Source organism: Rutidosis leptorrhynchoides, unplaced genomic scaffold (assembly GCF_046630445.1).
Source record: "Rutidosis leptorrhynchoides isolate AG116_Rl617_1_P2 unplaced genomic scaffold, CSIRO_AGI_Rlap_v1 contig347, whole genome shotgun sequence".
NCBI classification, from domain to species: domain Eukaryota; kingdom Viridiplantae; phylum Streptophyta; class Magnoliopsida; order Asterales; family Asteraceae; genus Rutidosis; species Rutidosis leptorrhynchoides.
The window spans coordinates 1-69203 of record NW_027266585.1 but is presented as its reverse complement, the minus strand read 5'-3'; the positions used below and the strand labels follow the sequence as shown (position 1 = coordinate 69203).

General features: G+C 36.9%; 10 protein-coding genes and 2 pseudogenes across 10 annotated transcripts; 3 read left to right on the top strand and 9 right to left on the bottom strand.

Annotated features, from left to right (window-relative positions):
- Nucleotides 1-2882: 2882 nt before the first annotated feature.
- LOC139883065 (uncharacterized) lies at nt 2883-3491 on the bottom strand. Its single transcript, XM_071867292.1, has 2 exons — nt 3137-3491; nt 2883-3073 (listed from the first exon to the last, which is right to left on the bottom strand). Exons 1-2 carry the CDS (start codon nt 3489-3491, stop codon nt 2883-2885), a joined length of 546 nt encoding a protein of 181 aa, XP_071723393.1.
- Nucleotides 3492-9699: 6208 nt separating this feature from the next.
- Nucleotides 9700-11007, top strand: LOC139883064 (limonoid 21-O-acetyltransferse-like; annotated as a pseudogene).
- A 492-nt stretch (nt 11008-11499) lies between these two features.
- On the bottom strand, nt 11500-15074 carry LOC139883063 (probable RNA helicase SDE3; annotated as a pseudogene).
- Nucleotides 15075-15985: 911 nt separating this feature from the next.
- On the top strand, nt 15986-20711 carry LOC139883062 (uncharacterized). The gene is made up of 5 exons (XM_071867290.1): nt 15986-16059; nt 16135-16338; nt 16521-16610; nt 17647-20240; nt 20326-20711. The coding sequence occupies exons 1-5, from the start codon at nt 15986-15988 to the stop codon at nt 20709-20711; spliced, it is 3348 nt and encodes a 1115-aa protein (XP_071723391.1).
- Nucleotides 20712-30399: 9688 nt separating this feature from the next.
- LOC139883067 (E3 ubiquitin-protein ligase AIRP2-like) lies at nt 30400-34032 on the bottom strand. The gene is made up of 4 exons (XM_071867294.1): nt 33886-34032; nt 33722-33788; nt 33391-33625; nt 30400-30610 (listed from the first exon to the last, which is right to left on the bottom strand). Exons 1-4 carry the CDS (start codon nt 33991-33993, stop codon nt 30400-30402), a joined length of 621 nt encoding a protein of 206 aa, XP_071723395.1. The 5' UTR covers nt 33994-34032.
- Nucleotides 34033-37116: 3084 nt separating this feature from the next.
- On the top strand, nt 37117-41132 carry LOC139883061 (uncharacterized). Its single transcript, XM_071867289.1, has 5 exons — nt 37117-37726; nt 37869-39088; nt 39174-39305; nt 40057-40663; nt 40750-41132. The coding sequence occupies exons 1-5, from the start codon at nt 37117-37119 to the stop codon at nt 41130-41132; spliced, it is 2952 nt and encodes a 983-aa protein (XP_071723390.1).
- A 1235-nt stretch (nt 41133-42367) lies between these two features.
- Nucleotides 42368-44165, bottom strand: LOC139883070 (sphingolipid delta(4)-desaturase DES1-like). The gene is made up of 2 exons (XM_071867296.1): nt 43992-44165; nt 42368-43198 (listed from the first exon to the last, which is right to left on the bottom strand). The coding sequence occupies exons 1-2, from the start codon at nt 44163-44165 to the stop codon at nt 42368-42370; spliced, it is 1005 nt and encodes a 334-aa protein (XP_071723397.1).
- A 1211-nt stretch (nt 44166-45376) lies between these two features.
- On the bottom strand, nt 45377-47575 carry LOC139883066 (E3 ubiquitin-protein ligase AIRP2-like). The gene is made up of 5 exons (XM_071867293.1): nt 47493-47575; nt 46706-46856; nt 46542-46608; nt 46211-46445; nt 45377-45587 (listed from the first exon to the last, which is right to left on the bottom strand). Exons 1-5 carry the CDS (start codon nt 47573-47575, stop codon nt 45377-45379), a joined length of 747 nt encoding a protein of 248 aa, XP_071723394.1.
- A 5560-nt stretch (nt 47576-53135) lies between these two features.
- On the bottom strand, nt 53136-54655 carry LOC139883060 (CBS domain-containing protein CBSX5-like). The gene is made up of 2 exons (XM_071867288.1): nt 54303-54655; nt 53136-53949 (listed from the first exon to the last, which is right to left on the bottom strand). Exons 1-2 carry the CDS (start codon nt 54653-54655, stop codon nt 53136-53138), a joined length of 1167 nt encoding a protein of 388 aa, XP_071723389.1.
- Nucleotides 54656-56062: 1407 nt separating this feature from the next.
- On the bottom strand, nt 56063-60545 carry LOC139883058 (uncharacterized). Its single transcript, XM_071867287.1, has 14 exons — nt 60527-60545; nt 60287-60410; nt 59386-59724; nt 59210-59294; nt 58986-59116; nt 58801-58903; nt 58663-58677; nt 58018-58163; nt 57677-57872; nt 57104-57178; nt 56768-56884; nt 56505-56549; nt 56222-56320; nt 56063-56083 (listed from the first exon to the last, which is right to left on the bottom strand). Exons 1-14 carry the CDS (start codon nt 60543-60545, stop codon nt 56063-56065), a joined length of 1515 nt encoding a protein of 504 aa, XP_071723388.1.
- A 207-nt stretch (nt 60546-60752) lies between these two features.
- On the bottom strand, nt 60753-66231 carry LOC139883068 (mediator of RNA polymerase II transcription subunit 16-like). Its single transcript, XM_071867295.1, has 12 exons — nt 66122-66231; nt 65865-65933; nt 65642-65730; nt 65436-65548; nt 65124-65225; nt 64761-64851; nt 63864-64460; nt 63048-63666; nt 62795-62874; nt 62578-62660; nt 60983-62467; nt 60753-60893 (listed from the first exon to the last, which is right to left on the bottom strand). Exons 1-12 carry the CDS (start codon nt 66229-66231, stop codon nt 60753-60755), a joined length of 3579 nt encoding a protein of 1192 aa, XP_071723396.1.
- Nucleotides 66232-68504: 2273 nt separating this feature from the next.
- LOC139883057 (clathrin light chain 1-like) lies at nt 68505-69128 on the bottom strand (the record flags this gene model as incomplete). The annotated part of the gene is made up of 2 exons (XM_071867286.1): nt 68505-68888; nt 68975-69128. Coding segments are annotated over 2 exons (538 nt in total), but the record flags the coding sequence as incomplete, so codon positions are not given.
- Nucleotides 69129-69203: the final 75 nt, after the last annotated feature.

Here is a 69203-nt window from a genome sequence, read left to right as displayed (position 1 = left end):
ATGGTCGATTGCTTCTTAGATTTCCATGAGACAAGAGAATCACCCAGAAAAATACAAAATCCTGTTATAGACTTCCTGGTCAGAGGACATTTTGCCCAGTCAACATCGGCGTAGGATTTCAGCTCCAAGTTGTTCTCAGAATGAAAAAGGAGCCATTTTCCTGGAGATGCTTTCAAGTACCTTAGAACTCTATGTGCTGCCTTTAAATGCTCTTCTGTTGGATCACATAGAAATTGTGATAAATGTTGTGTACTCTGTGAGATGTCAGGTCGTGTGTGAGTAAGATAGAGTAATTTTCCAAATCAACATCCTATAGATGGAAGGATCTGCAAGCTTTGGAGATTCATCCGAGAATTCAACAGAGTAAGGCATTGGAGTGGATGCAGGTTTGCAACCAAGGAAATTGGATTCACTGAGCATTTCTAAGGGAGGTATATCTGAACCTAGGGGAGGCTTCATATAGACTTCCTCATCTAGATCACCATACAGGAATGCGTTGTTGATGTCTAGTTGAGCAGTGTGCCATTTCTTAGAAGCTGTAATCACAAGCAAGATTCTGATGGTAGTGAACTTTGCAACTGGGGAGAATATTTCTGTGTAGTCTATTCCTTCCTTTTGAGTGTATCCCTTTGCAACCAGTCTTGCCTTGTGTCTTTCAATTGAGCCATCTGATTTATGTTTGAGTTTAAACACCCATTTGCATCCAATGGCCTTTTTCCCTTTAGGTAGATCAGATATAATCCAAGTATGATTGTTTGAGAGTGCTTTCAGTTCTATTTCTATTGCTTTCTGCCAATTCTCATCTTCAATGGCATGCTGGAAATTGTTTGGCTATTTTTGACAACATATTTTCAAACTAAAAACAAAATGATCATGAGATAATTTTGAGAGTTCAAAATGATTTTGAACTGGATGTGGACTACCTGGTATAAGGATATTTGGAATGCTTCTTGAGTCCTTGAGGAGTGAATCATGGTCTGGCTAAGAAAAGAATTGGACTAGATTACAATGGAAATCTGCGAGATGTTTAGGTGTGAATTTAGTCCTAGTAGATTTCCTAATCTGTGTTCCAGTGATTGTTTCAGGTTCTGCAATGACTTCCTATATTTCAGGAACTGCATCATCAGATGATAAATGGTGATTGATGTCTAAATGCTCAGAATCATTCTCATGATGCAATTTATCAGCAACAATCTCTTCATCAAACTCAGTTAAATCCTTTCTTTTTACAGGAAAGAGTTTGCATAGATCATCTAAGTCTATCTGTGGACCTTTTTAAGGAAAGATATGCTCATAAAACATGACATGAAATCCTACCTGAATGCTGTGATTGTCTAAGTTTAAGACCTTGTATCCTTTAGTTCCATGTTGATATCCTAACATGACACATTTAGATGATCTAGATGTGAATTTAGTTTTATCCCTGTCCAATGTAGAAATGAAACATAGTGATCCAAAAACTCTTAGGTGTGTGAGGTCAGGCAGTTTATCATGCAATAGTTCATAGGGAGTTCTATCTCTTAGAATAGGAGTTGGTGTCCTATTTATCAAATGGATGGCATGGTAGAGAGCAAAGCTCCAGAATTTAACGGAAGCTTATTTTGAAACAGCAATGCTCTTCCAACATTTAAAATATGCTGGTGCTTTCTTTCCACTCTGCCATTCTATTCAGGACATTCAACACATGATGTTTGATGCACAATACCATTCAAAGAATAAAATACAGCATATTTGAACTCTTGACCATTATCACTTCTAATAGTTTTAATCTTTTTATTAAACTGTGTCTGAGCCATGTTATAGAAATTTTCAATTAAACTTCTAGTCTCTGACTTATGTTTCATGAGGAAGATCCATGTATGTCTAGTGTAACCATCAACAATGGTTAGAAAAAATCTATGACCTTGCATAGTGGGAGGACCAGGTCCCCAAATGTCCATGTGAACTAAATTAAAACTATCATTTGCTATAGAATTACTAACTGAAAAAGTAAGTTTTCTTTGTTTAGCAAAATGACAAACATCACATACATGATCTTTTCTGAAATTGATGCTTTGATTAATGTTCTTAAAAGAGTTAAGTCTAGCACTAGATGGATGATCAAGTCTAAAATGCCAGCTATCAAAAGTTTCCCTAGCATTATCATGAATCACATTGATAGAACACTATTTTTGAACATTAAAATTCCTAGGTTCTACAAATTTATCTATCAGATTCATGTAGTAGAGTCCATGTCTTTGTTCAGCTGTACCAATCATCCTCATAGAAGTCAAGTCCTGTATTAGACACTTTGAAGAGTAGACCATTAAAATACAATTAGAATTTATAGTCAGTTTATTTGCAGAAACAAGATTGAATGCAAACTCTGGAGCATACAGTACATTAAGAAGTGTGATGGTGTTTGATAACTCTACTGTCCCTATGTGTGTCACAGGAATGGATTGTTTGTTTGGCAGTTGAACATAATGATTTTTAATTGGCTCTAAGTTTTTAAAAAAATTCTTTGAACAACAGATGTGGTCTGATGCACCTGTGTCCAATAACAAGAAATTGTTTTGATGTTTAGATGTTTTATTAGAAAGCTTACCATTGAAAGCATGAGATGTGTTGGCCATGTTGCTAACAGAAACTTGTGACTGAACATTTGCTTGAGCTTGTCTTTTCAGTGCTTCATATTCATCCTGAGAGATTGTCATTGTTGCTGTCTTTTGTGTTGTGACAGGTTTAGGTTCAACATCAGCAGCCATGTTGGTAGAGGCAGATTTTGTGAAGTTGAAGTTTGGAGGATATCCAACAATCCTATAGCATTCCTTTGCAAGATGGCCTACCTTCTTGCAGTGAGTGCGGACTAAATTCTACCTCTCTTTGTAGCTCATCTTCTTCTATTTTGGCCCTTTTGCTGAAGAGAAAGCAGCCAAGGTTGGCTCATTTGTATCAGAAGGTAGTATATTATGCCTTTCATATTGTGCCACTGTTGCATATACTTTTTCGAGAGGTGGAATTGGATCCATCATCATTATTGTAGATCTGGTTTGTGCATAGACAGCATTTAACCCTTTAGGAACCTGATTATCTTGTCATTCTCATAGTAGTCAGCAATTATTTTAAGTACTTTACATTTTACACTTAATTGTACATTCACATTCAAGGACGGGCCTGAGATCATCAAATTCATCCCATAGAATCCTCATTTTTGTATAGTAATCAGAAATGTTGAGATCTCCTTGCTTAAGACTGAAAATTTCTTCCTGAATGTCAGAAATTCTTGAGAAGTCTGTTTTAGAAAACCTGCCTTGTAGGTCCTTCCACATAGCATAGGTTGTTTTGAACCTGAAAATGGAAGGCTGAATTGATGCTGAGATAGAATTCATAATCCAGCAAGAAATAGTAATGTTACATCTATCCCAGTTAGGGAAGTTTACATCATTTTCATCTGGTTGTTGAATTTTGCCATTCACAAAGTTGTACTTAACTTTTGATCTGAGAGTCATGGTCATAGATCTTGACCATGAATGGTAAATTGTTGTTGTTTAACAGAGGAGAGACAAGGCATTGAGTTGGACTTTCACTAGAATGCAAGTAAAAGTCTGATGTTGGTGAGAGAGCCGAATCAGCAGTGATGGAAGATGATATTTTCACGTGATTTTCTCTAATGAAAATAGAAAAATGATTGTTTTGAAGTGAATTTTGAGTGATTTTTGAACTGAGTTAAGCTTAAAAACTGAGGTCTCTCACTGGCTCTTAGATACCATATTGATATTATAGAATCGGGAGGAAGTTTTTAGAGAGTGGAATCTCAGTTTTTTTATTAAGCTTCAAGTTAAGAAATTACAAACTATGATTGTGTTCATTTATACTACTAGTTTTATCTCTAATGGAAATAATATACATGCTCGCAGTAGAGGTATAAGTGCAATGTCCACCATACTTGTGGAGATAATGAGTGCGATGGCTACCATGCTTGTAGTGGAGGTAATGAGCATCCTTGTAGTGGAAGTAATGAGTGTAATGGCCACCACGCTTGTAGTGGAGGTAATGAGTGCAATGTCCACCATGCTACTTGTAGTGGAGGTATAGCTGTACACATATTTCAACATAGTCCGCGGCAACAATTTACCTATTAAAGATGCGAGCATTTCTACAAAACACCTCCTTATCGAATCAGTGCGTGAATCCAACAAGTGGACTTTCGCTGACCTTGATTCATCTAATGGTACTATTTTAAACGATATCCAACTCCCGCCTCCGACTCCCATCGAACTCAATGATGGCGATATGCTCAAGATCGGTGAGTATACTTCAATAATGATAAAACTTGTAGCCAGTGTGGTTGAAGAGAATCTGAAATCTAAGCCTCAGAATGCCCGACGAGGTGCGAATGCGAGAAATGCTAGGGTTGAAGTGGATGTTGAGGTCGAGAATGCTGCAAAATTGGATCCAATCGACGACTGTAGGCCCCAGAGATACCCTATATGGGGGGGGAAGACGGAAAACCGTGTAGCTGAAGTGAAGAATACACATTGGATGAGGACAATGGGCATGATGAGCTCATGTCTAAAACGAACCCCCCACTCGGAGGAGGGCAAAAGCTAAAAACCCAGTCATTGAAGTGGAGATTTTAAAGGGATTGAAACGAGTTGACAGTGGGGAAGAAATAAACCTTCAACAAGCCATGAGAAGCAAGCTGGTGTAGACAATCTAAAAATTAAGGTTGAGCTAGAGACTGAGGAGGTACTGGACAACAATACAATCACTCAAGTTGACGTCAATAGGCTGGAGATGGATGGCGGGTTAGTGGAGTCAGTAGTCTGAGATAATAAGGCTGAGAAAATCGATTCGAGAAAGGGAAATGAGGAGGTGCACAAGAAAACACCGGGCAATTAAGCGTCCTACGAGAGGGAGGGGAAGAGGGAGGGTGGGTAATTTAAAGTGGAAGGAGCAAGATAGGTTGTTGAATTGGTAAATATCGCTCAAAATGACGACTTGAATGTGGGTGGGCACGAGGATGGTTGCGAAAAGGGTGTTGAGCTTGTGAATGAGGAACATGGGGCTGCCTGGATAGATTCATGTGGCAGTGAACCACAAAATGAAGATAGGTTAGAATGATAATGTAGAAGTTATTGGAATTAATGATAACGAAGAGAAAGATAATCTAGATGTTATTGGAGATAGTGGTAGTAGAAAAATAGGGAATAGAAATGCAGAGGCTGTTATGGATCGTGATGAAGAAGAGGTTGTGGTAAATGAAGAAAATACTGATGGTGGAGGTGATCAACCGAAGGTTGGAGAAGAGTTGGATTTGGAAAGGATGACTATATGAGAGTGGTTGGAAGTTATGTTTCCAAAACCAATAAGAGAGAAGACTGACAAGATGATCGATGAGATGAGAGCAAAGGCTGAGCAAGCGAAAAAATATATGGTTGAACAGAAAAGGAAGAAGGAGATGGCAAAATGCTCTTGATGGATATCTACCTATTGTCGATAGAGTTGAAGGGAATTTGAATTTTCCAAGCTTATCTTACTCTTTGTTTCATGTGTTGTTATGAAGTTTGTAATGTACAGTATTAGTAATTGTTGTTAAAGATGTAAACAATGTAGCATCACCGAATGGATGGAAATTTTATGTGTTATGCTAGTCATATACCAATCCAGACTATGAATCTGAGGTGCTGTGGATTGTTTAGTTCTCTTCACTGAAAAAGGAGCTCACTAGTGGAGATGACAGATATATTATATATTAGAGCTTACTTGATTCTCAACAGCATGTGTATATACCCCCCATAAGTAGCCAGCATGCTACAACTTGCAGCATTACCCCCCATAAGTAGCCAGCATGCTACAACTTGCAGCATTTTCCTTCAAGAACTGACCCCGAGCATGTCATCAAATTCTGGGTCATTGTGCTTCAAAATTAATCGGGTCTGGACAAAAAATTTAACTACGACCCATTTTGGGTCATTGTTGGAGGTGAAAGGGAAAACCGAATCGAACCGATTACACCGAACCGAACATATGAATAAACATGTAAATATTTTGTAGCTTTTAAATTCTATGCCCAATTTACCATCAGTCCAGCCCACAAATCCCTTACGGTTTGTTCGGTAAGAAAACATTTTCTCTTTTCCCTTTTTTAGTAAAACTAGTCGGGCCCGTCCGTTGGACGGAAAGTCCGTAATTTTAATATATAATAATGATTTGTATTAAAAATGATTAAATCTATCAAAAAAGAATTATTTTAACTTTATATTAGGAATCATTATGTTTTTATTGTATTTTAATTTTTTAATTAGAAAAAGAAAAAAATAATATCATTGATTTAAAATTGAAACTTGAAACCTAATTAAACTCAAAGTTCTTATATACATGTGTCAAAATACTATTCGTTAATAAAACGACATGTGTCGAATGTTGATTTGACAATAAAATTTACAATTGTTAAATTGCAATTGGAAGAAATTGGAAAAAATCTCTCTATTGTCTATAAAATTCTCTTTTTTCCAATTTTTTTATATTTTTCTTAATTATCGTTCTTAGGTTAATCTCACTACAGTCATCAGTCATGAGCTTTAAATTAGACCGCTAATGACCGTGATGACAAGGGCGGCGGCAATGCCAAAGGGAGGAGGAGACGGCGTCGAACAATAGAACATGTGGGTTTTAAACCCAGATCGATTACAGATTTGGTTCCGGCCATGGGAGCCACTTCCACCCTTTGGTATGAAGAAGGGAGAGTGGAAGTCTACGTGGGAGTGAATTGGTTGGTAGAATCTGCGAATTTTAGAGAGAGAGAGAATGAGTTGGTTTGAAGGGAGAGAATGTCGAAATGAAGAGACAGAAGCAAAGCAACAGGTTCACAATTTATACTCATGGCATATTCGTAATATATAACCATAAGTCATGTCATAAACAGCACCCACATTTGTCAATTTTCTACTTTTCAAATTTGAGCTATTTTTTTTTTTTTCCAAAAAATAAGTAAGTTAATTTCTTTCACGAAAAGTATGTCTCAGAGAAATATTACAATCACGATTTAATAAGCTTCGAATGTCACAAATGATGTTAGCACATGTATGGTATTTCCAATAAGGAAATTGAATGACTTGAAAAGCATCCATTGATCCGTATATACAATTAGATTTCGATAATTCAAGGACCAGCCCATTTATAAACCATATGAGATAGCCAGAAGTTCAACTCATTAGGTTAGTATGGTGACCAATAAAACCAGTGAGCCAGCCACCAAAACTGTTTCGAAAACCCCCTCCAATGTCTGCAGGTCCAGGATTGTCAATGGAACTACCATCAACATTTAAGTAGATGGAATCTCCGATAGGAACGGTCCAGCTTAAAAAACGAGGAGGGCGAGAAGATGTACTACCAACTCCTGTAAAAAAACTTATTGCAATCTCCTAGTAAATCACAAACCATTCTAGCTTGAACGACATCGGCTAGAATCTCACCTTCCAGAACGTCCTTATTACGAATTATCCAGATTGACCAAATAATAGCAAGATAAATTATGTCTAACCGATTCCATTATGATCCACAGAAAGATTTGTGCTCCAATTTTAAACCAATTACGAATGTTACCATGAGAAAAATCAATTGGAATATTACCTTCAAAAGCTAAGAGCCAAAACTGTATTGATTTTGGACAGTCCCGTAAAAGATGTAACGAGTTTTCTATCTCCAAATGACACCGATCACAGATAGGATCCGAAAGAATACCACGATGCACCAAAAGAGGTTTAGTGCATAATCGATCATGTGAAATCAACCACCTCAAATGACGAATTTTTTCAGGACATGGTAATCGCCAAACCCAACTCCAATTTTCAGTACCACCCGACGCCATATTTTTAGAAAGCCATTCAAATCCCGTTTTAACAGAATACAAGCCATTTACAGATGCTTTCCATGATAAACGATTTTCGAGTAATCCAAATTTTGGAATTTGTGGAATGCTATCCAACACCGCAGGAGGTATTTTAGCAAGAACAATAACCAAATTTAAGTGACCTTGAGGAGAAAGAACATCAGAGACCATAAGATCCTTGTCATCTTCAACAATATCAACTACATAATCCGCCAGGGGACCATCGCCAATCCAATTATCAAACCATAGAGATACTGAATTTCGAGAAGAAATACGAAAAACATACCCTAAATTGAGTTAATTAAATGCGTTCAAGAGGCCGGTCCATGTAGCAGAGCCCGTCGAGTCATGATTGCTAATATCCCATCCCCATATATTTTGCCTTCATTATTTGGACCCAAGACTTTTCACTATTAGACAAGACATTCCAAATTAGCTTACCAAGTATTGCCGTGTTCATCATCCTGGCTTGGCGAAATCCAAGACCTCCAACAGTTTTTTGAGACGAGACCACATCCCAGTTAACTAAATGAATACCACGTTTCTCATCATTAGAGCTCCATATAAATTGTCGAGTCTAACGATCATTTGTGGAGCAGGTATATTCCGGGAACCACAAGGATTGCATATAATATATATATTCTTGAGAGGATGAAAAGGGAAAAAAAAAATACAACCGTGATTAAGTAGAGGGCTAGAGGCCCCATTTAAGAGACCAATAAAAAATAGTCTTAGTTGGGATGACAATGGAAAACGAACAAGTAGAAGAAATGTTGCTGCTTGTGAGAATCGAACCAGGGACGTTACTGATTCAAAAGTGCAACATAATCACTACGCCGCAGTTTAATCATATATACTCTTAGCAGCAAAATAAATTTGTATTCAAAAAGTACTGGGGGCAATGCCCCCCTCTGCCCCTTAATGGATCTGCCAATGGTAGTGGCAATGGACGGATGGTCTATTTGCTTGAAGTGGTACTCCGTACCACAATCTCAGAGAAGCAACTTGCTTCAAGCAAGCACTACACTACTACTCGCAAGGAATTTTGTGAATTACCCTAATCCCAATCCTCATTTGAATTTTTGTGCTTGGGTATAGTGCATCATCTTCTGTTCCACCAAAATTAATTAGCTAATTCATGTCCCTCTTGTGCACTTCATTTGAGACAAAAGGAGACTTTAGAGTCACGAAAGCCTTCTTATAATTTGGCCTAGCAACCAGTCTTGGCCCCTATTCTCTTCTTCTTCTTCTTTCGTTGCAAGTTTAGTGTCCGTACCTTGTCCACTTCAAAGCCATACATTGATTCGACAATACTCTTTGATTTGGTACTTAAGTAGTTAAAGTTAAGGTTTGGTTAGACCACTTGACCGATCTCATCCACTTTGTCGGGTTGCCCAAGACCGAGAGGGCAAATGGCCGCACATGTGATGGTAGATAAGTAAATTAAAAATTAAAAAAATTAAAAAATCATGTATGATCTGATTCAAAATTTTAAGTTTATAATAAAGGGAAGGAGTACTATATATAATAAAGGGAAGGAGTACTATATAGACGTATTTGGTTTGTTCCCGGAAGAACCTTCTAAAGTAATATATACTCTATACATTAATGGTGTAGGTTAGCCTCAGTATATAAATGCTGGCCTAACTTTTGTCTATGCTTTCCTCATGGAATACACGATGATCAATTTTGGTATGCTATTAGCATTTAGCATGCCATGCATATAACTTTCCTTATAAATTTAGCCACACAACAACAGCATTGGACACAACATAGAAAAGGTAATAGTATTGTGAAAAAATAAAATCGAAGTGGCTAACAAAATGATGAATGTTGAGATTGTTAAGAGAGAAACCATCAAACCTTCTTCTCCAACTCCTGATCACCTCAGGACATACAAGCTCTCCCTCCTTGATCAATTTGTGTGAGAAGTTCGCGTCTCGCTTCTACTCTATTACCCAGCGAAATCCGGTCGTGCTGATATAGTTGATGTGTCAAAACGTCTCAAGTCATCTTTATCTAAAATGCTTACAAGGTTATACCCTTTTGCTGGAAGAATCATAGGCGGTAAATCAGTCGAATGTAATGACCAAGGCGTTGTTTTCGTCGAAGCTCACGTTAACAGAACTATGTCCGATGTGCTTAAGAATGTTCCTGAGTTATCCATGCTAAGGAAATTCATAGATGGTGATATTGATTATTCAAAAGAAGTAATCATTTCACTATTACAAGTTCAGGCCAACTTCTTCCAATGTGGAGGATTAGCGATTGGCCTAAGCATGTCGCATCAGCTCATGGATGGATCGACTTTAGGGTTCATCGTAAACGCTTGGGCTGAGACATGTTCAAATTCTAATGTCACGAAAACCTTCGCAGATTTCTCCATGGCTTCTCTTCTTCCAGCAATAGACCCCACTTTGCTGCCTAGTATATATGAGGCAAAAGAAGGCCAATTTACAATGAAGAGATATGTTTTTGATGCATCTAAAATAGCATTACTTAAGGAAAAAGCTATGAGTGAAGGCGTGAAACAACCAACTCGTGTTGAATGTGTGAGCAGCCTACTTTGGGAATGTGTTATGGCTTCATCAAGATCGAGACTTGGGGACCATGAAAGGCCATCCATATTTGCGATGCCTGTCAATATGCGTAAAAGGATGGTGCCGCAATTACCGGAGAATTCAATCGGGAATATTGTTATGCCATCTGTTGTGCATATTGAGGATACGGATGATATCGAGCTACTACATGGGTTTATTACAAATATAAGGAGGGGGATACAAGATTTAACTGAAACGGCTGTAAGTGGATACAAAGGGGAGGATGTTATCGCCCTCTTTTGCGCAATGGCTCAAGACATGAAAAATATGACTAAAAGAGAGGATTTGGATTATTATATGTGCACTAGTTGGTGTAGATTCCCATTTTATGAAGCTGATTTTGGATGGGGGAAACCGATTTGGGTTAGTCCTAGTATGCAACCATCCCAAAACTTGTTTGTATTGCTTGATTCAAGTGATGGTCAAGGAATTGAAGTATGGTGTTGTCTACTTGAGGAAATCACTGCCTTGCTCGAACAAAACCAAGAGTTCCTAGCATTCGCTTCAATCAATCCCAGCATTTCCTTCTAAGCTTTATAAATTAGGCTGATCATTTAAATAAGTTAATAACTTAACATTTTGATGAATATATAAATTGGATTGAAGCTTTAATAATTGTTATTCTGCGTGTTGAGCAGTGTTTTCGTTCAACTTTATAAGGATTTCTCCAGTTTGATTGAATAAAATTAATTTATATTTACTGGTGTGATTAGTAGAATTCTGCATAAGGTCACTTGAGTGTATTTCTAGCTCAGCTTTCTAATAAATAGCTCATCAAGTCTCTATTCTTGCCATTTGATAATTAATGAGCTGGAAACTAAATTTATCAGCCCAGCCAAATCTTGCCAACTCATCCTTATTCCTTAAGATCTAATTCAAACTAAATTATAGCAAGCATTCCTCCTACGAGGTAGTAGATGACGAGTAAGGGCCTAGAGGCTCGGCATCCGAGGTGAAGGCTAATGTAATAGACAAAAACATCCCAACATAAAATAGGAAATGGGTAAATAAAAAATCGGCACATTACTTCTCAATTTTGCGCCAATACTTCTTCTTATCACTTAGAATCAAGCTATCTAGCTTTGGTAGCGTGTCTGGAAGAGCGCAGCCCATGTATGAGTTGTTGGAAGTGCAACACCTCAAAAGCATTTCCCAATACGGATCCTGCCGAATACAAGACAAAAAACAGCAATCTATTAGGATTGGTTTTTATTCTAAACAGTCAGAAAAACCGATATGAAGGCAGGAAAATAGATTTACCTGACAAACAATGTGTGGATTTCCAACTATGACGAGCAAAGACTTGGCGCGAGTGATGGCAACATTGAAACGCCTAGGATTGCTAAGAAATCCTAGAGAATGGATCCGGTCAAAGCCAATTGGTTTCATCATTGACCTGACTGTTGATACAATTATAACGTCTCTTTCTTGCCCCTGAAATTGTTCAACACTCCCCACTTTGACTTTTCGTATACCCTGAGTTTCTAGGATTTTCCCAATCTTAAGAACTTGCTGCTTATAAGGCGCAATCACTCTGATATCAGCTTCGTTTGTCCAGCTCGCAGCAAATTGATGATCTCAACGACTTTCATTGCCTCGATTAGGTTAAACCAAGATGGATTACCCTTTTCTCTCTCGTTACATCCTTGAATTCCATAAAACAGAATTGGAAGCAGTTTGTTAGGAAGGAACTTCAGCTTTTCAAGAATAGATCCAGAATCTTCTTCTTCTTTACATGCTAGCAACTCTCCATTGTAGAAAAGTTTCGAAGGAAGATCAAGAATTTCAGGCTGACATCTATAATTCCTAACAAGTTTCGTGACATAACATTCGTCTTCAGTTTTGTAGTAATCAAATTCAAAGAGTCTTTCAAGATAAGATTTTCCTAGCCCGAAACCTTCCGCCTTTCTCGAGTGTATGACTGGTCTCAGTTGTTTGGGGTCACCTGCTAAAACCACAACAGTTTCTCTTTGACAAAGATAGGAAATTGGAACCATGCACTCGGGTTCTGAAGCTTGGCCTGCTTCGTCCAAGAAAATGTGCGAGAAATGACCTCTCATAATTCCTTTCATATAAAGTAATGAAGAACTCATACAAGTAGAGATTATAATCCTGCATCTTAACAATACGTCCAGATAAGGGCAATAGAATCTGCAAAAACGAAGAAGTTCAGGTCGGATATCTTCACGAGAACGGCTCTGGCTATTTAATCTCAGAAATTTCATTCTCATGAAACTCAAATTTGACGAGCTTCTCCAATATGTGATCGGCAGCAGTATTAGAAGCACAGCAGATAAGAATTCGACTTTCTGTTCTAATTTTACGGGCTTGCTAGATTGCCTCCACCATGGTCGATGTTTCTCCTGTGCCGGGCGGTCCAAAAATGATCATTTCAATAGAACGATTCTGTTCCTCATTTAGATTAGGATTAAATGGAAAACGAATTGTGGCTGAATATATCAGTCTTCTGGGAGAGGAAGTACATGGGAAAAGAAAATCTGATTCTAACATTCCTGCGAAGTGAAGAGCATGATACATTCTTCTCATGTTGATCCTATTAGATGAGAATCGAACATCGTACAAGTCTCTTGGACGTGTAAATATATGTATCTAAATGTTAAAGCACGAGTAAGTAAGAAATTAATTAATTACCTCCAAATGAAGCTCTTCCAACATAAGCAATGCACTGAAAAATGCAGTATAGTTTACCTTCGTCAAACCTTGGTTAAGAATTTCAGGCAATTGATTATTCTTCACAGACTCTTTGATGCTTTCTGGGATTGGAAATTCAGGAAGCTTGTACTTAAATTTCTTTGCTTTCTGTAACAGAATTTTACACTGATTGATCATCAAGGGATGGAAATTGTTGTCTTCTTCCGGTGACTAGCCGTGGCCTACTTTGCTGAGAAATCTCAATTTGGCTATTGTCCGCCATGAAATTTAATACACTAAAACCTGTTGGAATTAAGTATGTTTGATAATTAAAAAATAAGAAGAAGTAAACAAATTAAGAAGAGGAAAAATGGTGATTTGCTATGATGATGACTTGAAGAATTAAATAAGGAATGGAAATAATGAGTGTTAAAACAAATTAAATATAGTCTCTTTTGTACACTTCTCATAGAAGTTGGGAAGGAAATTGTGAAATGAAAAATTATTTGGACTTCTCACTTTCCACGAAAATTTGTGGAAATTTTCAAAAAATTGAGATGAAAATTTACTATCGAACGATTTCTCAAAAGAAATAGAAATTTTTTAAAAAAAGTGCAAAAGTCTCGCTTCGGTTTGGTTCGATAAAAAATATAATTTGAAACCAATTATATCGAACTGATCAAAACCGATTGTAATCGGTTCGGTTAGTTTTCAGCCAAAAGCCGAATCGAACCGAAAAATTACACCTCTAGGTCATTGTGCTTAAAATTAGACTGAACCGACCGAGGATATTTTTTTGGTGCAAATTAGCTTTTTTATTGGCCAAGAAATATACAAATAAAAACGAAAATGAAGATGCAACATGCTGCATTTTACATTATACCCACTTTTCTATCAAACCTGTATGAGTATGACCTTTTCTATATGCTAAGCATAATACTACATAATGCTTAACATTCAGAATAATTTTGTTGGCATTTATAATTTCATTTCTGAACACTTTCTTGTTGCGAGCCTGCCATATGTGATACACACTAGCTAACAAGGCCCATCTTCTCACCTTCGCTAGCATGGTCTTTCCCACAGTTTTCTGAGCGAACCACTTCACCTCCCTCGGCCATCTACCTGGTACTCGATTAACATTGCACCGCGGCATCACATCAGTCCATACTAACCGTGAGATAGCACACTCAAAGAACAAGTGATCAATTGTTTCCACACCAGCATTGCATAAAGGGCAAATATTAGTGTCGCAAATACCCCATCTAAATAGCCGAGATCGCACTGCCAGTCTATTTTGGACAGCTAACCACATCACAAAACTCTATTTAGGACTATTTCCCAGGCCCCAAACCAGCTTATACTAGCAAACAACATTCTTCTTCCTCCTGATTACATGAAATCCAGAGGCAATAGAATACGTACCTAAAGCATTTGCATTCCATCGTATAGAGTCCGATTCAGTCTCGGAAATAGGCACTTCACACACCCTCCTCCAAGCTTCTGCAATGTCATCTGTAATAGGATCAGGTAATTTCCAAGCATTATCTCTCCATAGTTCTTGCGGACTTCTTTACATCAGCATCCAGGAAAGAAATATTGGGAAATATGTCAAGCAATGCCTGCCCATCAACCCATGGGTCAAACCAAAAATTAAAGTCTCTTTCCCTGCCTAGAGCATAACAATAAAACTGTTTGAACACGCTGTGAAGCTTTAGAATAGCTCCCCACGCTGAACTGCAGTCAGGAGGCTTCCTAACACCCCAAAAAGATAATCGCTTTAACTTCGTTTCATTGACCCATATAGCCCATAGCGTATCCTTCGCAGTGAGAATTTGCCACAATTGTTTACCCACAGCGGCCTTATTCCAACTTTCTAAATCCATGAGTCCTAAACCACCCTCCTGTTTTGGCAAACAAACATCCTCCCAAGCCACTGCTGCCATTCCTTTTCGTTCCCCTCCTGTTATGAGCGGAAGGTTATTTCCAAGGGAAAAAAGGAGTTCGACAAGGGGATCCCTTATCCCCCTTGTTATTTGTAATGGTGATGGAATATTTATCACGAAGCTTGGTCAACCCCCCAGCATTTTTTCAATATCATAAGGGATGTGAATCACTTAAGCTCACACACCTATGTTTTGCAGATGACTTGTTTATGTTTTGTGGAGGTGACAAGAGTTCTATCGAATGGTTGAAGGACAGATTGGAGCGATTTCACTTAGTGACTGGCCTGCAAGTGAATGATGTGAAAAGTAGTATCTTTGTGAGCAATGGAGATGTAGAAAGTCGAACGGCGCTGATTTTGGCCAGTGGTTTTCGTGAAGGAGAACTGCCAGTACGATATCTTGGAATACCGAGGATATTGATTATATATATTTTGATTTTATTTTTTATGTTAATATATAATTTTGAAATTTAAAAATCAAGTGTTATTTTGAAATATTTATGTACATCCAATATTGCGTGATTAATTAAGTACAATTGTTGTTTTTTTTAGTACTGTACATTTGTTTTTGAAACAAGTACTGTACAATTACTATGATGTTAACAATTACTAGTAATTAAGAAAGAATCTATCGATCAAATACAATTTCCTTCGTTTTCAAAAACAATATACAATTTCCTTCTTCCTAAACTTCTCTTCGCAACCCAGACTTCCGACTTCTCTTACCGATCGTGACAAAAAGCATCCTCCCAGCCTTCGTCTTCCTCCACAATTGTTCCTAATTCATTGATGCGAGCTCTCTCTCTCTCTCTCTCTCTCTCTCTCTCTCTCTCTTGATCCCACCAAACGGAATCCAGTATTAATATAGTGAGCAATGCCTCAAGTAAAAATCATAGCGAAGATTTCATGCACATGGTGGCTTCACTGCCCGCCATGAAGCTCGACAAACTCTATGAAAATCCTTTCATTTGTGAAGCTATCCTCAGGTAAATTCTCTCCATCTTTATCATTCTTTGCTGTTTTATTGGGTTACTGTATCTTTGTTTTTATGTTCTATTTAGTGGAATTGTAAATTGGGTTTTTTCTGTGTCGGTCAGGTCACTTCCACCATTAGCGAAGAAGTATGTATTGCAAATGTTGTACATTTACGGCCCTGTAACAGCAGAACTATTGGAAAAATGGGTGCTTACAGATGGCTTCACTAAGCATAAAGTTGCGATTGATAGATTGATTCAGTTGCGGGTCTTTACAGAAACTTTTGAAAGGTTTGCACTTTGTCTACTTTCTCGTCCGCTCCTTTCTGTTCTTATATTCAATTTCCCTATTGTGGGGAAATTTTAAGCTATTTAGACCCAATATTTCTCATTCACGATTGCAGGATGGATATATTGATTGTTAACCAGATTGCTTGAAATTTTATTCTACTTCATCTGCTTTTTGCTGACAGTTTTGAATATCCTCATGGCAGGAAAAAGGAAACTAGTTACAGACTAAATTCAACATTCCAAACCAACCTCCAACAGCATTTAATACATGGGTAAGTTTCTAATTCATAGCTGTACGTTCCTAAAACTTAATAAATTGAGAACTTTTCAAAACTTCACCTTTAACCAACATCTGCATTATGAAACTAATTTTTAAATATAAAAATTGATGCTACATTTCTCTATATAACCAAGCAATTAACTACATTAAACTTAAATCAAGCAATTAACTATATAACCGAGATAAAGTGTATGATCATATTTAAATAATTTAATTTTATCAAATGTGTATGTATCGACCCTAAAAAAACAAAATACCTGTATGTATAAAAAATATATAAAAAAATATTTATATATATTAATAAGAGGTATTTTTTTATGTTAAGAGGTGTTGATCACAAGAAAATAAGAGTATTTGTCTAGGAGGGGTATATTAGTAATTTGAATCTTGTCCAATCCAGTCCAATCTATTGTATATCAAACATTGAATTGGATAAAAATGAATCCACTCCAATCCAATCCTCTCCAACTTAATCCACGCCAATTCAGCTATCAAACGGAACCTTACTGTTTTAGCTAGTTTATTCAGCTATCCTGGATAAAGTTAAGGTGAACAATATTTTCTTGACTCTGTGCCTAAAATAGCATTAACATTTTACAGTACTGCACCAATTTCTACTTGTAATCATGCGATGCTTCTTTACCTAACATTGAATATTTCTACTTGTAATCATGAGGTGCACCAATTCAGAGTAGTCGCTATGTCTTTCCAATTTGCCTTTAGTCAATTCAGAGTAGTCGTTACGGCTTGCCAATTTGTCTTTCCATGAGAAATTTCCTCCCTGTTAACATGCATGTGGCTGGGAAATACAAGCCAAGAAATAATTCATCCCTACTTGACTACTAACTAAGTCAGTCAAAGAATCATCTTCATTCCCTCAAATAATTCCGTTCTATAAATTTGTTGGGTTCATTGTTCTTTTCATCAGCCCTTACAAAACAAACCATGACTCCTTTCCAATGCCAATTTCATACTCTTTCTGTGTTGTTATTGTTCTGTTTGCTGAGCTCTGTTACTTGTTTTGAAAGTAATGGGAACGAGACAGACAGACTAGCCTTACTAGAATTCAAGAAGATGATCGTTCATGATCCACTTGGCATCATGCTGTCATGGAACACAAGTACTCATTTCTGCCAGTGGCACAGAGTTACATGCGGCCGTCGACACCAGAGAGTCATAGCCATTGACCTCGGATCACAGAAGCTCACAGGTTCAATCTCTTCGTCTATAGGAAATATGAGTTTCCTAAGGTTCGTCAGTCTTGAAAATAACAGCTTCAATTCTCATATACCTTCCGAGATTGGTTATATACGCAGATTAAAAGTACTTTCATTGCACAACAACTCGATCGGAGGCTCGATTCCTTCCAATATATCATCTTGCTCTGCTTTGAATTATCTTTCTATTCATAATAACAATCTGGAAGGTGAAATACCTTGGGCACTTGGCAACCACTTGCCAAACCTAGTAAAACTAACCCTTTACTATAACAAGCTGACTGGAATGATTCCTCCTTCTTTGGGGAATCTCTCTTCTCTTTCTCTACTTTCTATTGGAGGCAATAATCTAATCGGCGCCATCCCTAGAAGTATTAGCCATCTTAAAAATCTTTACTTTTTCAATACTGCAGATTGTAGGTTGGAAGGTATCATTCACCCATCAATCTTCAATCTCACTCTTATGCAAACTTTTGATGTGGCATCAAATGGAATCCAAGGAAATCTTCCCTCAAATATAGGCATAACACTCCCAAATCTCCAATGGTTTTCTGTTGCAGAAAACAACTTTACAGGAAACATTCCCGTCTCATTATCCAATGCCTCAAACATTGAATTAATTCAAGTTCATGGAAACAAATTTAGTGGAGGAGTTCCATCTTTGGGGAAGTTGCGCTATCTAAACAGACTTCTAATAGATGAAAATCTTCTCGGAAGTGAAGGGGTAGAGGATGACCTGAATTTCCTCTGTTCTTTGGCCAATGGCACCAACTTAGAGGAGTTGCAAATGAGCACAAACAACTTTGGGGGCCCATTGCCCCAATGCATGAGCAAAGTGTCAAGTCTGAATGACTGGTTACTTCAGGAGAATAGAATATCAGGAAACGTACCAACATGGATCGGAAACTTAACTCAATTAGAAAGGCTTGCAATGTCAAACAACCCTTTCTCCGGTCAAATTCCTTCTACTATTGGAAGGCTTAATAGGCTTTACGCATTGGGCTTATATGATACCAATGTCCAAGGGAACATTCCGACTTCATTTGGTAATTTAAGTCAACTAAACTACCTTTTACTTTTCAGAAACAATCTTCATGGAAGCATCCCGCCAAGCTTGAGTAATTGCACCAAGCTGTTCGAATTCGATATATCGGAAAACAATCTTAGTGGCACAATACCTTCCGGTCTCATTGATAGCCATTCAGCACTGTACATCAACGTCTCCAACAACATATTAACTGGGCCCATTCCAAGTTTAGTTGGAAATCTAAATCTACAGCAACTTGATGTCTCAAGAAATATGCTATCAGGTGAGATACCAAGCACACTCGGAAGGTTCATGAGCCTAGAACAATTATTCATCCAACAAAACTCGTTTAACGGTAAAATCCCGTCATCTTTAAGTTCATTGAGAGGCCTTCAGTTTGCAGATTTTTCGAGTAACAACCTGTCAGGTGAGATCCCTGACTTCCTTTCGAGATTTGAGTTGCAATATTTGAATTTATCGAATAATAATTTCGAGGGCGAGGTGCCGACCAAAGGTGTCTTTACGAATGCAAGCTTGACTTCAATCCAGGGAAATGGTAAGCTTTGTGGAGGAATAATTGAGTTCCAACTGCCAAAGTGCCAATCTAATACAATGAAGAAAAGCGGATTAACTCGTACAAAGAAGTTGATAATCTACACGACTGCAGGGATTTTCGGAGTACTATTGATTAGCATTTTTCCGTTTCTTTGTCTATTGAGAAAGAAGAGAAATCAATATGCTTCGAAGAGTTTGGAGAATTCTCTTTTGAAGGTGTCATACAAAAACCTCATTGATGCAACTGAAGGGTTCTCCTCTACAAATTTAGTCGGAGTCGGAAGCTTTGGATCTGTGTATAAGGGAATTATAAATCAAGAAACGACAGTCGCTGTGAAAGTTTTTGATCTTTTACGAAAAGGAGCATCCAAAAGTTTCATCGTGGAATGTGAGGCTCTGAGAAACATCAGACATCGAAATCTTGTGAAGGTAATAACGGCATGCTCAGGCGTGGATTATCGTGGCAATGATTTCAAGGCCATTGTTTATGATTTTATGGTCAATGGAAGCTTAGAAGATTGGCTGCACCCACCAAATGTCCGGACAAACGAGGAAAGCTCAGTACCAAAGAGCCTGAATCTTCTTCAAAGGCTAAGCATAGCCATTGATGTTGCTTGTGCTATTGAGTATCTTCATCACAATTGTGAAACGGCGGTTGTTCATTGTGATTTGAAGCCAAGCAACGTCCTTCTTGATGAAGACATGACCGGGCATGTAGGCGACTTTGGGCTGGCAAAGCTTTTATCAGATGACATCCAAAATTCTATTGCAAACTCATCAAACTCTTTTGGATTCAGAGGAACAGTTGGATATGCTCCACCAGGTATATATATTAATATACGTTCATGCTTTTCGTTTTGTCCTCCCATTGTAATTAGATTTGACTAGCTTATGATGCTTTTTTGCAGAGTATGGTATAGGGAATGAAGTGTCAATATACGGCGATGTGTATAGTTATGGCATCCTATTGCTGGAAATGTTTACCGGAAAGAGACCGACGAGTGAGATGTTCAAAGAAGGTCTAAACCTTCGTGCACTTGTCGAGGCTGCTTTGCCGGAGAACGTGGCCAAGATTGCAGATCCTGTTATTGTTCAAGAGATAAGTAGCTTCTCAAGAAAGACAGAAGCTTTTGAGTCGTTGATTTCACTTTTGAAAATCGGGATCGTTTGTTCTGCTGAATCAACAAGTGCACGGATGAACATGATTGACGTCGTAGCAGAGCTTTGTTCCATTCGAAACAAATTTGTTTCGAGACTGTCATCTCATCATCAGAGACAAACTCACGTTGCCTGAAAGTTCAAATGAGTTTAGGAATATATTAATATGCCAATTTGCTGTCACTGTCAAAGTCCGTGTCCTTGATCTGCAACATGTAACTAAACAATGAGAGTTTGCTGATGTGTTCTCTACTGGTAGATAAATAAAATAGTAATTATATTTCATTTACGAGATTGTATTGTCAAGAAAATGAAAATAAATTATATATATAATAAGCCTTTTATTGTGAGAAAGAACGAGTTAAAGTACAATTGGCTTCAATTTTAATCAAAATAATGAGCTAGTTCAGAAACAGGTAAAGAGACGATGATCACTTAAATCTGGAGCACTGAGTGTCAGGTCAATATCTCTTCATCGGCTTTCTTGACTGCGGAGACATCATCCTTTACATTGATTGTCTGACCTTTTGGCAAAGCTGCAGGATCATCTCCAACGTCTAGTGTCTTTCTACTTTCGACTCGATGGATTTGTGTTAGCATTTCCGTCAAAGCATTATCCACGTACATCGACTCCATTGCCGATGTTTCCATGAAAAAACGTGTTCTCTCCCTCGGCAAAGTATTTGGCTTCTTCCGTTGAAACTGCTCGAAGATGTTGAAGATCTGCCTTATTTCCGATGAGCATGATGATGATATTGGAAACATCCGTGTGGTCACGGATCTGCTGTAGCCATCTCTTCAAATTTCAAATGTGACATGACGGGTGACGTCATACACAAGTAAAGCACTAAAAGCGCCTTGGTAATATGCACTTGTTATAGCAGGATACCTTTAGAAACAAGATATTAGATGAATGAGGAAAATACAAATAGACAAGAACTGCTTGAACTCAGCATCATACGATGTTATGTGGATTCAAAGTAACAGAACAAAAAAACGGAATCACTAGGAAATATTAATTAGTAATTGATTTCTTTTTGAAAACGACGACAATCATGCTTAAGTGGTCAGAAACGTGACTGGCATTATTTTGCAAATATCCTGGGACTGGCTTCTTTGATAACAAGGCAGAAATTAAAACATCATCTGCCTAAAAAGCTTCTGAATAACGAGAATACTAGCTCAATGAACCGACTCTAGTAAAAAATATCAGCAAGCAATCTTGCAACAAAATTTTCTAAATGCTAGCAAACGAACGAGATACATGACGATGCAAGAGCAAGGGAAAACAGATCAAGCTAAGAAAGACTTAGGTAAGCAATCGTCCATTGTGATTCTACTGTTAATTTTCGCAGTTGTGATTTTACAGAAACATAAAAAATGAGTCTGTAAGAAATCAATAGCCATCATTTCTATACTGTTTTGTTGTTATCTTTGATGGACGATCCGAAGCTTCCAACGCTGGTGAAGCAGCAACTCTATGTCCGAATAATGAAGAAAAACATAGTTTTTTGGCTTCTCGGGAAAAGAAAAGGAAATGGGAAAACTTTGAAACTGGAAATAAGCTTGAATGAGCATGTTATTGATACTGGGAAGTAATTTTGTATCGAGTTGTAGTGTTTTTGATGGTTTGTTTTCTGGGTAATAATTTTAATTCCGAGTTGTATTGTTATTCATGTATTGGAAAGGATTTAAATCCGAGTTGTAGTGTTATTGGTATCTCAACTGTTGCCTGGCTTCTAAGTTACGTAATCTTGTTGCAATTTACACAATACCAGACATTACTTTTCTTACAAATCATTAATTGAACTTATAAACGTCGAATAGAAAAGTTGACGAATTCCCAGTAACCAGGAGGCTTTGGTTTTAGAAATAATGGCCGAAGAGCATAGAAGAAAAGCTGAAAGATGACCCACAAGCACTTTGCGAAAATGTTCGTTACGACATGAGCTTCTGTGTGGCTCGGGATGTCCATGTCTATGCCATATACAATGAATGAATATAATGTGAAGAGCAAAACAGCAGAAACGAACCAACTGAATTTTCTTGGAGATTTACCCAAATATCCGTACATCGAAATTCAGCTATCTAGTCAAATCCCCACAACAATAATAAAGGATTGACATAGGTACGTACATTATATAGAGATCAGACAACAATACTGTCATATCCCGAAAACTCTAGGGACTTAAGGGAAAAATTCCCCTCCCTTATCTATTTCTATTGATATAAAAAAAATAATAATAAAAAAAAAAGACGATGAAGAGAAATTCCCCGATCGGGAGATCATCTCATCTCTTCAATCCAGAGCCATGGTTTGTGCAAGAATTGTGAGTTGACTTTGATGTCGTGAATTTGATCATGTATTCCATGATATTGAGTAATTGTCTTGGCTGTCGATCATGATTAATTAACAAGCATGTATATCGATTTTGTTTCGGTCAACGCATGTAAATCTGGAATTGATTGTAATCGGTTTGATTCGTTGTTGGGGATTGTATATATCACTGTTTCGAATCATTTTGTTGATGATTACATGCTGCAATTGAATTCGGAGTGCCGTTTATCATTTTTGTCAAAATCGACATGATTCATCACTGATTATGGCACGAAATCGCAATTGATTACATGGGTTTTGTTTCGGAATGTGTCGTTGTCATTAATCAGTAACAATTACATGATGATTTGCTGTGAATCATTCGGATTGGAGATTAGGGTTCATCGTCGTTTTGATTTGGGGCTTTGCTATATGATGCATGATAATCAAGTTGGATGATATATTTGTGTTCCTGGGACGATCGCGAACAAAACCCCTCCGTTTTCTTGGTCGGAATCGTCGGATTTTGGCCGGAATTGGTGACGGGTCGGGTTTTGGATCGGGTTGACCCGTCTGATTGTAGAAGATGATGATTTTACAGTTTAGTCCCTGCGAAATACAGTTTGTAACAGTGATAGTCCTTGAACTTTAGTGTATCTAATGTTTGGTCACTGATTATGTTGATATAACGTGTTGGTCCCTGACGATTATGTTTTCTGTCTGATGGTCCCTGATATTTATTTCAGTGTTTGACTGTCCTTGACTTTTGTGTATCAGTCAGTTTGCCCAAACGTTTCAGTTCGTTAACTGTTTGGTCCTTAAAGTCTGTTGGGTGCTGTTTTAATCCTCAGCATACATTCTGGTACAGAAGTTTTACCCGCATGACAGTTTGGTCCCTGTATTTTCATGATGAGCTGTTTGGTCCCTCTGCATGCGTACAGACCCTTCAGAGTTCATTTTATGTTGACTTGGTCCCTGAAACTTTATTTTTATATTTTCTGGGTCCAAATTGTGGTTGTAATGAGTTGTTAAATGGACTTGTGTGCTTTCAATATAACACGTAGGCTGCATATCATGCATTTATGATATCTCATAAAAGATGGGAATCGGTTTGGATTAAGAGAAGTGGTTATAACATCTTTAATTACTTTAGGTGACGTAATTTGGGTTGGAAAGCACAAGTAGGCGATCGAGTAATAGCGTGCGGACGGGGTGTTATTCGACATAGGAGTTGCGTCGCGGAGAAGGTAAGTATCAACTACAAGATATATTACTATAACGGTTTACTAATAAACCGTAGACCTTTGGTTGATACTTATAAATATATATTATATATATTTTTGGAAATAATGTGATTGAGAAACGTGTTTAATATAAATTGTTAATGTTAATTGATTTGATATATGAGGTCATGGGTTGGCTTCATGAGAATTGGGTAGTTCCTTGGTTGGAATTTATAAATATATTTATACATATATTTTTGGGGAATAAGGCGATCGGGAAACTGGTTTGACAAAATGTCAATTGTCAATTGGCTTGACTAGTGATTATATATATATTTCAAACTTAGGTTTGAAATATGGAATTATAAATTTGTATATGAATTTGATCGACGATACTGATGATTGCGTATCGATTTGAATATCGAAACAATAATTCGTGTTTGGTTTGATAAGATATAATTATCGAATTGATATTTCGAACTTTCGAAATTGATTGACTTCGAAGCTATGTTTATCCATGAATTTCATATTAATGAATGAAAATTGATTTTATTTTTTAAATGATTGAGAAGTGACTTGTGGAAATGGATTCGAAATTATTGGTGTGAATGAATTTCATATAAATTCTTGGATATCGACTGCGGTTGATATTTTGGGTTTAGATTTCGAGATGATTTCTCGAGCGGAAGTATAAATACTTCATTGGGCACATGTGAATTTATTAAGGAACTATCTAGTTTTGGGTTCCTGTCATTTCTAGAGTGACATTGGTAACGAGGACGGGCCCACGGTGAGGCAGAGGTAATGCTTTGTGCTAACCAAAGCCAAAAGACGTGGAGACGGGTTGTTACCATTTCCGTAACGAGCGGGCCCACGGTGAGGTTAGGTATGCTTTGTGATTACCTAAACCAAAAGACGTGGTAAGGCGTATCGTTACAGTACCTAAACATGATCTAGGTACCACGTGCCAACCGACCGACTTGGGTAAATGTCGGAATTTCCCTGGTTAAACGAATATTTCGATTTTGCTTAATTCTGAGTTGATAAAAATCACTTCTACTGGTTTGAATGTTAAATCGATAATTTATTGTATGAAGTGATTTCGGATTGGTGATGTATAAACTATGATGACATTTAATAAAAGAATAAATGAATATATTCATTCCGCGTATTAGGAATAAATGCCTAGCTGGTTTCGATTTGGCAAGTGTCTGGTTGGTGGATGTTGATAATGATATTGGTTTGGATTTGAGTTTTGGTTTTGAAAAACCTTAAAACTTTCTTGGGTATACTTGAGTATCGGGATATTGGGTTTGGAAAAAATGAATATAAATATAATTACATTGTGTTGGGAAGAAATCGTGTTACAAAATATCTAATCGATTTTGAAACTTCTGTGGGTGTATAATTTATTAGTCTATCTTTATATTATTATACTTTGTGTTTGGTGCTTACTGAGTGCGTTGTCACTCATCCAAATACTACATTACTTTTCTTGCAGTATATAGATTGAGCAATTCAAGGAAGGGCGTGACGGTGTTCGAACTTCTTACATTTGTGTATAATTTTTCATCCTTTCTTAAATAGAAATTATTTCGTGTTGGTAAAGTTAAATTGTAAAAGAAAAATTGTAAAGACTTGTTAAGCTATTCATAAAATTATACAGTAATTTAATACTTGTTAATGGAAAAATTTGTAATAGGCTGGTCTTAATCTCGGGTTAAGGGGTTAAGACGCCGGTCACGGCTAGGGTGATTTTTGGGTCGTGACAAATACACCAAAAAGGAACCCCCAATTTCAAGATCATGTATGAGCAAATAGCAAATTTAATAAGAGACGAAGCAATGCGATAGCTCCAAAATGAAGGAAAAAAAAAGACGAGACCTTGAAGAAAGCGAAAGAATCAAGGCCAAAGAGCTCTTTGATTTGAGGGTATTTAGATAGAATCTGTCTCCTCCTCGAAGCATGTGGCTCATCGGATAGTTGTCATGAGTATCAACGGGTCAAATAATAATCTTCAAAAATTTTACGAGATTCGTACCATTGCCATTTCTAACTCCAACTTTACACATCGTTATAGACTATTAATGTGGGCCCCGCTCCAGACTGCCTGGATCCGATCGAAAGCGGCGCCGACTTATCGTTACGTTGACTTTAACTTAAATTCAAATTATCCTTTAATTGAAACATAACGTCAATTTCAGAAAAAAATATATTATTACATATTTAGTCTTAGCAGAAAATAAACAGATTAAATCTTGCGGAATTAAATACATAATTTATTCGAAAAGATATCATACTTCGGAAAATAGCGGAGAGGAGTCCTAATGCCGCAGAGCCCGCCTAGTATGCTATCGTCGCAACCGATCAACCTGAAGAGAAAGAAAATAGATTTTTCGAAAACGTAAGCTATAATGCTTAATGAGGTTTTTATTTGAAAACATTTCTTAAAGAAAAACTTTGAATTCATAAAACATCATAAATCACTTGTAATTATAATTCCTCGAAACATTTATAGAAAATTATTTTCCCTCGAAAACATTTATCGAACCCTTTCAGTGAAAAACATTAGGAACTACAACAAGGGAGACCTATTATAATATCCTAATAACCTCGACACCTGTAACCATGGGTGTAAATAATACACTCCACTAGATAAACTAATGGAGGTCGTACCCTCTGATCAGACCGTAACCATGGGGTCGCGTAAGGACCAAGTACTGATTTGGATTGGTCGCCACAAAGTCGACCGAATCCCCCTCGACCTTGAAGAAAACGGATGTGTTGGGTTCGCGTGTATATATATATATATAAATAAAGCAAAACTTGCTTTTAAACCTCGTCGTTAAGAAGCAATTAAAATATTGTTGTAGGAGTCTTAAAGATTCTCTTCAGTTTTGTAAAGTATAATAGTAACTACGCCGTATATTTTAAATAACTCGTAAACCTCGATATAGTCATAAATTACGGCATAGTAGTATAGATATACTTCATAAAACATGAACATATTTTCATAATGAAAAAGAGAGTATCACTCACAATATTTTTGCTCCTCGAATCATTCCTTTCGCTTAACTTTGACGTCGCGATTTACCGACCTATCGAAATATCGTTTATTAGTTTCGTAAGTACTAACACTTAAAGTAAAATTACTTGAATTAATCCTACTCGTCACTCTCGTATAAATTCTTATTTTTAAGATTAATTACTATTTCAATTTATTCTATGTTTGAATTTATTTTAAGTTTATTTGTTTAGTTCAATTATTTAATTAGACATTTTCGTATTAGAATAAATATGATAAAATTACCTAATATTCCAAATATTTGAAAATAATACTCTGGTATTTTTAAATAATTTTTTCAAGTTGAAATATGACTTTAAATAATTTTGGAAACACTTTGGTATATTAAAATCATTTCTTAACAACTTAATCAACTCAGAAATTAAGATAAATTAAATCTGACTTCGAAAAATTCTTAATTTTTAATATTTTGTATAAAATAATACTTTTATCTTACTGTAAAAATTTCATAATTTCTGGATCAGTAGAAATGATTTTATTTGCTTCGGAAAATAAGACAGGTTCGGTTTTTTTGTAAAATTACCAGGATAATCCTTGTTTTAAAACTGATACGTTGGTATTTTTGTAAATAATTTAAAAACAGAAGGGTATATATGACTTTACTTACAGGTTCGGGTAAATTAAAATCAAGCCGAATTGATCCGTAGAATGAACCGATTTTAAACTCTAAAAAGACCATAAAACCATTGACGTTTTAATTGACCGGAGGACTTACGTTAGTATTTTTGTAGATATGTTAAAATTGAAAGAATAGTTTAATCTTTTGTCAAGAAAATCGATTTTTAATTGGTTTACTATAAAAAACGGACTGGACCGCTTTTCTCCTTCTTCTTCCTCTCTTCTTCTTATCCGTCTCGCGACTCTCCCCGTCGCCTACCTTCTGCTCGACGTCGCCCGGGATGATTCCGGCGACGTCAGCATCCAAGCTATATATCAAAATGCTCCTCTCAACACAATGAATCATTTTCTATCATCAATTTTTTCCAATTCAATCTGTGTAAGTTTTAATTTCATTTTTTGTAAATTAGGGTTCTTACGAACATTTGGGGATTTTGCTTGATTATTGTATATGTTATACCTCTTCATCTATATTCCGTTTCTACGTAAGAATTGGTGTGAATAACGGTTTAATCTAGCTTGAATTGAAATTATGAGGTTTAGGGCTCTTACTGTTTTGATCGATTTGACGTGTTCTGATGTTTGTTGATTTTATTGCTTGCTGAGGTCGTCGATTGGAGTTTGTTTCGTCCGGAATTGGGCCGCTTGCTCCGACCGGAGACAGTGTTGACTTTGGTCAATACAGATAAGTATTCCATCCTCTCGTTCTGTTAATTGGTGTTTGCATGTTAGAATTTCCGTTACATCGTCTTAGAAAATTGTTGCATGATAATTCACAGTGAAAGTTTTGATCCAAGATTACCTGTTTTGAATTTGTTTCTGTGAATTTGGTTACTGGATGATGATTAGGAGGCTTGGACGTCTGCTTGATTTCCTAATATAATTTAGATATAGACAGTGTTAGAATTTTGCATAGTTTAAACTTGAATAATACCGGAATTCTTCACACAGTTTGGATGGTTGCTACCTGACACTGCTGTAGCTTGGAGTTGGTTACTGATTGTTGAATTTGAGTTGCTTGACAGATTCTGTTAGTGTCATTGCTTCAACTTGCTCACTGGTTGTGTAGTTTGGATGTTTATATGTTGGTTGTGATCACTGCTCAATTACTCTGTGTCTTGAAATGGTTTACTCGGATTTTGGCAGTGTTATGTTTCGGCCGGGTGGCTTACTGTGTTGATGATGTTTGCTGTGGGTTTACTGATTCTCTAGGATTGTTTTTAAATCGAGAGAGAGAGGCTGAGTGTGTTTTAAACTTAGAGTTGTATGTGTGAGTCAAGGGCTGCCTGCATTTTTTGTAGTCCTGTCCGGCATGCCATGGCTGATAACATGGGTTTTGCTTGGAGCAGTGTAAATGTCTGGTATGCAGGAGGCAGTAGGCTTAGGGCTGTCTTAGGGTGGTGATTAGAATAGTTTACTGCTGCCTATGCATGCTGTAGCACATTAATTGATGCCTTGTTTGTTGTGTTTGTGCAGGAATATTGTCTAAAGAAAAGGGGCTGTTCTGATGATTTTGTTTTGGCCTGTCGGCTGACTTGTAGTATAGGTAGTGTAGATGTAAATTAATTTGTAGCTTTTAAGTAGTATAAGAGATGTATTTATAAATAATTTTGAATATGTATTTGTAAGTATAATTGTGGATGTATATTTGTAAACAAATTCTTTGTAATGTACATTGTAACCTGAGTTGTTAAGAAGTGAAATTGAACTTGTAATTTCCTTGAATTAGTATTTAGATTGACCCTCCTCAACTTATGTTTAATTGAAATAATTAAATTTTCCTAAATCAACTTCCATTACGCTATTTAAATCGAATACTAAATCGAGTTAGACTTTCACTTAAAATCAAATCTTGTCACGTAAGTAACGCGCGTAGAAGTTGGATTCCGATTTAATGTAAACGTCGAAAAGAGATCACGTGCGCTGAAATTATTATAATCGAAAACTATCGACACGTCGACATCGATTGCATGTTTATCTAAGTTGGATTTTTCGGGTCGTTACAATTAAATTAACTTAGCACCAACAGGACTGTTTAGTTCTAAATCCACCACATGGCATTACACATTTTACTAGCAATATTATATAGTTGATGATAATATGAAAATATACATCAGAGTCATTAGTAGGAGCTTTTATTAGCAAGCATAAGCTATACAAGCATATACAAAGATGTTAAATACACTCATCTCTTAACTTCACCATCAGGCCTTCAATAACATAGGCCATCTTCTTCTAACTAGAACTGGGAAGCAGCCAACCATTTCTACTCTACCACTACTCTACACATTTACCGAATGGAATTTCAGCCTTTATGTAACCAAAGGAAAAGAGGGCGAGTCTTGGCGCAACCGGTTAAAGTTGCTCATTTGTGGCCTAGAGGTTACGAGTTCGAGTCACGGAAACAGTCTCTTTTCAATTGTAAGGGGAAGGCTGCGTTCTACGACATCCTCCCCCATACCCCCCAAAGCGGGAAGCCTTAGCGCACCGGGGTTTGCTCTTTTTTATGTAACCAAAGGAAAAAAAAAAAGGTGCAGCAAAAATCAAAGACCGAATGGGATTTGTGTACTTTATTTCTCGTCTATCTCAAGTGGGGATCATATGGATCAAGAAGAGACTCGGGGATAATCAAAGGCAATTTGTCTATGAAGTTGAAAAGCCTTTTGAGATTCTCCCTTGCGACTGTTGTCATGTCGATTATATCCCTGAAATCAGTGAACACCCACAGATCTCCAGAGTTTACTCTCTTAAGACTGTCTCGACAGAAGGGGCATGATTGTGATCTCGCTGGCCTGCAAGTTCACAAGTTTTCATTTGCTATTAGCAAAATCCATCAACATTAATAAAAAGGCACAAACAAGTAGGGAAGATTCAAGATGGACCAGACAGAGAAATAAAGCGATGACATCTTATATACAATAGAGAAACACTTCTCAATTTGTTCAATTTGTTTCAATTGCAATCCAATTGCAAATTTTATTGTCAAATCAACATTCGACACATGGCGTTTAATTTAGGAATTAAGTTTTTGAGTTTAATTAGGAATCAAATTATAATTTTAAGTCAATATTTTTTTTTCTATTCTAATTAAGAATTCAAAAACAATAAGATAATGATTCCTAATAAAATTCTATCAATTACTTATTCCTAATCATATGAGATTCCTATTCTCTTTTATCTTTTACTTATTTTTTTTTAATATAATAATTTTATTCCTAATCAATTTTCTATCTATTATTTAAAAAATTATTTCTAAAAGAATTATAATACACTATATATATTAATTGAAACGGACATATATTATTTTTCCCTATTCAAACGGACATATTATTAAAAAAATTATTTCTAATCAAATTACAATATATATTATTTTTCTAATTTTTTTATTATGCTATTATTTCTAATAAAATCGACTATATTTTTTTTCTATTCTTAATTAAAACGGGCATATTTTATTTTTCAAACAATTAATAATTTTTCCTAATTAAAATTCATTATATTCTTTTTCTTATTTATAATTAAAACGGGCATGTCTTCTTTTTTCCTATTCAAACGGACATATTGTTAAAAAAAAATTCTAATCAAAATATAATATATTATTATTTTTCTAAGTTTTTGTTAAACTATTATTCCTAATAAAAATTCACTATATATTTTTTTAAATTCATAATTAAAATGAGCGTATCTTATATTTCAAACAATAGGAAAAATTAAATTGATTAGATGCAATTATAAATTTTATTATCTAATCAAATCTTGATATGTAATTTTTACGTTTTGCTACTTTTATTATTTTTAAAAACAAAATAAAATTTTGATTCTAATTGGGATTGTAGATTTTGAAATAAAATCAAAATAATTATAATTGATATAAAGTTAAAATAATCTCTTTTCATATAATATTTGACATATATTTAATAATGTTTAATACAAATAATTATTATATAATTATTATAAGATATATTTAAATTATTAATTTTCAAATGTACGGACTTTTCGTCCAACGGACGGGCCCATTGACTAGTAGACAACAAATTCAAAGAACTCATGGAAGCTTAATGAGCTGGGAAACAGCATTGAACCAATGATCAGTGTGCTTAGTGAACTTCTGTTCTAATAAGTAATATCTCTTTCCAGGTTACACACAGATGTTTGCCAGAATTATTATTGAGTTTATGAATCGGAGAGGAAGCTTTTGAGATGAAGTTAGTTTTTCTATTAACTAGTCAGTGGACCCGTCTGTTGGACGGAAAGTCCGTACCTTTCAAAATAAATAATTTAAATATATATTAAAAAATTATATAATAATTATGTGCATTAAACATTAAATTTATGTCAAATATTATATCAAAAGAAAATTATTTTAAATTTATATTAATTATAATTATTTTGATTTTATTTCAAAATCTATAATCCTATTAAAATTAAAAATTTATTTTGTCTGGATATGTCCGTTTTAATTAATAATAGGAAAAAAATATAGTGGATTTTTATTAGGAATAATAGTTTAATAAAAAAATAATATATATTTTAATTTGATTAGGAATAATATTTTTTAACACTATGTCCATTTGAATAGAAAAAAAAGATGTGCCGGTATTAATTAGGAATAGAAAAAAAGAATATAATGGATTTTAATTAAAAAAATTATTAAATAAGAAAAATAGAAAAAATATAGTGTATTATAATTTTATTAGGTATATATTTTTATTGTGTTTTGATTTCCTAATTAGAGTATGAAAAATAATATCATAGACTTAAAATTATAATTTGAAACCTAATTAAACTCAAAGCTCTAAATTAAGAATATAGTTTAATAAAAAAATTAGAAAAAAATAATATATATTATTATTATTTGATTAGAAATACTTTTTTTAACAATATGCCCGTTTGAATAGAAAAAATGTGCATATTTTAATTAGTATTGTTAAAAGAATATAATAATTTTTATTTGGAAAAATTATTTAACAAAAAAAATAAAAAAATTTATAGTGTATTATAACTTATTAGGATTTTTTAAAAATAATAGATAGGAAATTAATTAGGAATAAAATATTATATTAGGAAAAAATAATTAGTAGAATTTTATTAGGAATCATTATATTTTTATTGTATTTTAATTTTCTAATTAGAAAAGGGAAAAAATAATACCATTGATTTAAAATTATAACTTGAAACCTAGTTAAACTCAAAGTTCTAATATACATGTGTCACATTACTAATCGTTAATAAAACTGCATGTGTCGGATGTCGATTTGACAATAAAATTTGTAATTGAATTGCAATTGAGACAAATTGAAAAAATCTCTCTATTATCTATAAGATTCAAATTGAAGTGATAATTTACGAGTTTGATTATTATTCCTACTTATACAACAAAAGCTAAGATAAATGATTAATTAAATATAGCAGCCGTAGTAAGCCAAGTTTGGAAGTTAAGTACCTAAACAATTCCAACTAAAGCCAGGCAATCCAGTAAAGGGGATAACTCAAACAGATTCATGGCACGATTCACAGTATGTGTGTGTGTGTGTGTGTGAGATAGAGAGAGAGAGGATGGAAATGTCAGTACCATTCATGGTAACACTTTAAACACAGGGCGTGGTTGCAGTTGGGCAATACAATCTTACTGTTAGCCTCCATGCATATTCCACATTCTTCTTCTCTTTCAATATCTACATCCGTGTAATTCTTATACAACTCGTCATCTTTCTTCCGATACTTTTCCATGCAAACAGCCCTCTGTCTTTTATCCTCAGCATCAGTAACACCACTTGGAAGTTGCAACAAAGAGGGATAAATTACCGCTGTTTTCAACAAGAATATACACCGAGTGTGATAACAGATATAATATGGATAGCAATTGAATACTAGAAAACAATCCACTTGCACTGAGAATTTACCATAGAACTCTCTAATACTCGCTTTTCTCTCATGGGTAGACATGGTAGTCGTGCCATCTACATACACCTGCACGAAGCAGTTGTTTTGATCAGTCATATCCCATAGCAGTGAAGTAGCTCAACAAAACATATTGGAGTCCAATTGTAAGAAACAAATCTTCAACCTTGTAAATAAGTATTCTTAACAGTCCAAGAGCTCCTGCAAGTTGACAGTCAGTCCATTGCACGAGAAAAAGGAGAAAGTGTGCAGCTGGACTATATGACATTCTCATCTGAAGACAGGCACCATCATATTCCCTTGGGAAATCTGAGGCCCTGCACCTCAAATCACCAAACAAGAATTTTAAACCATGGATTTCTTTTATCGAGTAAGAAGTGAAACAACCTACCAAGTATACAGATACAATCATAAAAATTGCAATATTAACAAGACAGTAAAGTGAAAACAAGGAATGAAACATCATAAGGTTAGAGACAGGCAGAAGTCCCAAACTTCACGGCAGTTGCCGCATCGTAAGAGCAATGTACAAATATTAATAAGGCAGCAGCAAAACAAAGTGAAAGTACACAGAGGCAGGCGCCATGTTCAGTCAAGTAAAAATCGAAATGTTGACAAAATCAAAGGTGCAAAACAGAATTATTCAAAGATAAAACATGCAAGCTAGTAAATACTCCCAATACATTATGGAACTAAAAATGGAATTCACCGAAGAAGATGTAGAAATAGAAACAACTTCCGAATGGGAACAAGAGGAATCCACCCAAGAAGATCCTTCTCCTTCCCTTTTTTCGGAAGAAAAGGAGGATCCGGACAAAACAGATGAAACGAAAGAAATTAGAATGAATGGAAAAGAAAAAACAAAAGATACATTCCACTTTCACTTTAAAGAGACATGTTATAAAAAGAGACCAGATGAAAAATTTTATCTGAATAAAAATCAAGAAAAATCTAAAATTATTAATAAGATTACTTAAAAAAGAAAAGAAATTTGAAAAAATATTTATAAATAAGATTGTAGATATATATATTTTTTTATGTTGATATTGGTTGACATGGGTATATAAGTCATGTTATACTGTTGAATAACAAGCTATCAATTCTCTATTTTTATTTAGAGAGACGTTGTGTGCAGTGGCGGAGGCAAGGCAAGTATATCATAGTGGTGTCATAAATTTTAAAAAAATTTCATAACAGCCCTTAATATTCTTTGTGTATTGAACTCACAAAACTTTAAATATAAAGATGTAAATATAAAGTCGAATAAACTTCTGGGACTTAATAATAAATTTCTTAATGTTACTTATTATCAGTAGGCCGTAGCACTACATCACGATTCGCGCAAGTCATGATTCTCTTTCTTTTTTTTAGTTGCGATATTTTTATTTTTATTTTTTGAGATTATGATTCTTCTTCCAATAATAAAAATTAAGATTTTTCTTTGGGATAATAACATTTTACCTACCTCAAGACCTAAATTTTTAACAAGTTCCTACCTCGAAAAGGCCAACTAACAAAATCATACTTCTCTGTTAAGTTTCCTAACAAAATCATACTTCCGTCAAAAAATTGTCTATGTGGCAGCAAATCTTCCGTCAAGTGTGCACAGTCAGTGCCACGTAAGCGACATGTCACCTGCTTACTCAGAAAAATGACACGTCATCATCTTCAACCTTTCTCAAAAAAAATTGCAGATTTCGGTGACCACCGCGGTGGTCCGGCCACCACTTTTGGCAGAGCCGCCGGTCGGTAGTAGCCGGATTTCAGAAATTTTAATATGGTCAGACTCGTTTCGACGAGCAAAACGTCGTGGTGGTGTCAGATTTTTCAAATTTTGAACCGTTTGTTGTAGATCTAAGCTTAAAGGTGCGGTGGCCAAAAGCTTAGATCTACACCAAACGGTTCGAAATTTGAAAATTCCGACACCGCCATGACAATTATCTCGTTAAAATGAGTCCGGCCAAATAAACATTTTCGAAATCCGACGACTATCAACGACGGAGCCGCCAAAAGTGGCGGTGCTGGTGTCCATTGGTTGGTAGTCGCCGGATTTCAAAAAATATTATATGGCCGAATTTTGATCAATAAATCGCCATGTGTCGAATTTTGATTTGACAATAAAATTTGTAATTGAATTTAGAATTGGAACAAATTGAAAAAGTCTCGCTATTGTCTATAAGAATTTGACGACATCTAGTAAAACGATCTATAATCAAAAGATCGAAAAGATAATTATTTCAATATAATTTCATTGATTACACAATAATAGAATGTTAGTATGGTGGGAAAAAAATCGATCACAATAAAAACAAAACAAAACTTCTCCTAATTTAAAAAAAACCATCAATCACAATAAAAACAAAATAAATCTTCTATTAATTAATTAAATAATTAGTAGTTGTATTGATGAGGAAAAAAAACCCTACCGAAGCTTCTTTTTGAAAAAAACAAAGTTAGCTTAGCAAAAAAAAATTGTATGGGAAATTTTTGTTCTTACGGGTGTAAATTTAGTATGGTGCATATAGATATATATATATATATACTGGGATAATATCATTTTTCTTACCTCAACAGTGAAAGTTTTAACAAGTTGCTACCTCGAAAAAGTCAACTAACAAAAACATACATCTTCGTTAAATTTCTTAACAAAATCATATTTCCGTCAAAAAATTGCCTACGTGGCAGTCAATCTTCTGTCAAGTGTGCACAGTCAGCGCCACATAAGCGACATGTCAGCAAAAATGACACATCATCATCTTCAACCTTCGTCCAAAAAATTTTGCAGATTCCGGCGACCACCGCAGTGGTCCGGCCACCACTTTGGGCGGAGCCGCCGGTCGGTAGCCTTCGGATTTCAGAAATTTTCATATGGCCGGACTCGTTTCGACGAGGTGAATGTCGTGGTGGTGTCGGATTTTTCAAATTTCGAACCGTTTGGTGTAGATCTAAGCTTAACGGAATATTGAATTGTGCGTAGTGACAATGAATCCAGTATCCTGGATAAAGTAAATGTGAACAATAGTTTCTTGAATCTGTGCCGAAATAGCATTTACATTTTACAGTACTGCACAAATTTCTACTTGTAATCATGAGATGCTTTTTTACCTAACATTGAATATTTCTACTTGTAATCATGAGGTGCACCAATTCAGAGTAGTCGCTACGTCTGGCCAATTTGTCTATCGTCAATTCAGAGTAGTCGCTACGGCTTGCCGATTTTCTTTCCATGAGAAATTTCCTCCCTGTTAACATGCATGTGGCTGGGAAATACAATTATTTATCCTTACTTGACTACTAACTTAGTCAGTCAACGAATCATCTTCATTTACTCAAATAATTGCATTCTATAAATTTGTTGGGTTCATTGTTCTTTCCATCAGCCCTTACAAAATAAACCATGACTTCTTTCCGATGCCAATTTTATACTCTTTCTGTGTTGTTATTGTTCAGTTTGCTGAGCTCTGTTACTTGTTTTGAAAGTAATGGGAACGAGACTGACAGACTAGCCTTACTAGAATTCAAGAAGATGATAGTTTATGATCCACTTGGCATCATGCAGACATGGAACACAACTACACATTTCTGCCACTGGCACGGAATTACATGCGGCCGTCGACACCAGAGAGTCATAGCCATTGACCTCGGATCACAGAAGCTCACAGGTTCAATCTCTCCGTATATAGGAAATATGAGTGTCCTAAGGAACATCTATCTAGAAAATAACACCTTCAATTCTCATATACCTTCAAGGATTGGTTATTTATGCAGGTTAAAAGTACTTTCATTGTACAACAACTCGATCGGAGGCTCGATTCCTTCCAATATATCATCTTGCTCTGCTTTGAATTATCTTCATATTCATAATAACAATCTGGAAGGTGAAATACCTTGGGCACTTGGCAATCACTTGCCAAACCTAGAAGAACTGTTCCTTCACACTAACAAGCTCACTGGAATGATTCCTCCTTCTTTGGGGAATCTCTCTTCTCTATCTGTGCTTTCTATCGGAGTCAATGATCTATTCGGAGCCATCCCTAGTAGTATTGGCCATCTTAAAAATCTTTACTTTTTTCAAGCAGGAGATTGTGGGTTGGCAGGTATCATTCACCCATCAATCTTCAATCTCACTCTTATGCAAAGTTTTGATGTGGGATAATCAAATCCAAGGAAATCTTCCCTCAAATATAGGCATAACACTCCCAAATCTCCAAATATTTTCTGTTGCAGAAAACAACTTTACAGGAAACATTCCCGTCTCATTATCCAATGCCTCAAACCTCATATTAATTCAAGTTCAGACAAACAAATTTAGTGGAGGAGTTCCATCTTTGGGGAAGTTGCACAATCTAAAGAAACTTCGAATATATGAAAATCCTCTTGGAAGTGGAGTAGAGGATGACCTGAATTTCCTGTGTTCTTTGGCCAATGGCACCAACTTAGAGGTGTTGGCAATGAGTACAAATAACTTTGGTGGCCCATTGCCCCAATGCATGAGCAAAGTGTCAAGCCTGAAAAACTGGGTACTTGATGAGAATAGAATATCAGGAAACGTACCAACATGGATCGGAAACTTCACTCAATTAGAAATTCTTTCTATGTCAAACAACCCTTTCTCTGGTCAAATTCCTTCTGCTATTGGAAGGCTTAATAGGCTTCACGCATTGGTCTTACAGGATTCCAATGTCCAGGGGAACATTCCGCCTTCGTTTGGTAATTTAAGTCAACTAGCCTACCTTTACCTTTCCAGAAACAATCTTCATGGAAGCATCCCTCCAAGCATGAGTAATTACACCAAGTTGTTCCGATTCAATATAGCGGAAAACAATCTCAGTGGCACAATACCTTCCGGTCTCATTGATAGCCCTTCAGCAATGTACATCAACGTCTCCAACAACGGATTAACGGGGCCCATTCCAAGTTTAGTTGGAAATCTAAATCTAGGGTACCTTGATGTCTCAAGAAATATGCTATTGGGTGAGATACCAAGCACACTCGGAAGGTTCATGAGCCTAGAACAATTATTCATCCAACAAAACTTGTTTGAAGGTAAAATCCCATTATCTTTAAGTTCATTGAGAGGCCTTCAGTATGTAGATTTCTCGAGTAACAATCTGTCAGGTGAGATCCCCGACTTCCTTTCGAGTTTTGACTTGCAATATTTGAATTTATCGAATAATAATTTAGAGGGCGAGGTGCCGATGAAAGGCGTCTTTATAAATGCAAGCTCGACTTCAATCCAGGGAAATGGTAAGCTTTGTGGAGGAATACTTGAATTCAGGCTGCCAAATTGCAAATCTAATACAATAAAGAAAAGCGGATTAACTAATAGAAAGAAGTTGATAATCTACACAACTGCAGGGATTTTCGGAGTGCTATTGATTAGCATTTTTCCGTTTCTTTGTCTACTGAGAATGAAGAGAAAACAATATTGAAAGTGATACTGACTGTAATCAGAGGTTAAAACAACACGTGTGCTCGCAGGAGCCTGTTAGTGCAGTGAAAATAAACACAGTGCAGAAAAGTAAAGGCACACGCGATATGTTCACGCAGTTCGGTTTCCCTACATCTGCGGGGCCTAGCCCAGAGGTAAAACAGGATTCCACTATCAATGTAACAACAGGACAGTACACGGGTTACAACTCGCTCATATATAACCTACTTCCTATTTTACTAAGTGTACTCTTTGTTTCTACCTCCACTGCCTACACTCACCTAGTCTAGGACTTACACGATGTGCCTTACCAAACGGGCAAGGGCTTCTTACAACCCTCTTTCAGATTGCAAGTGCTACAACAATGCACTGTGATAACAACTCTCAAAGTTTATAAGTGCTAAACGTTTAAGTACAAAGAAGAAAGGTGAAAAGAGCTTCTCTCTAAATGCTTCTATTCAGTGGTGCTTTGATTCGTCTCTTCATCCTCTTTATATAGTCTTCAGGCCGAATCAAAACAGGAATAAATCTTCAGTAATAACTTCAGCAATTCACCTTTCACAGATTCCACCAAAACGGAATCAAAACAACTTGGCAATTGGTTGACTTCTCTTTTAGTAGCTTGCTTCCTATTCCGAAAAGGAAACAAAGTAATTCTCCATTCAAATCGTTCTTCAACCAAAACGGAACAATTTAGCCAAGTTAAATCATATAACTAGTTTCCCAAACGGACTGTATGAGGATCGGATCATATCTGATGAATTAATGAGGTTTGACGAAAACTGCCAACCAAACGAAAAACTGCTCCAGACCTGTGTCAGCAGATACCGTGATCACAGGTGAAGTGACATAGCAGTTTGCAGCAACAAATATGCTTCGAAGAATTTGGAGAATTCTCTTTTGAAGGTGTCATACAAAAACCTCATTGATGCAACTGAAGGGTTCTCCTCTACGAATTTAGTCGGAGTCGGAAGCTTTGGATCTGTGTATAAGGGAATTATAAATCAAGAAACGACAGTCGCTGTGAAAGTTTTTAATCTTTTACGAAAAGGAGCATCCAAAAGTTTCATCGTGGAATGTGAGGCTCTGAGAAACATCAGACATCGAAATCTTGTGAAGGTAATAACGGCATGCTCAGGCGTGGATTATCGTGGCAATGATTTCAAGGCCATTGTTTATGATTTTATGGTCAATGGGAGCTTAGAAGATTGGCTGCACCCACCAAATGTCCGGACAAACGAGGAAAGCTCAGTACCAAAGAGCCTGAATCTTCTACAAAGGCTAAGCATAGCCATTGATGTTGCTTGTGCTATTGAGTATCTTCATCACAATTGTGAAACAGCAGTTGTTCATTGTGATTTGAAGCCAAGCAATGTCCTTCTTGATGAAGACATGACCGGGCACGTAGGCGACTTTGGGCTGGCAAAGCTTTTATCAGATGACATCCAAAATTCTTTTGCAAACTCATCAAACTCTTTTGGATTCAGAGGAACAGTTGGTTATGCTCCACCCGGTATATATATTAATATACATTCACGCTTTTCTTTTTGTCCTCCCATTGTAATTAGATTTGACTAGCTTGTAATGCTTTTTTTGCAGAGTATGGTATAGGGAATGAAGTGTCAATATACGGTGACGTGTATAGCTATGGTATCCTCTTGCTGGAAATGATTACCGGAAAGAGACCAACGAGTGAGATGTTCAAAGAGGGTCTAAACCTTCGTGCACTTGTCGAGGCTGCTTTGCCGGAGAACGTGGCCAAGATTGCAGATCCTGTTATTGTTCAAGAGATAAGCAGCTTCTCAAGAAAGACTGAAGCTTTTGAGTCGTTGATTTCACTTTTGAAAATTGGAATCGTTTGTACTTCTGAATCAACAAGTGCACGTATGAACATGATTGATGTCGTAGCACAGCTTTGTTCCATTCGAAACCAACTTGTTTCTAGACTTCCATCTCATCGGAGACAAACTCGCGTTGCCTGAAAGTTCAAATGAGTTTAGGAATATATTAATATGCCAATTTGCTGTCACTGTCAAAGTCCATGTCCTTGATCTGCAACATGTAACTAAACAATGAGAGTTTGCTGATGTGTTCTCTACTGGTAGATAAATAAAATAGTAGTTATATTTCATTTACGAGATTGTATTGTCATGAAAATGAAAATAAATTATATATAGAATAAGCCTTGTATTGTGAGAAAGAATGAGTTAAAGTACAATTGGCTTCGATTTTAATCAAAATAATGAGCTAGTTCAGAAACAGGTAAAGAGACGATGATCACTTAAATCTGGAGCACTGAGTGTCAGGTCAATATCTCTTCATCGGCTTTCTTGACTGCGGAGACATCATCCTTTACATTGATTGTCTGACCTTTTGGCAAAGCTGCAGGATCATCTCCAACGTCTAGTGTCTTTCTACTTTCGACTCGATGGATTTGTGTTAGCATTTCCGTCAAAGCATTATCCACGTTCATCGATTCCATTGCCGATGTTTCCATGAAAAAACGCGTTCACTCCCTCGGCAAAGTATTTGACTTCTTCCGTTGAAACTGCTCGAAGATGTTGAAGATCTGCCTTGTTTTCGACGAGCATGATGATGATAATGAATAAAAACATAGTTTTTTGGCTTCTCTGGAAAAGAAAAGGAAATGGGAAAACTTTGAAACTGGAAATAAGCTTGAATGAGCATGTTATTGATACTGGGAAGTAATTTTGTATCGAGTTGTAGTCTTTTTGATGGTTTGTTTTCTGGGTAATAATTTTAGTTCCGAGTTGTATTCTTATTGATGTAAAGGATTTAATTCCGAGTTGTAGTGTTATTGGTATCTAAACTGTTACCTGGCTTCTAAGTTACGTAATCGTGTTGCAATTTACACAATACCAGACATTACTTTTCTTACAAATCATTAATTGACCGTAGTTATATATTTTGCTACTTAATCTTTGTAAAATACACTTTATAAGTCCCCCAAAAAGCATTAGACCGTAGTTATATATCTCTAATCATTCCGGATATACAATGTCATGCACATGAATATAAACAGCATGAAGAATCAAAGGGAAAAAGAATAAACGAACATATCTATCCATTTCCAATCTCCCCCGATATGATTTAAGTAAACAAAAAAGTTATCATGAATGATCGTGACATTTTTGCGTCCCCAAGAAAACTACAAAAGCAATACAAATCCGAACAAATATATGTGGCGATCAAGAACCTACTCAGATTTTTTAGTACTTTGCGAGAGCTTTCTCTTCATACGGCTATAGGGTCCGACAGTTCTATCCATTATATACATGTAGATGACCTGGCTCCAAGATTTATATGATTCCAAGCCCTCGTAATATTCTGGTGCAATCTCCTTCACTTTGTAAAGCTTGTGGCCTGGAATCCTGGGGAAATCGTGGTGTTCGTTGTGGTATCCAACACTCCACGTCAGAAAGTTGAGGGGACCATAATAAGAATACGTCTCTTGCTCTTTCTTGAATACATAGTGTTCCGAGATGAAGTGACCGGCCATTGGATGCATTCCGCCTCCGACAAATGTGGAGAGGATCAAATAGCCAAGAGATTTCCATCCCCAGAAGTAAACCATGGCTGCATCAAGGCCTATCTGAATAGAAAAGTTGACGAATTCCCAGTAACCAGGAGGCTTTGGTTTTAGAAATAATGGCCGAAGAGCATAGAAGAAAAGCTGAAAGATGACCCACAAGCACTTTGCAAAAATGTTCGTTACGACATGAGCTTCTGTGTGGCTCGGGATGTCCATGTCTATGCCATCTACTCCTTGGAATCGATGGTGCTCTAGGTGATACTTCTGGAAAGTGACGGACATGGGGACGCCGATTGGGAGATTAGCGAAAATTCCAAGCCAACGATTGTATACAGGGGTTGAGAATGCAAGATTATGGCTAAGCTCGTGAATAGCTAAGAATAGATTGTGATTCAAAAATGAACCAAAGAAGTAGGCTATTCCCAATATCTTAAGCCACCCTGCATCATGCAAAAAAGTAGCCATCCATAGCTGAAGCAAAACAGCCAAAGAAACCTGCAATCCCAAAAATTACGATCAACGCCAATCATAGCCAAATATTAACTAGAGATGTAAGGATGAGTATTACTTCTTCTGACTGATTCATAGTAATAGTTTAATGATCTGGAACATATGGAAGAATCGGCATAGAATAGAAGACATTCACACATTTGAGAAAATAAAAATCGGTCATTGAGTTCTATCTTGTCCAAAGAGACAGAACAAAAAGCTTGAGTATTTGACAAGCGAGAATCCAACTAATGTCAAATTACATCAGACAATTCTATGCCGTGGAACCAAACATATAGCATCTACTAAAGGCAAGAGAATTCCATTTTAAGAAATGGGGATACCGATGAAGTAATGATCAATCTAGGAGCTAAAAGATTCGTTTGATGGAAAATGACATTGAATATATTTAAAACTATTCAGAATGCAACTTACGTCATTAAAAAGATCCTGATTTCATATAACAAAAAAGTAAACCAATGTCTCCATTTTTGGCAGGGCCCTATCAGCCAAAGCATAAAAAAAATACATTCTGCCTAACTTAATATACAATGAATGAATATAATGTGAAGAGCAAAACAGCAGAAACGAACAATGAACTGAATTTCCACAACAATATTAAAAAAATTATGACAGAGACCCGATGTAAAGGATTGACATAGGTACATACATTATATAGAGAACAGACAACAATACACCAAAAAGGAACCCCCAATTTCAAGATCATGTATAAGCAAATAGCAAATTTAATCAGAGACGAAGCAATGCGATAGATCCAAAATGGAAAAAAAGACGAGACCTTGAAGAAAGCGAAAGGATCAGGGCCAAAGAGCTCTTTGATTTGAGGGTATTTAGATAGAATCTGTCTCCTCCTCGAAGCATGTGGCTCATCTGTATATGACCAAAAGAAATCTGTCGCCATCATTACCCCTTCTCTCTCTTCTACTTCGACTCTCTCTCCTCCTTTCCCCATCTCTGTCTGCCTGCCTTTCCTAATCGCTTTACAAAACCAAAATGTGGATGGAGAGAGAGAGGCTCTAGAGAATTTGAAAATGGCAAACAACAAAGGGGAAATTAAAATGGAAAGGAGGGAAATTGGAATCGAACAAGAAATAGGCAATGGAAAGATGAATTGATTGGACCCAAATGACTGTGTCTGTGTGTGAGAGAGAATGAATATATCTCGCCATGTGGTGTTGTTTGTTTGTTTGTTTTCGAATTATTTTACAGCTGTTTTTTTTGTTGGACTTATTTGACAACCTACAAAAATATTTTATAGGATAAACATGGCCACGTCTAAATCCACGGGCCTTTTTATCACTTACAAATCTACCCTCCTCTTTCAAAACATCATGTTTAACCATCAAAATTTTCAATTTTACGTCTAGCTACTCCAACTAGGGATGACAATTCCAATTCGTTCCGCGGATACCCGATCCAATCCAATAGATAGGATAATTTCGAATATATGATATAATCCATAGCGAATCGGTGCGGATTGAGGTGTCCGATACCGGCTCTATCCGATCTCCCCGCTATAATTAAATAAAATATCATATAGTACATAAATACTTAAAATAAATATAATATTACGTATAAATATAAATAAATTGATTTTTAACTATGTCATGCATAAATAAATATTATTTTAAATTTTCAGATCGGAACAGATTTTTCTTCTTGATCCTTGATCCATATCGGGTCGGATAGTTGGCATGAGTATCAACGGTCGAATAATAATCTTCTAAAATTTTACGAGATTCGTACCATTGCCATCTCTAACTCCAACTTTACACATCATTAAGGACTATTAACTTAGCACTAACAGGACTGTTTAGTTCTAAATCCACCACATGGCATTACACATTTTACTAGCAATATTATATAGTTGATGATAATATGAAAATATACATCAGTCATTTGTAAGAGCTTTTATTAGCAAGCATAAGCTATACAAGCATATACAAAGATGTTAAATACACTCATCTCTTAACTTCACCAACAGGCCTTCAATAACATAGGCCATCTTCTTCTAACTAGAACTGGGAAGCAGCCAACCATTTCTACTCTACCACTACTCTACACATTTACCGAATGGAATTTCGGCCTTTATGTAACCAAAAGGAAAAAAAAGGTGCAGCGAAAATCAAAGACCAAATGGGATTTGTGTACTTTATTTCTCGTCTATCTCAAGTGGGGATCATATGGATCAAGAAGAGACTCGGGGATAATCAAAGGCAATTTGTCTATGAAGTTGAAAAGCCTTTTGAGATTCTCCCTTGTGACTGTTGTCATGTCGATTATATCCCTGAAATCAGTGAACACCCACAGATCTCCAGAGTTTACTCTCTTAAGACTGTCTCGACAGAAGGGGCATGATTGTGATCTCGCTCGCCTGCAAGTTCACAAGTTTTCATTTGCTATTAGAAAAATCCATCAACATTAATAAAAAGGCACAAACAAGTAGGGAAGATTCAAGATGGACCAGACAGAGAAATAAAGCGATGACATAGACAACAAACTCAAAGAACTCATGGAAGCTTAATGAGCTGGGAAACAGCATTGAACCCAAGATCCAAACAGGTACACAAGCGCACTCGAGGCAAGCACAAGAGAATAAAACCTTAACTTTCCCCACAACAAAGACTAAACCAAACAGAAACGATGTACAATCAGACTAAATCATTTGAAGGCTTTGAATCTTGGCAAGTCAGTTCATCATTGGATAAATAACTTTCTTTTGTGTTGTAGTTGAGCGATGATCAGAGTGCTTAGTGAACTTCTGTTCTAATAAGTAATATCTCTTTCCAGGTTACACAGATGTTTGCCAGAGTTATAGTTGGAAATTTTCATATAGCAGCCGTAGTAAGCCAAGTTTGGAAGTTAAGTACCTAAACAATTCCAACTAAAGCCAGGCAATCCAGTAAAGGGGATAATTCAAACAGATTCATGGCACCATTCACAGTATGTGTGTGTGTGTGTGTGAGATAGAGAGAGAGAGGATGGAAATGTCAGTACCATTCATGGTAACACTTTAAACACAGGGCGTGGTTGCAGTTGGGCAATACAATCTTACTGTTAGCCTCCATGCATATTCCACATTCTTCTTCTCTTTCAATATCTACATCCGTGTAATTCTTATACAACTCGTCATCTTTCTTCCGATACTTTTCCATGCAAACAGCCCTCTGTCTTTTATCCTCAGCATCAGTAACACCACTTGGAAGTTGCAACAAAGAGGGATAAATTACCGCTGTTTTCAACAAGAATATACACCGAGTGTGATAACAGATATAATATGGATAGCAATTGAATACTAGAAAACAATCCACTTGCACTGAGAATTTACCATAGAACTCTCTAATACTCGCTTTTCTCTCATGGGTAGACATGGTAGTCGTGCCATCTACATACACCTGCACGAAGCAGTTGTTTTGATCAGTCATATCCCATAGCAGTGAAGTAGCTCAACAAAACATATTGGAGTCCAATTGTAAGAAACAAATCTTCAACCTTGTAAATAAGTATTCTTAACAGTCCAAGAGCTCCTGCAAGTTGACAGTCAGTCCATTGCACGAGAAAAAGGAGAAAGTGTGCAGCTGGACTATATGACATTCTCATCTGAAGACAGGCACCATCATATTCCCTTGGGAAATCTGAGGCCCTGCACCTCAAATCACCAAACAAGAATTTTAAACCATGGATTTCTTTTATCGAGTAAGAAGTGAAACAACCTACCAAGTATACAGATACAATCATAAAAATTGCAATATTAACAAGACAGTAAAGTGAAAACAAGGAATAAAACATCATAAGGTTAGAGACAGGCAGAAGTCCCAAACTTCACGGCAGTTGCCGCATTGCAAGAGCAATGTACAAATATTAATAAGGCAGCACCAAAACAAAGTGAAAGTACACAGACCATGTTCAGTCAAGTAAAAATCGAAATGTTGACAAAATCAATGGTGAAAAACAGAATATTCAAAGATAAAACATGCAAGCTAGTAAATACTCCCAATACATTATGGAACTAAAGATGGAATTCCCATTAATGAAATACTACTTAAATAAGTAAAAACTGAAAATCAAAGGCAAAGGCAAAGTCCGAGCAGCAGTCCCAGCTGAAAATCAAAGTTTTAATTTTTTTTGGTAACCGAATAAAAAATACTCCATAAAAAAAAGCATATACGACCAATTTAAGCAGAAAATCATCAGTATAACTGAGCATCTGAGGATCATTGATGATAATAATAAGTGGGGATGATAAAAGTAAGAAGCTTGATTGAGATGATGATCTTACAGAGTGTTGGCATGTTGAATATCAGCTTCAAGAAGCTTAAGCGAATCCTTAAACGACTTTCTCATAGAAGAAGCAACGTACATATCTCTTTATTATGAGTAAAATCAAGTGGGATTATTAAAGAACCCTAGCCCCTAAACCGATTCTCTCTCTCTCTCTCTCTCTAGAAGTATAAAGTGGGTGGAGTGGAGAGGTGTATTTTTTCCTACTTGCGGCTTCTCTTCTAGCTCTTCTTCAAAACGAAGACGCCAAGTCCATTCAACACGTGGGATTTCTTTGGCTTTTCTCAGTGCTTCAATTAAAAAATATTATCCATAAAAAATTACTCCTATAATACTATCGCGGTATTTATTTATTTAAATTAAAATAATTTTTTTCCGTCTTAAAATAGATGTAAATTTTTATATGTAATTTTTATTAAAAAATTTGTATTTATTTTAAAACGGAAAAAATAGTATTTATAAACTTACCATAATAATATATTTTATATAAATATAAATTTTTATATATAATTTATATTGAAAAATTTCTATTTATTTTAAGACGAAAAAAATAATATTTATAAATTTATAATATATTTTATTAAAAATTTATCTGGGGCGATATTGCAGCCGATAAATGAATTAGAAAATATATATTGCTGCCGATAAGACAATTAATCAAACTCTTCTTCAATAAGTCATATCAATCTTAAATAATCTTCAACAAAAATAAAAATCAATCTTAAATATAACAATTTTTCTTTTGAATTTGTTTGTAATGAGCTGTACGATATTTTAATTATTATTGGATGATTAAGTTTGGGGCAATGACTTTCTTATTTGTACTAAACTTTTTGTGGTAATTCATATCGGTAGTTGAGTCGTGAACAATATTTTTCGATAATAGTAACGATTTTATTTTTGGAGGACTAACGGGTCCGTTCGTTTTGCGGTTTACGGATGTTCGAGCATGCTTAAGCTTGCTCCAAACTGTCTCGAAAAACTTGTTTTTTGCCCTTTTTAGTAAAAAACACGTTTTTCAAGACAGTTTGGAGCAAGTTTAAGCATGCTCGAGCATCTCTAAACTGCAAAACGAACGGACCCTAAAAATTTATCCCAAAAATATCGATCAAATGACACGATTTGACTAACTCAACCATTTTAATTAATAATATTATCTCCCCTTTATAAAAAACATATATTATTGAATGATTATTATTATTTTTTTATGGATTATTATTATTATTATTGATAATGAATGATTAATTTCTTAATTGGTTAGTTAATCCCTTATTGAAATGAGGTTTGATTTTTTAGTTCAATAAATTTATTGAATTAAATAGATAAAAATGTGTGGATGCTATAGATAATATCCAACAAAAATAATCTCACGAGTTTAATAAATTCATGAAGTTGTGATTCCTTTTATCATCGTTGGATTGAAACTAAGTACATTCTTCATCACACTCACAATGTGTGTGAGAGTCCGTGAAGAGTATAAGAAAAACTATAATCTAGATTAGTTTTACTAAACACTTGTTTTGGTAATGACTTCTCTTTCTTTTATAGTCATCAATCATCATCACTTGTCTGCCACTTTTTTCTGCTAATTGCCTTTGCTTTCGCTCCACGCACTCATCATCTATATCTAAACCGTTTTCCTATTTTGTGCACTACTTTTTTTCTTTCTTTTTCATTATGTCAATTACTATCTATTTCGTTCTCACCTACCTACTACAAATTTATATTTCTCTACAAACAAATTACTACGTACTACTTTTTTAAAATAAACACATGAAATTCAAATTAAAATTATGTTCATTTTTTTTTTAATGCTTCAGAAACGTTTAAAAAAAAAAAAATAGAGAGCGCTCTAAGTTCTAACAAAACTAACACTAATCATATCAGCTAAAATGATCAACTAAACTTCTACCGATGGAGATTTCCACGACATCCATTTACAATTTTGAGAGATTCATTTCTTCACCAAAAAATCTGCTAACTGATTTCTCTTTCGAAAGTATGATTGAGAGACATATCTTTTTTTTTTTTTTTGATGAAAAGAAAAGTTTCATTGATTAATCCAAAGGAAAGGCGGTACATGGAAGATGGTAATCGTCCTCTCCCATTCGACTTTAGATTAGCTATCGAATGGGCTAGACGATTATTATTTCTCGGAGTGAAAACAAAATTACAAGATTCGAATTGAGAGACAATCAGTTTTATCTTGCAAAGAACATCATGGTAGGAAACAAAAAGCGAGCTTCTCCTATTAAGTTCGTTGATGATCAAGAGAGCATCCGATTCCACTATCACTCTGTCTGCACCACTCGAAAGTGCTAGGTAGGTTCCTTGAAGGATGGCTGAGGCTTCTGCTAGGACTATGTCCGAGGTACCATCCATGTAACTGGATTGGTATGTGAGAGTTAAGCCGTTGTGGTCTCTGAGAATTGAACCCAACCCCCATTTGTTAACTGAACTGAAAATTGCAGCATCACAGTTGACCTTAACTGTACCCTCAGGTGACCTTAATTGAGAGACATATCTCATTAACGATGCAAGATACTTCTGATATTGTAAATAAATGTACATTTTTATGTAATGAAATGAACGATACAGCCCAGACTCTAAGGCCCAAATAACATTTGGGCTTTGATTTGTTAAATCGCTCATTAACGGATTAGACGACTTTAACGTCCGTTAATCATCCGTCAAATGTTAGAACCGACGTCGTTTTATTGACACAAACAGCTAACGACATTAACGATCATCTTCTACGATTCATCGACACTTCTTTCTCAGTCGATCTCTCTGCAACTCCAATGAGAACCTTGAGTTTGCTGAACTCCATTAACTACCCTCACAATCCTCAATTCTCACGCCCATTTTTTGTCTTTCATTTTCCCTCACTTTCTCGCCAAAATGGGAAATTCCTCAATTCGAAATCCTTCGATTTTCCCTCTTCTTTCAAATCCTTTTCTATATCTCGTTCAGCGAGCTGCGGTGGGTGGGACGATTTCAGATTTGGGGATGAATTGGTCAACTCCGGTGAGTCAGATCAGTTGCGGAGTTTCCTAATTTCTATAGGATTGAACGATAAAAAGTTTATTTTTGTGTACTTGTTGGGGTTTGTATGTGCTCTAGCCATTTCTAGGATTAGAATTTCTTCTCTTGTGCTGTTTCCTGCTTCTGCATTAGTTTTCGCTATTGGGCTTTCAATTGGGTATGTTCGTGCCGGGTTTCTGGGTGGAAATGGAAGTCAATCGAGGGTAAAAGAAGACAGCTTTAGGCTTCATAATGGTAGATTGAGAATCTTGTCGGATTTTTTTGATAGGTTAGATACTACACTCGTTACTTTAAAAAATGATATACAAAAAGCTACTGATTGTAATCAAGTTACATTTAGCAACTTGGAAAACTATGTTTGTATAATTGAATCAATGAGATCATCGGCCTTGGAAACTAAAAATGTTGTAGAGGCTAGTTCCGATGCGTCGGAGAATTCTAATGGTCTTGTAGTTGAGAGCCCGAAATCTAGTAGGAAAAAGAAAGAGGTTGGTGAAGTAGGTTTTGAGATGCTGAAGTTTGCTATGGGATTGTTTGGAGGAAAACTGGCTGATTTGAAGCCTAGTAAAGTTAAAGACAATGTCAAGCAGGGGGTTGCAGAGACATTGGCAAACAATCAGATGCAAGGGACTCCTCCAAGGTCTTCTGAAAGAGTCTCTAATCCAGTTCATGAGATTGAAGAAGACTCAAATTCGAACTATTTTCAGGAATCGTCCAGGAAATACCCTTTAGATCAAGATGGAGGTAGAAGAATGAATTTCAGGTTGGAGGATGAGGAAGAAAGTTTGAGGGAGAAGGAAAGTCGTGATATGAGATTTATTGACAACAGAGAGTATAGTCACCACAATAATAGTGTGAATGCGGATAATAAAAGGAAAACATGGAAATCCAATAGTGATCTTCTTGATTCCCTGGATAATAGTATTAGCTTTAAACGTGTGGAGAGTGAAACTTCCTTTGTACAAGAGCAGATGCTTGCCAACGGCAATGGAGCTTACAGGTCTTCTAGAAGGACAGAGAAGAGTAGAAATGAAACTTACAGGGCTCGATTCAGAGAAGAAAGAATGAAGTCTGTGGATGATTTTGGTCGGTCTGAGTACCATCATGCACATCAAAGTGAGGTAGGTTTCTCTTCTTCCACAATTTCAGATGACGTGTTGTTTGATAAATATCTTACAGAAGCTAATGACCTTCTCATACAAGCGAAAGAATGTATAAGGGGTAGAAAAAGCGAAGAGCATGCTGAGGTCATACTTTACAAATCCGCTGACATACTCTCTCAAGCTGTAGCAATGAAGCCCATGAGTTTAATGGCAGTAGGCCAATTGGGCAACACTTATCTTCTTCATGGGGAGCTAAAACTGAAATGTAGTCGTCAATTGAGAGCTGTTTTAAGAGGAGGCGATCCTTTATATGTTGAACAAAAGAGGTTTGTACTTGAAGGACTTGATGATCAAGCTCTGAACAGAGATAAAATTGCATCTGTCCTAATTGATGTGTGTGAAGAGTGTGAGAAACTACTTGTCGAGGCTGGCAGAAAATATAGGTTGGCACTTGCCATTGATGGGAATGACGTTAGAGCCTTGTACAACTGGGGTCTTGCTCTCTCCTTCCGTGCTGAATTGATTGCTGATATTGGTCCAGTAAGTATTTACTAATTTATCGTACAAGTATTTGGTGATTCCACTTTGTTATGGCCAGTTTTCTCCTAATTCTATGAGCAATGCTACTCATCCTGAAATTTGCATGACTAACTTTTGATCCAAGAAAAGTTATTGATGCCCATGTCATTACCGATGTAAATTGGATCGTTGTTGCTAAGTTTTAACTTGAATTATCATGAAACTTTCAGGAGGCGGCTTCTGAAGCTGACAAGATATTTTTAGCCGCCATTGATAAATTTGACGCAATGATGTCCAAAGGCAATGTTCACACGCATGATGGTGAGAAAGCATCTGTTTACAAGTCCAGTAGACATCTTTGTAGTTTTTGTGTGTGACAGGTCTAATAAGTCCTTTCTTTTACAAGAGGATGAATTGCTGAGAAACTATTTTTGATATTGCAGCATTGTTCAGATGGGGTGTGGCACTACAACAGAGATCCTACTTGAGGCCAAGCAATAGTAAAGAGAAGGTGAAGCTTTTGCAACAAGCTAGGAGATTATACGAAGATGCCCTTCATATGGAACCTAGCAATCATCAAGTTAGAGAAGCCTTGCTGTCGTGTGCTTCAGAGCTAAATTATCGAGATTTTTAGCTGTTAGATGTCCATGTTTCCATTTTTTGGCAAACTGGATGATTCTAGTCCATATAAAGAATAAAATGTTGGGGTATTATGTTCTCTCTTTGTATGAACATGTTTATAGTTATTAATAAAGAGAACGAGATGTTGTACTTCCTTAAGTTTGCGACATTAGCGAGACTCTGTTCTCAAAAGTTCTCATCAGAATATGAAAATTTCCTCGGTTTCTCACAGTTCAACAGAGATTACTACAAAATCCGCAATGGTTCAAAAAGTAAAAATAAAAAATAAAATCTGTTACACTGGCACTATGCTAGTTTTTTTGCTTAATATTCGAACTCTCTGATAATAGCCTTCAAAACTTTTCCCGGAAAACTCCGAGTATTGCTGCAAAGGTGACGATTCCAACCAAAGTACCATCTTCGTCAACAACCCACACATAACTCACCCGGTGCGACAAAGCTTGAATCATCACTGCAACCAGCGAGCTCCATGGATAGCACACAATTGGCTCTAAACTCCTCACATTTCTAGCTGACCTTCCACTCCTCCCTAAGCCAGTACACTCTTCGTCCGAGGAAGAATACAACGACGAATTAGATGACGATGACAAACCCGTTTCCTCCTCTATCAGCTCCAAAGCTGGAGTTAAGTTCCTTTCTTCAAGTCTTTTCTTCACCAACTGTATCAAATCCTCAGGTGGGCCCCCACAGTCTACATACGACATCAGATCAGCGGCAGAGAGTGTCGCGATCGCTGCTGCGACCGACTCGTCACAATAGTTAAGGATGAACGGTGAGATTTCACCCATAATCTTTCCATCCTTGTCAGTTATGGCAACAGAGGTCTGGTTTTCGAGGGACTTGTAGATAGGATGCAATGCAGACGTGGCCCGATCATTGTAGTGGATGGAAATGATGTTTTGGGTGTCAATGATGTTAAGAGAGTCGACAGGCTGAATTGAGATTGAACTGAAGAGACCAATGGAGTTGAGGAGGTAACGGATGATGTCCTCTTGAGTAAGCCAGCAGTATTCCAGATTGTTGTGTATGGTTGAGGAGTTGATCATAGACTTATTATTATGAAGCTGGAACTTACTCTTTTGGCTTTTCAATGGAATCACCAAGTTGTGTGCACCATCTAGGATTGCATCAATGGCCTCCAATACCCTGAAACAGAAGATACATGAAAATTAACAACAGGAGCTTGTACTCAAAATTAGAATCGTCCATCAAAACTGGATTTTTAACCATGTTCAACATTTTTAAACCCTAAAATGTTATCTTAAGATCATAGGAGGACCAAATTCAACATTAGATCAATTTCAAATCAACCAACACTTTATTTTTTCTCTCTCTCAAAGCAATCAGCCTGACAAATACTAACAGCATGAAATTCTAGAAAGAGCTAATTAATCAATCAATCAATACCATAACAAACCCATTAAAACAAATTCCCAATAATCACCATGCATTAACTAATTCCCAAAGAAATGAATCAATCAACCGATCAATTGACGAACCTGGCGTGTGGGTCGAGTTGCCTGACAAGGCTAGGATTACTCTTATTTGGAATCAAAACAGAGATGGGTAGTTGCAAAGCAGAGAAGGGATTCTTCAGATTCTCTTCCTTTCCGAGGAAACAAACAACATCCACCATACAAATCTTGCCAACACATTGACAAAGCTCCTCACAATATTCCTTATTGGATTGGCGGCGACGACAGATACAGGTCCAGACACTTAAAGAGCTCTCAAAACTTCTCTTCAAAGCAATTAGGGCATCTCCAATGGTTGTAGAGATCGACAGAGATCTCAACGCGGGCTTTCCAAGGCAAAGGTCAGATACCTCATTAAACAACAAATTCACTGCCATGCACAACACAAATAGCAAAGAGAAGAGCAAATGTAAGCGACGATTAGAGAGAGAGAGATTTTGTTTGGAGCAGATTTTTGCGGGTGTGGGTATTTATTAGCTTAGAAAAAAAAACGCGGGATTTTTTTTTTCTTTTTAACTGGTGGTGGACCGTATTTATTGAAGAGGAGACAAATTTCAAGTTGTTTTTATGGGGCCCCCTTTGTGTAATTCCACTTGTTTTTAGTTTTTACAGTTGTTTGTAACGCTGTATAAAGCTGGCATAGATTTAGAATCGAATTCATCAACGCGGTTCTTGTCCCGAAATTAAATTCGAATTGAAATTTTAGCGGTTTTATTTCGATTTTAATTTTCTCTTAAAATTATACAGTATTGAATCGAAACAGTGTATAATTGAATCGAATCTGAAGTAGAACCGTCAACTTTAAAATAATTTACGATTCTAATTCAATTCCATAAATTTAAAATCCGTGAACCGCTGATTCTGAATGGACTATGGCCATGTCTAATTTGCCGGCATAACAAAATCTTAGCCAGAAAATGTCATTATCAATCAGTATTGTATTTTAAGGTTAAATATTTAAACCCTTTTATATATTATCGTAATATACAACACAAAAATGTGCGCGGTAGGGGAAATATATAAGTAAGAGATTTGACAAGGAGTGATTCAAGCTCGTCCACCACCAATTCGTATGTGGTCGTTTTTTAACCGAGCATATTCCAACATTCTTGGAATGTACGTATTACAACGTTGAATTTTTGGGTCCTTAAATTGTCGAGTGACGACGAGGTTTAGAAGTCTGGAAACGTGTTCAATTCAACACAAGAAGAATGCTTTGAATACAATTTGAAAAGTCTAGAAGCCTGGCTGTGATGACCTTCTTTTCCGCTCGTGATATATCAACATATAAGAAAAATCAACTAGATATTTAGTATTACGTCGAAGTAAAAAAATAAAAGAAACTGACCGCGAGTGCATTTTAATCGAATAGATCGATAAACTCTACGAAATTGTCGAGTTATGTGTCGTGCTGCATAACAAACACACCCTTGCAAACTATTTATCCAAACTAAAAGTTCAATCTAGTCTTTACAATCCGATCACTTCACTTCACGGTTCTCTATTCAAAGTGTACATATTCCATTCTTTTCAATTCTATCTTATCATAACTTTTAGCATTCGCCTCTAAATTCATTAACCTTTGAGAATTAAACAGTATTTAGGATAACAAAACGACCTTGTTTTGCTTGGGATATCAGCAAACCAACACTTGTGAAGATTATGCTTAGATGGCCACCAAGCAAGGGAAACATGGAGTCCTGTCGGATATAAAAAAGTTGTCTTGAAACACCTGTTACTATCCTTCACTAACTTGAATTGCATTCCTAAAATATTAGAAATTACTACTCCAAATCGACGAACATCTGCAACACACCCAACATTGCATTTGAAATTTCAGTTGATTAGGAAGGAAGGTAATGTATTACGGGAGAATTGTGAAATCTTTGACAAGAAAAAGTTGGCAGATTTGTAAGTATAAGATAATTAAAACCTATATTTACCTCCAAATCAAGCAATGGGTTATATGTTTTCTTCTCTTTTGTGTCAAAGAATGTAAGCCCTGTAATTTTCTGAACCCCAAGTTTGGTAGCAATTAAGTTCTGCATTAACAAAAGGTCACGAAAAGAAATCATAACAATGACAAAGCACAAGAGAGAATAAATAGAGCAGATATATCAACCCGGGAATTGTTGTGAGAACAAAGATGCTTCTTTGGATATGATCTACTGAAATTATTGAGACTTATGTAGCAGTGTATATGCAAGTCAGAAATATTTTATGTACCAGGTGGAACTTAGAGGAACCATATGCCTCCATTCCTGGTAATGCCTGCACAGGAGTTTACTAAGTCATCTATCAAAACCACGATAAATAATAATTCTTCTAAGCTTGAAGAATAGAATAGCTTGAATGCATTTATCACTTATGAAACTCCAATTTTTCAATTGCATCATCAAGTCACGCCTAGATATAGCTGAGTCAGTTACCTCCCCCACCAAAAACATATTCTAAGGTATTTGACCAGAAAAAATGGAAGCCTATCATACCACTGTCTGTAGACCATTAATCATAACAGCTTTCTCATCGGATGAATCATTCTGTGACAACCAAACCTCAAAGGGTCCCAACTCTTTCTCTGTCTGGTTCGTTAGGTTCAAATGTACCTACAAATATATGAAATGGTTAAATTCCAAAATCAACTAGCAGATTACAGCTCATGTTTGCTCCAAGAAAATGATGAATGAAAATGCAAGCAAATGAGAACTGGTTGCATAGAACTAGAAAAACAGAGTTCTAAGTGACTCAGTAAGGGAGAAGTAAAATATACTCAAAGAATGAAGTATAATGAGAACAACAGAAGGCATGGTAGAAACCACAATTACCGAAAAAGGCCTGTCTAGATTTATCACAGATGGAACCTCCACAGGACGTAATTCTATATCCTTGTATGTGATTGGCTGCAAAAACGAAATTCCAAATTCTTAGAAAAATGCCAAACACAGCCCATGGGCACATGATGTATGCTTGCATAAACACAGAAAGAATGTGTGCCTTTTAAGTTTCACTCTCTTGCCCTGTTAGTGTGTGTGGCCAATATTAGCTTTAAAATTAATAGTTGCAACCCTGCAAATCTTTGATGCTAATCTATAAATTTACAATTCTGCAGTGCAAAAACCATGTCATGATTCCACTCACTTATCAGTCCTTCCAATAAGAATTGGAATCAAGAAACAAGATGTAGCGCTCATAACTTCATATAATCTACCACACCCATTTGTTGAACATGAAAAGATGCACTATAAAGCATAAATTTTGACATAAATAAAGGCATGCTGAATTTTGGTATGAGCAGAAGGAAAAATGTCAACATGCACCGAGACAAGTTTTATCTGTTAATGCATGTTGAAACACAGCATAGAAAACTTGTTCTTAAAAATAAGAGATTGCACACTAACAGGTCCAAGAATTTGCTGTGTCTGCAGACGACCAGGTTCACCCAAATTTGTACGCCATGTTATCTGGAGTTTACCGAGAACATTACTTCCCTCAACTTTCACTTGTCCAGAGTCATTTGATGATGATTTTAGCTGATAAAGATAGTTGTGGATCCCTCCACCTGATCTAATGAGGATTGGTGGCTTGAAAATCTCCCTGTGACATCATCAACCATTTCAAACGAGAGACTGAAAGAGTTTCAACTGATGAGGATGAAATTGTTTGAAGAAATGGGCAAGCTTAAAAAGGGAAATGAAACAAGTAACGTAACCTAAATCTACTGATACTTTATATTACACACCTATCACGAGTCTTTTTCTTTGTAGGATACTCATCGGCGTTTAATATTGTTGCACTCCAATGCCGGGCTGATTCAAACTCAACTTGATCCATATAAAGGTTTGATTTTGTATGATTCTCAATGCAAGCCTCTAGAAATGTAGTGTCCTGAGATTTGAAGATGCTGCTTTTATTTCCATAATATAATTAGACTAAAATTAAAGTAGGTTTTGACTAATAGAGTATATGATGATGATATAATCGTCAGCAGAAATAAGAATAAAAAAAATGTAAAAATGGATCTATGTGAAAGCCTAGCATGAAAAGGTAATCAATGTCATGCTGGAACGAAAGTACTGATCTGCTTTATTCATGGTTCCTAAACTATGGAAGAAGAAACACGCTATCTCATGCACCTCCAACTATTGAACCAGTTACGGTAATATAACTCTACGGAATAAAAATTTAGACAAGAACGATGCAGAATGCGATTAATATTTGCATCTAATAACCAAGCATCTATTTGGTAGCAATCTTACAATTAACCAACAGAGCATCGTCGCAATAAGTTTCCAACGGTGCTCAACAGCAGAAAATAAAATTCTCTGAACCTTACAGTAATGACACTTTTTAGCTTACTCGATAATTTTAGTCAGCTTGAACATACCTTGACGACGCGGACCTGCACAACATAAATCAGTGAATATCAATCAAAACGTATGGTACCAGCTAAGAGACTGTTGAAAAGAAAGGAATCAATTTCGAGTAAAAGTTGCTGATCGTGTTTGGAAGATAAAAATGATACCTTTGTCCTAACTGAGAGAGGATTTGAAACGATAAACTTGAAGAACTGAGGAAGATATTTGCGCTCCCCATCTCCATCACTGTACAAAGCAGTGCAGACTAGCCTGAAGATTGTGAGAGGTCGAGTTAGAATATCCAGTACACCATGAATGAATCATCACAAATGAACACAAGGCCTAAACATACGTGTGAGCTCCAAGTTCCTTAACATCATGTTCTACTATGAAATCATAACGACCTCCTGCACGTATGGATTCGACTGGTGATTTTGATGTATCCAGCAGGAGTATCCTCTGCTTCTCAGTTTGAATCTCTGCCTACACGAATCTTAATTCTATGAGCAGGTTTGCTCAATACTGCAAATTCTACAGTTACAGGAGTACATTTCGATGAATAATTAGAGAACAAACCTTGATAATAATATCCTTGACTTCAAAACTGGAGCTGTTATTGATACTAATATAGCTACAGAAAGTTTCTCCCAAGTAAATTGCCCTGCAAAATTATAAACCAGACCATGACAAATTCATACATTATAACAAGTCGCTAATGCTGTGTAGTGTATAGTATAGGAGAAATGCATTACCCGAATGCTTGAGGCAGGACGAGGAGGCCGGAGAGACCGAGGGAATCGGAAGGATGGTGGAGAAGGAACCGAGAGCGATAGGTGAGATCGGATGAGTCGGTGGTGGCGGTAGGAGTGACGGCGGTGACGTGAGCGTTGAGGAGTGGAGGGAGGATAGAAGCGGAGACGGGATCATCGAAAATGTCTTCTCCGACAAGGAGATCGGTAGGATCGAGGCGGAGAGGAGTGTCGACGTGGAAGGACGGCCGGCAAAGCCGCATAACACGGAAGGCCAACGAGTGTGTCCCAGCTGATGCGATGGTGTGCTCATAATGTCCTTTCCTCTGCAAATCTCTCTCTCTGAAATGAATTTTCTTCTATATTATTATGTTTCTTAATCCCACATCGACCAAAAGCATTGAGTATTACTGTTCATATTCTCAAAAAAAAAAACGAATGCATTCGCCGGGCTTAGTCGCGCAAGCTTGAAACTCTAGCGGGGGCAAAATAGTTGGTTGAATGGGTCCGGGTTTAGGCCCATATTCGTGCCATATTTGGGCCCAACATGACTCGAAATTGGGCCCTCCCCCTTGACTATGGAGAACTACGAAGACTTGAATTGAACCTTGACAAGGACTTGATTTGAATATGAAGAACTTATCTTGAGGACTGGAACGAAAATATATGAAGAACTTACCTTGACAGGATGAAAACCTAGAGGACTGGAACGAAATATGACGAATTTGAATTGAACTTTAAATGGAACATCCTGCGAACTACGAAGACTTGAGGACGACTTTGAGGACTGGAACGAAATATGAAGAACTTACCTTGACAGGTTGGAACCTTGAGGACTGGAACGACATATGAAGAACTTGAATCGAACCTAGACAAGGACTGGGAATGAAGACGATGATGAAACCTTGATGACTTGAATGAATATGAAGAAACTTGAAGGGGAACCTTGACAGAAGACGGAGGGAAGACAGGATGGAACGACCCTGGACCCAAACAGCCAACTTTTTTGCCGTCTGTTTTTCCACCGACTATCAATCAACATTGCACAGAACGTTATCTAAAACAAACTAACGTTTAGAATTATGTACTCTGGCTTAATATTTAATTAACAATGTAAGAAACAAAACTTGACACTACATATTACATTGGTATGGTAAAATCATTCATATTACAATTCCTAATGGTTTAAGGTAGTTGGTAAATGCTTAATTAAAATCAAAAAAAAAAAAAAAAAAGGTAAATGCTTAACAAAAGTACCAAGAAATGAAGAGTTTTTAAGTATAAAAGCTTTGTCTAATGTCTATAGTCTATACTACTCGAACCCACACACAGGATGGATAAATATGCAGATATTAATTTATAAATCTATACTATACAACTCGAACCCATGTCCCGCCACACATAGGACAACCACATGACCAACGGCTAATCCACCATGTCTCCCATGTCTCCATTTGGTTGCCATTTGCATTCGGAGCAAAAGCACAAGTCTGCCGTAGACATCTTATGCACTGCAAATAAAAATTGGAGATGAGGAATTATAAGTATAATAACAACTCGGTCAATCACACGGCCAAGTCAACTTAATAATATTACTCACCTTGTACCAAATCCCCTCAAGGCCAGTTTTCCACGAAGCAGTAACTACATCTCTTCGAGATCCCATTATACCAAGATAAGCGCCAAGCCCCACAGAAGTATTTAGCCCGAAAGCTGCGTCTCTTTCGGACAACCTGCGCTTCCTCGGCCACAGGCCATAGGAACCATAATGGACATCGCCACCACCACCACCACTGGAAGTCCCGTCAACTTCTCCGGGTTGTAGCTTTGGATGATCTGTCATATCCTCTGGATCACACCATGGCCCACCAAACATATTACGTCTGTGCCATTCCTCAGCAGGAGGATGGAGTTCTAACTCCCTTAGTAACAGACCAGCTGCATCTGCACCTCTAGGTCTCGGCATGTTCTGCATGTGTGGGCCCAGTGATGCTTCCACAACCTCGGGCAACACTGTATAATTCCCATCGATATAGTGCAGCCGAACTTGGATGTTACCGCTTCCCACCTGAGACACTGGCAATGGGTGTGCCAGCGCGGCAGTCCGCTTGCATAGATCCATAAGTATGAGGAAAAGGACCTTTACCTCCTCGAAAGTGTAACCTTGACCAGCATTGCCAGAACCCAATCTTGATCTGCCAGCCGGACCTTCTTCGGCTTTTGTTCCGGGTACGAGTTGACCTGGTCTGCCACCTTCATCTAGCCTCACCATACCCGATATCGGTTTTGAAATGATCTCCTCCACTTTTCCACCAGGTTGGGGTTTCTGCATCATTGTCTCGGCAGTATTTCTCTGTGCGGCATTCCCCATGAAGCGAGGTAACTGTGTTCGCCGGAAGAAAAAGCAAAAGAGCAGGAGTTGGCATAATCTGTGAAGGAAATGGCAATCCCCGATGAGCCTTACAGCTGGTGTTCCAGGAAAAGTCCCTGTGTTGATGCTTATTGGCATAAACGGAGAAGGGCCACTAATAGGGTTTGGAGTTGAATTGGGCACACTATCCGTGCTGCTACTGATTTTAGCAATAGCACCCTGTACCCAAGCTTGCATCTGTGTGCTTCCTGTGGAGCTTGCTGAACCGTTTTGAGCACCATGACTTGTCGCTGCTGCTGCTGCTGCTGCTGCTGCAGGAGTAGTGGCTGAGCTTTGGGTAGGATTAGTTACCACACTGCGGTTGCTTCCTGTCCCCGCGGTGACAGCATGACTAGCCAACGTGCGACAGAAACTAGCGTAGCGACGTAATCGTGTTATGAAATGAGAAGCGAGATCCAGGATTGCATCAACATAAGACTGTATACTTGGAACAAGGGCTGGTTCAACTGCCATTGAATCGGCATCGATGCCTGCTAATGTCTCGCCAGATGCCTGCCATGGTTCAGCGACTAAAGCAGAAGGATTTACCAAAGCTGATTCAATTCCCTTCCCTAACATATCCAACAACAACCTTGCCTGCATATCTAAAACCATGGCCCTGACTTCTTGCGCATTTGTCCCCTCCAAAAGCCGGCACTTTATTCTGTCCAGACTCTGCGTTTCACAAAAATCAACTCCAAGGAAAACAACCAATAGACTAAAACAAATGTATTTAACCATATTAGTACAAGTCAGAGAGAAAGTAAAAGTCTAGGGGAACTTACCGGGCCATACTGTTGTCTATGCTGAATAGAAGGAAGAGAATGAAAATCCGCATCCAAAACGGCAATGACACTGTTCAATGAAACTGGGCACAAACAAATGCTACTTATCAACCAGGGTGAAAATCGGCATGATAAAAAACAGTTAAATGAATTATATGAAAACTTCCATTCCATGTAATTTTAACTAATGAAATGCTAACCCATCCACTCTACATACCAATCCCATCCTCTGCAGCACTCTGTGTACAGCCAACAGCATCCCACCAGTCAACTCCAACTAGAAGGCTCCACCAAAACCTACAATGGAAAAATGTGAAGACTAAAAGAACTACCCAACTAACACTCATGTGAATGATTGAAAGTGTAGAAGGTTACTCCAATACATCAAAATCTTGACACACTCCTTACACAAGATTTAGGACAGTATGCAATCGAGAAACAGTTGTGTATTATAATTATCAGAAATCTACCTCTCAGCAATTGCACGTTCCCAAGTTGATGAATTGGCTTTCACTTGACTGCTTGGAACAGACGGAGGAAGTACACGGACAATCTTCAATATGGTGCGGTCCTTGCCAGTGTCATGCCAAACAGAAGCTGAACAGCAGCTTGTTGAAGAGAAAGCAGGGGAGGCAATTGCAGACCCAACATTAATCTGGTAACTATCAACGGGTGCGAAGTTTGGACCAGAAAAGATGTGAACATCACCCCTCAGAAAAGCAATAGCAATCTCACCGCCATGTGAGGAGTAAACAATTCTGGCAAGAGTTCTAACATCACTAGGAAGATCGAATGGGTCAAAAGTAACTCTTTTTGCCTTTTCAGCAAGACTATCAGTTGTCTTTTGAACATCAGTATTTGGACCTGAAGCAGTAGTTTGTTGAAACTTCATATCATGAGTGGGTGGTATTGATGTGTCTGCCTTGGATACCCAAACAGTTTGCATGGGAGCTTGACCACCAAAACTAGAAGTGGGGTTTCCAAAGATTTGATGAAGAACAACAGGTTGAACAGTCGACTCCCAACGTTGAACCCTCCACCCAGTGATGGAAGGACCCTCATCTCGGTCATAAGGAGACATGTACTGTCCTGCACAAGAAAGAAATTAGGCCACATATCACAAATGGTACACGAAGTTGACCAACAACCACTACTCACAAAACAAACAGGATATAAAAATATAGAAATGCCATAATAAAACAACGAGTAGCCCCAATCCCAAGAATAATGATGGAAATAATAAATCTATGTGTCAAACCATAAAAGTCATGATATAAGTGAATTACCCTCAACTATCACCACAGCTACCACAGAACCACCACGAGTGGGATCAAAAGCAACAGCAGTAACTCCAGAACCCCATGTAGTCGTTGCTGCAGATTGAGCTGCAACCTCAGGATTTACATATGCGGAAAAATTAGAAACTGGTGAACAGTGAAGTGAAACTGAGTCGATGAAGTCTTGATCTGTGTGCTTTTTCCCTTGCTTAGCTTCAGACGTCAAGTACTCCTGCCAGCTGAATAAGTATGCAGCCAAAGGAGCAAAACCAGACCAATTGGGCGGATTAAGTGAAGGAGGCACAACATTGCTAGTACTTGTCTTTGGTGTAGCTTGAAATCCATTTCCCGGTCCAGGAGTGACCTCCCAAACAACAACAGTAGACGGGTTGACAATTGGAACACCTGCCACGTGCATTGCACCACTGTCTGTTATGATAGCATCAGCTGCCATTATACCACTAGGCCCAGCACCCAAGAGTCCTTTGCTTGTACAAAACCACTTTAGTCCTGTACTATTCTGACTGGGAGGCCACTGAGCCCAATGAAGTTGAACAGAGCCTGACAAGAAGACAGAGCAAACACAGAGAAAATTTGGCCACCTAGCTGAAAGGACAACATAAGTTGCATCAGTGAATACACTTAGTGCTCCTCAAAAAGTTTGACACATAATTATGATGGATGGACACACAATTATAGGATCTAACTGATCATAGGCATGATCTTATTACAAAGCAGGCGGTACCAGCCATGGCAATTCAGCTTTGACAGTTGAGGCAGTGATTCGAGTGTGACTATGTACTAAAAAACATGGTTTACACAACCTGATTACAGTAAACGTGTCTAACACAACCACCAAGAAAAACAGAATATAATTAATGGAAAAAAGCGAAAAGAAGAACGAACCTGAAGTCTGAGACTGCTGTGAAAGGAACTTTTCCTCAAACGTTGACTTAGAGTTTGGGGGAGAACTGGATTTTGAGGAAAGCCACCTATACTGGTTTTTAAAAAAGTTATAAAATACAAAACAGCTTAGAAACATCATTGAATGTTGTAACAACAAATTTCAGTACGACAGAACATGAGAACAATGAAAGAGGAAAGCACTAATTTGAAAATAACTTATTTATAATACATTAAAAAATGGTGCTATTATGTTTTCTTTCACAAAGACCTCCGAAGATTGAAAGGGGAGATGCAGAAGAAAAAACAACAACAATATGTATTTATTACTATAGATCATAAAAGAAAAAGATAACACCCACATACCGGAGAAACCCCTGATAGCCACTTTGTAACAACTGCAATGTCCTGGCGCCATTCATGCTCAAGCTGCCAGCAGCTGGTATCGCGCACCAAATTAGCTGGACCCTAAATTAACCAACAGAAACTCATGTAAGTTGAAACGACATCACGATATTGAAATGACAAAAGAGGGTAAGGTAAAGAAGAACAACCACGCTAAAAAAACTAAGAGCCAATCACTTGCTATGTTAGCATATACTTATTTTCTGATTTTGGGACGTGAAAAAAAAAAACTCAGAAGCATTTCCGCAAAAGAAGTTGCTAAAGCCAGCTTACCTGAGAAGGCTGAGTCCAGATAGTAACCCTCCCATGAAAATTAGCAACCAGTAATGCCCGGCGGCAAGAATTGGGGGACCATTCAATGAAGTGAACAGAATCACGTGGAGAATCTAAAATATGGACATGTGACGGGAGTTAACAATGGACACCAAGTAAAGAAAATACAATCCGGTCATCGTAAACAAGTAACAAATACTATGTACCTGCAGGGACGTTGAATACCGCGCATTCAGTTGGTTGTTCTGGGATCACAATATGTATTGGGATCCAGAATGGTGGATTGGCATTAGAGCTACAAAAACAAACATTGGCATGTCAAGTACAGCAGATTTATTGTTCCAAGCCAAAAAAGAAGAAAGAAATTGAATGAATAGACTATGGAGTAAAAGGGGGATCAGGGCGAAAGGAAAAGACTGAAATTCAAACCTCGGAATTCTCGCACAAGTTTCTGATGCACAGGCTATAGCATTTAGTTTCCCACACCATGCAACAGCACTAAAAACCAGAATCATTAAAGTTCATTAGAACATCATCTTGAACAAAACTGCAAATTAATTTGACCCTAAATAACATAACCCACATAAAACACGCCCTCAAAATCAAGCAGCATCAAAATAAAATCCTCCCCACCGAACAACTGTAAACACCAATAAGCATAGATGAAACATACAGCCGAATTTTACCTAAAATCACGACATAGCTCCGGGACACTCATTTTGTGTTGCAAGCTAGACATAGGCTGCTTAAGCTTGATACAAAATACAGTAGCAGGACTCACAGAGTCTTCCTCCATCGGAACCGAACCGTTAAGCTGGGGATTAGGTTCCTCCACCGCCGATTTTTCCACAATCGGGTCTTCTTCAATCGGAACAGCCTCCCCTCCTTTTTCCACGGGAGTAGTTTTATTAGCCTCAGAGTCCAACGGAGTTTCAGTCTCCGTCTCCGATGGTGTGGCGGCTGTAGCAGAGTCCTTATTAGCTGCAACAGTCCCAGTACTAGTCGCTACTACAACTAATTGTTGCTGCTGCTGATTCATTGCAATATTAAAAGAGGCTTACAGACCTATATATATATATAGATAGATATATAAAGAGAGAGAAAATGTGGGTTGCAAAAGTCGCAATTGAAGGCGACAGATACTGCTGTAGAGAGAGAGAGAGAGAGAGAGAGATAGTGGGGTTGTTAGTGTGCGTAATTGGAAGAGAAAAAAGGGGTTAATTTTTATTCTAGGGTTTTTGCATTTGTGTGAGGAGACAAAAGGACTAGTGTTAGATTCCAGGTGTTTTACTTTGTGTTGCGTAATGCTTTGACAGAGAAAGTTAGACTTGTTTGTGTTGATTTGGCTTTATGTCTCTCTTGGAGTTTATTTTTCAGTTAATATAATAATAATAATAATAATAATAATAATATCTGCTGCTATGGTTGATTTCAATACTGGACTGGAAGTGGCGGAAATGAAAATGGATTGGAATATGATTCATGAACGAAGACGGAGGAAGAAGAAGGAGGAGGAGGAAGTCTTATTCTTCACTGTTGAATGCTGATCCGACCCGAATAGATATGTGGGCCGTCTTATTATTGGACCCTAAATAGAATACCGTTTGGTTTTCGATTTAAAGTTTATCGGTTATGTACTTGTGTATATATGAATCAATTAGGTTAAAAATATTAGCAGAGTCAAATAGATAGATCTAGGCATTTTTTAATGGTAATTTATAATTTTATTGATAAAGATAGATATGAAATCTGAAAGTATGTAACTTTCAAAAAAATAAAAAATCTGAAAGTATGTTAGTTTCAAAAAAAAAAAAAACTGAAATTATGTTGTTTGAATTGTCCAGTGACACAATTGAATTTATCCGTTTGGACGGATATTGAATGATTTATAAGGACTTTATCAACTATTGGGAAATAAAATGACCTAAAATTACAATCACTAAGATTAATAGCAGCCAAGTACGACAGGTAACAAGTACTTAAAGGAAACCGAACTAATATAACAAATTCAAATTTATGATGGAGGCGTTAAACTGAAAAATCGATGATTGTGTGGAACTACATGTAGCGCAAAAAATGGCGGGAGTGGAGCTTATTTTCTGAAAAAGATTTTTCTGCTTCATCTCATTCAAACTGTTGTTTAGGATCTATTTTTGTTTTTTTTTCCGTTTCAACTCGTCTCGATTGTGTTTGGTTGTGATTTTGCATAATTGAGTGTGATTTTGGTTGATTGGATGAGTTAGTGGATGATTGAAATATAGTTAAATATATTATAATAATATGAAAAAGTGTAGAATAGATAGATAGTGGATGATTGATGTGTGTGGTTGAATATATATTATAATATATTTTAAACGTATAGTGGTAATTAATGATATAAAATATAACTATAACTACTTGATATGAGTTAAATTATTTTTTGAGTCAAAATGAATCAAAGTGAGTCAAGTCGAGAAGAAACGTAAAAAAAAAAAACAGACAAATCATTTTGTTATTTTGGACTTGAATACGACCACAGAGGCCAAAACAAATCATTTTGTTATTACAACATTCAGTTATTCTAGTTTTGCTTATTCATGAATCCATCGCAGACATAATTCCTGATTTAGCATAAATAAATTGAGCTGGGGTTGGCTTAATAATTCAAGTGAAGGGAAATAGAAGCTTTATGAGTCTAATGACTACTCCATTCCACATGCCCTTTGCATATAGATCAAATCTAGCTCTTTCAATGGTTGAAGACTTGGTCACAGTGAAGCCATTAGCATCCTAGACAAAAGTAATAAGGTGACCTTTTATATTGAAGAATTCCACTAGTCAGAGAATTAAAGAAGTTATCCCAAAAACACAAAATCCATAGACAATAAGTATATGAATGACAAAATCAGTACCAATCCATAGAATATTGGGAAAAAAAAGGATCAAATACAAACATGACTCCGCAAGTAAGGCTGCAGCCAACCATGCCTAATATATAAAGGAGATAAAGATGTGACCATTTTTAGAGATTATGAAACATATATTAGTAGCAGGGGCACAAAAGAATTGAACAATGCCTCAATATATCGATCATGCTTTTGTAGCAGGTTCGGTTTCTGGGGCGGGAGCCTCTTGCTTGGGTGAGTGCCCATTGGTGGCGGCTGGCGCATCTTTCGAGCTTTTGGCGGCATCCTTTCCGTCTTTGGCGTCCTTTGGAGGTGGTGGTGGTGGCATCATGTGAGGTGGAGGAGAGTGCTTCAGCTTCACAAGTATGTGTCGCATCCTCGAAAGATCTGTGGGTTTCCCGGGTTTGGGACCTTGGACGACGGTGATCGATGGGGCTTTCTTGTCTTGATCCTTTTTGCCTCTCTTCTTCTCGATGTTGGGCACCTCATGAGGAATTAGATCGGCAATGGCTTTCCAGTACTGTTTGTCTGCTTCTTTGTGGAACTTCTCTTGACTCGCAAGGAATATCTGCTCTTACAGATAAAGATTTCCTGAATATTAATTAACAGAGGGTATTAAACAGCAGTAAAAAGAAAAGCTACTACAACTTTTACCTTCTCCCTATCTCTGTTGTCCGCCCTTTTAGTCTCAACAGTAAGCTGCCTCTTCTCATAGAAAGACTTAATATACTCTTCAGCCTCAATAATGATCTGGGTTCTCATGTCCTTTTCCTTCTGCTCCTTTTCAGCAAGCACAGCAGCATTTTGACTGAGCCAAGAAAACAAAATTGAAGTCATCCCCAGTTCATTGTTAGGTATTCATTCACCCAATATGCGTGAATAT

What these genes read in the sequence shown, in the direction of transcription:
- LOC139883066 (XM_071867293.1), bottom strand. Translation starts at nt 47,575, where the DNA reads ATGTACGTTGCTTCTTCTATGAGAAAGTCGTTTAAGGATTCGCTTAAG. An exon ending in ATTCAACATGCCAACACTCT is followed by an intron (nt 46,857 to 47,492) that starts GTAAGATCATCA and finishes TTTGAGGTGCAG; the next exon opens with GGCCTCAGATTTCCCAAGGG. An exon ending in TTAAAGTGTTACCATGAATG is followed by an intron (nt 45,588 to 46,210) that starts GTACTGACATTT and finishes GTGAACTTGCAG; the next exon opens with GCGAGCGAGATCACAATCAT.
- LOC139883068 (XM_071867295.1), bottom strand. Translation starts at nt 66,231, where the DNA reads ATGGAGGAAGACTCTGTGAGTCCTGCTACTGTATTTTGTATCAAGCTT. An exon ending in ACTTGTGCGAGAATTCCGAG is followed by an intron (nt 65,731 to 65,864) that starts GTTTGAATTTCA and finishes TTGTTTTTGTAG; the next exon opens with CTCTAATGCCAATCCACCAT. An exon ending in TTGAGGGGATTTGGTACAAG is followed by an intron (nt 60,894 to 60,982) that starts GTGAGTAATATT and finishes TTTTATTTGCAG; the next exon opens with TGCATAAGATGTCTACGGCA.
- LOC139883067 (XM_071867294.1), bottom strand. Translation starts at nt 33,993, where the DNA reads ATGAGAATGTCATATAGTCCAGCTGCACACTTTCTCCTTTTTCTCGTG. An exon ending in TAAGAATACTTATTTACAAG is followed by an intron (nt 33,789 to 33,885) that starts GTTGAAGATTTG and finishes TGCTTCGTGCAG; the next exon opens with GTGTATGTAGATGGCACGAC. An exon ending in GAGTATTAGAGAGTTCTATG is followed by an intron (nt 33,626 to 33,721) that starts GTAAATTCTCAG and finishes TGTTGAAAACAG; the next exon opens with CGGTAATTTATCCCTCTTTG.
- LOC139883058 (XM_071867287.1), bottom strand. An exon ending in AAGGAACTTGGAGCTCACAC is followed by an intron (nt 58,904 to 58,985) that starts GTATGTTTAGGC and finishes CACAATCTTCAG; the next exon opens with GCTAGTCTGCACTGCTTTGT. An exon ending in ACCCATTGCTTGATTTGGAG is followed by an intron (nt 56,084 to 56,221) that starts GTAAATATAGGT and finishes GGTGTGTTGCAG; the next exon opens with ATGTTCGTCGATTTGGAGTA.
- LOC139883070 (XM_071867296.1), bottom strand. Translation starts at nt 44,165, where the DNA reads ATGGGGAAAGGAGGAGAGAGAGTCGAAGTAGAAGAGAGAGAAGGGGTA. An exon ending in ATCCTTTCGCTTTCTTCAAG is followed by an intron (nt 43,199 to 43,991) that starts GTCTCGTCTTTT and finishes TTGGGATTGCAG; the next exon opens with GTTTCTTTGGCTGTTTTGCT.
- LOC139883060 (XM_071867288.1), bottom strand. Translation starts at nt 54,655, where the DNA reads ATGGCAGTGAATTTGTTGTTTAATGAGGTATCTGACCTTTGCCTTGGA. An exon ending in CAACTCGACCCACACGCCAG is followed by an intron (nt 53,950 to 54,302) that starts GTTCGTCAATTG and finishes CTTCTGTTTCAG; the next exon opens with GGTATTGGAGGCCATTGATG.
- LOC139883065 (XM_071867292.1), bottom strand. Translation starts at nt 3,491, where the DNA reads ATGACTCTCAGATCAAAAGTTAAGTACAACTTTGTGAATGGCAAAATT. An exon ending in GCCCGTCCTTGAATGTGAAT is followed by an intron (nt 3,074 to 3,136) that starts GTACAATTAAGT and finishes GAGAATGACAAG; the next exon opens with ATAATCAGGTTCCTAAAGGG.
- LOC139883061 (XM_071867289.1), top strand. Translation starts at nt 37,117, where the DNA reads ATGACTTCTTTCCGATGCCAATTTTATACTCTTTCTGTGTTGTTATTG. An exon ending in CAACTGCAGGGATTTTCGGA is followed by an intron (nt 39,089 to 39,173) that starts GTGCTATTGATT and finishes GACTGTAATCAG; the next exon opens with AGGTTAAAACAACACGTGTG. An exon ending in CTGCGGGGCCTAGCCCAGAG is followed by an intron (nt 39,306 to 40,056) that starts GTAAAACAGGAT and finishes TCTCTTTTGAAG; the next exon opens with GTGTCATACAAAAACCTCAT.
- LOC139883062 (XM_071867290.1), top strand. Translation starts at nt 15,986, where the DNA reads ATGGTGGCTTCACTGCCCGCCATGAAGCTCGACAAACTCTATGAAAAT. An exon ending in ATTTGTGAAGCTATCCTCAG is followed by an intron (nt 16,060 to 16,134) that starts GTAAATTCTCTC and finishes TGTTCTATTTAG; the next exon opens with TGGAATTGTAAATTGGGTTT. An exon ending in AGTTGGATATGCTCCACCAG is followed by an intron (nt 20,241 to 20,325) that starts GTATATATATTA and finishes GCTTTTTTGCAG; the next exon opens with AGTATGGTATAGGGAATGAA.